Source organism: Lissotriton helveticus, chromosome 6 (genome assembly GCF_964261635.1).
Source record: "Lissotriton helveticus chromosome 6, aLisHel1.1, whole genome shotgun sequence".
Taxonomy (NCBI): Eukaryota; Metazoa; Chordata; class Amphibia; order Caudata; family Salamandridae; genus Lissotriton; species Lissotriton helveticus.
Window position 1 is genome coordinate 859,522,487 of NC_136067.1, and position 72,089 is coordinate 859,594,575.

Here is a 72,089-nt window from a genome sequence, read left to right on the forward strand (position 1 = left end):
CACCTCAAGACGAGCGTGTAGAAATACATTGGCACTAATACAAAGACAAACCTACGGGTCAAATTAAGACGATGCAGCATACACAGAATAACCAATTCCAGAATGAGGATGCAAAAATGACCGCTTGAATATCGAGTGTCCTCTTCATTGGAGGTTCATATGTGAAAAGCATTAGTCTTTCCCTACACTATCACTAACATGACATCACTATTTAGTGTTTCACCAAGGCAAGTTCTGCAAAGGTGTCAGCACGTGGAGGCTTCCTTATAAGTCCATTCGCGTTGAATGGGTCAAGTAGCATAAAGCTACAGAGCTCGTTCTAAGATGCTCTCTTTATCATGGCAAAAGCAGAAGTCATTGGACGATAGAATAACTTCGGATATCATCCCAGAATGCCCCGTGGCATCACCCCATCCAAGCAAGCCAACTCCTTGTAGGTAACTTTCCATACGGCAATGATGCTCCCAGGCCTTGGCTCAATGACCTTGTTTTCCTGACTCTTTCCAGTGAAAAAGAACACCGTCCCACATTATCATTATCGCCGCTCAAATGTATCTTCTCTTCCCTAAGCGTAACTCCTAAAACAAAGACATTATTTTAACTAACTAAGATGAATTTTTCCACCTGCAACAGAAACGTGTGAAAGACCAAGTTCTACATACGCATGAATTTTACTAGCAAATCTAACATGAGAGCGTCAGGGAGAAATACACATTAAACCTACAGAATTCGACCACCATAAGAAACAACACATTTATTTCATAAAGCACACATATAAGAGAACTTCATTACTGTGCACATTTAAATCAATACATTACATAAGCACACTAATCATGGACATTTTCGTTGGCCATATGTACCGTTCTACAAATTAATGTTTTCGTCTAGCCACATATAATTTCAAAATTGTTTTCTTCATGTTTACACTGAAATACTTCTAGCACTTCACTTTGCACATTGTTACAGTACACGATGTAACAACACAAACTTTAACAAAATAAAAGATTATATGCGGGTGCAAAGTACTCATTATTATAAAGCATCTCTACAAACAACAGAGCAATCTACACTCTATCAGTATTTTCTCGGTGAATGGCAAACCTCCCTCCTGTCCAGTTAGGAGCATGCCTTCTCCTTGATGGTGGCATGCCCAACCCTTTAGCTTGAGAGGCGAGAGGTCGTAGAAGTCACAGAGATCCTTTGGGAGGCAATGACTATAGATGTATTCAGGGGTTAGAGTGTGTGTTGCATGAAATATTGCAGTGGTTGATTTGTGCTGCATTATCTATTGTTGGTTAAACTCCCTGGATTGAGGTGGTCCAAGAGAGCACTGGGTGCTCCCAAAAATATACATTGTGTGATGGAATGATGTGCTCGTGGAAGGAGGACATATTAATTCAGTGTCTGGAGAGTTGGGGGGTGTTTTGTTTAGGGTCTTTGTTGGTGGAGCTGGTTTGAGTGTGATGGTGAAGTTGTGTATCTGATGGGAGTGGGGGCAGAGCCATCGCATGTAGCCGGATACTGTAGGTGGAGGATGGGTATGGTAGGGAAGATGTGGTAGTGAGGGTGGGCAGCTGTGGGTAATATTTAATTATGGAAGGTAACAGGGTAAGGTGGTAGGTTTATGAAAAATAGTAGATTTCCGGCACATTGGAGAGGAGAAGTTAATGGTAGGTTTGTGAAGACTTGTGGGTGTCATAGATTGTGTCATGGCTGATTACATATGGCAGGGATCTTGAGGTGCATCGCGTCTTGCTGGTTACACTCTCTACATTGAGGAGGCACAGGAGATTTTATTGGGATTAGGACTGCCAGAGATTTGTAAAGTGAGATGAATAGACATGTTGTGACAATAGACAATATTAACCAAGTTTTGTAGTGATGAAAAGGGTGCAGAAGTCACAGGGTTATCTGTTAATGGGGGATGGAAGTAGAAGGATATTTGCCATTCAGATGATTGAAAATTAGGTTATTGAAGTTTCGACATGCATGTCCTGTTAGTGACATTGATAGGGCAATTCAAGGGATTTTTGAGTGTTGTGAGGTAGCGTGAGATGAGGCTTTGAGAGCTTATAATAACATTATAAGGGGTATAGTTACAAGGGGATAGTGCCATCAGAACGTCACTTTTAGCGAGGTTCTGGTGGCACTATGCCCTTCTCCATATTTACAAAGTTGCGCTAAGCCACTTTGAGTAGTTTAACGCCACCTTGTAAATACAGTCTCTTTACACTCATCAGTGGGCATCCACCACAATACCCATTGCATTTTGATGATTTGTAAATCTGAGGCAGGACCAAAAACGAACGCCATGCAATAGCAGGCATTAGAATGGTGCAACAAGGAGAAATACGTTTATATTTCTTCGATTTTGCTTTTTCTGTGAAAGAGCAAGACACCATTAATGATTGTTTATGTGCAGGAAGGGACACCTTCCTGCACATAAACAATCATTCCCTGCAATGTAGGCTCCCCTTATGTACGCCAGCATCAGGGAAAAAATAGGGGTGCACCGTATTATAAATACGGCGCTTTCCTACATTTTGGAAATGTCAGAGGGCGGCGCTGTCAAATTTGGCGCAGCTACGTGCTCCAACATTTCCTTGTAAATATGCCCCTAAGTGTTCCAGCATTTGCTGGGTTCTAATGCTTTTTATGGGATGTGCTTGCCTCTTATAGTCAGTAGAAAAGTATCTTGAAACATATGCACTTTGTGTTGAGTTCAGTTGTGAGGGTGGGATGGAACTGGGTTATGTTGTGTTGGGTAGCTGTGTAAGATATGTGGTTTTGTGTACGAAAAAGGAAAAAAGCCAGGTACGGTGTGGCTGAATGGTGGAGGGCAATTGGGGGATTTGTAGCAGTTAATCAAGGTTAAGGCGAACAGAAATATTAAAAATGGATTTCATTCATGGAACGATTCTCAATAGCATGAACATAAACTTGTGGTGTAGCTTCTCTTCAGTCATGAGTTTCAAAAATGTGGGGATGGGGGAGACTGATGCTGAAACTCCTGATGTGACGTGTAGGCTAAGGCCTTAATTTAGAACCAGGAAGGGTGAATTTGCTTAATATAACCGAGCCTTAGCTTATTTTGACTTTAGTACACTAAACCGTATTTTCTCCTATATTGGCATTGTTAACTAGCCTATATGGTACCCTCTGGTTGTCTATTAGGCTTGATTTCATCATCTGTTTTCTATCCTCGAATGACATGGGTTATTTTTCATTCCTGTGCATGACGTGCTTGTAAATTCATCCTTCACTCCCCTAACCATCCTGTGCTCTTTTCTGCCGACTTCGGCTGCTTTGCTGTCCCTGCTAAAACACCCTTGGGGAATTTTTGAACTTGATAGCACCACAAAAATCACCTAATCAATCAATAAGTAATTCTCCTCATGGGCGACATGACCTACCACAGCATCCTCACATGCGCATTTAGGTGCATTGATATTCTCCGCTCAACTGTTTCACTATGCTGCCTTTATGGATTTTTTTTATAGAAGTGTTTCTCGCTTGCTCCCTACCTCACAGACGATTGAGACAGCAGGTGATACTGAACACACTCTTTTCAGCACCGGCTCGAGCTGCCTGTAGGGAAAGCATCTAGACCTTCCCACACACATCTCATTCACGCATTAAAGGGGCTGTGCTGTACATTCCTTGTTTTTGCCAGGTTTTGCTGACGTGGGGAGATGATTTCCTGTATGTATTAATTTCAAGGTTGGCAGCCAACATCAATTCTCTTAAATGCTGCTTCCCCGGATACCTCAATCCAATGCTTCTAATTAAATAGAAAGCTGCCTCCCGGAAGTGCTGAGTTTGCAAATGGTTCTCTGAAAGAAGGCGGTGCAACCATGTCAAAATAGACATGGCAAATCCCATGAAAATAAAACCCAAAATCCCACACTGGATGCAAATTAAAGACCAGTATCTTGATTACTTTACTAAGCAAAAGTGCTTAAGAGCTCGAGGACAAAGCAGCAGCAAGATTTTATTGATGTGTTGATTTATTTAGATTCCTCTCCTTCGCGGCTTTATGACAATATATCACGGTCAAAAATAGCCACCCCCAATTAATATGTCATCTAGTACATTTCCTACTACTACTAGTACTACATCATCAAGGTTAGTTTTTTACGGCTATTTTGCCCTCCATGTTAACTACATCTCCTTATTGGCGGTTATGCGAACCAATTATATTTGCCTTCCTATGTAGCTGTCAGGTCGATGTGTGGGATACGATAGTGTTGTGTGTGATATAATGCATGCTATAGAGTTGGAGAATAACTTCATACACCACAATCAAGAACATGTCAATTTACACCACAGAAACTGGCATCAATATTGGATTATGCCCAGTTGAGTAAAATAGCGACTTTGTTGGACATATTACATTTTTCTTGTACAGTAAATATCAATGACATATCGCTAGAGGGACCAGGTGCACTTTAAGAAAGGGCAAAGTTTCCTAAAGCATGCTTATGTCAAGTACATATCAGAGAGTTTCATGAAGAGAATAAAGGACCTTTGCTGGGATCATTAGTTTGAAGTGAGCAGGAAGCAATTGCTCCTTGTAGCAGAGAAAGGGTGAATCATAAGGGTTTGATTAACAACGTGCCTTAGGGCAGTGGACGAGCCAGTGTCAAGAAGGAAGTCAAATCGCCAAGCCTACTAATGCATCAAAAGCTAAAATATGTTTGCAAGCAGGTTCCATGCCAGATGGAAATTAAACTTTTGTTATCATTGCTGTACCAGCATTGCAAGAAGTGGGATTTATCTATTTACTTATATATTTTTGGGTTTTCTATAGGGCCAGCATCACTCTAATCTATCGGGGGCCGTATTATAGATGTGCCCCGTGGCGCAATGGGTGTTCGCCTGCTGCCAGGGGCTCAACTGTGCCTTTTCCTTGATTGTGCTGGGAGCAACTTTTAAAATGTGCGCCTGCCGCAATCAAGGTAAATGTGCCGTATTATGGTGAATGCGCTGCTCCCAGGGCAGCTGTGAACTCGCACTGCCCTGGGCAGCGCATTCACGTGAAAAATGCAACAGCTGCTCTGAAGCCACTTCCTGTTTTTACAGTGCAGGCGGTACCTGCCTGCACTTTTAACAGGGATTAGAGTTCCCCTTGCAGGCTGGTGCAGTCATTGACTGCTCCCGCCAGTAAGGGGATGTCTGGAGGGGTCCATGGGACCTCCTTTCCCCCCCAATAGGGTTGCAATCAGGGGATATATAAACAGTGCGCCACCTTTTAGTTGGCGCACTGTCAGTGTGCCTCCTGAGTGTTTCTTTGCCTCTGCGCCAGCATCTGTAATACGGACAAAGGGATTCCCTTCTTTGCATGGCGCCACACCCCCATGCAAATGAGGGAACACCCTCTTGAGGAAGAGCTGGTGCTGTATGTGCGCCAATACTTTCAGTATTACAGACCGGGACGCACAAGCGTCTGCAGCCCCTTATATAATTCCAAAGTGCCCTGGGGCACGCAAAGCGGGGGCAAACACCTGTTGCGTCCCCGGGGAACTTCTGTAATACGGCTGTAAAAATAATGTTTTTATGAAGTTACAATTGTGGGCTAAACACCATTGTCGGAGCAGGAGTACTTTTTATACAGTGTCGATGATGACTGAAGTTAGTTTGAGACAGATAGATCAAGTGGGTCGCTAGAAAGCAGAGGCAAAATCATGTTTTGAAGAGCACCCGTAATGAAACAAAACTTTAAGTTTAGTCCACGAATTGGCTAGAGAACTGCTCCAGAACCAGGGTATGTTTGTTACTGAAAGGATGCAATGATTGTTCTCTAAGGTGGCTAGATTTTTGCTTTGGGGGAAGGTTGTACGTAAGGCAAGTCGGCAGGCCCTCTCCATGAACTTCCATTAACAGCTCTTACAGAGGATGAACGAGATATAAGGGGTGCACGACCAGCACAGTGTTATTCGTAGATTAGTAGTGGCATTCTGTGGTATATTTACAATAAAATGTTGGAGCATGGAATTGCACCAAATATGGCAGAGCCGAGCTCCGACATTTAAAAAAACGCAGGGATGTGCCGTATTCACATGAATAAAGTGCACCCTTGTGTTCACCCTAGCGTGGTCTCAAAAAAGTCTGCCTAGTGTCGCAGCGCTCATGGCAATAAGACACACCAACACGGAAGTAAGCTCTTTGCTTCTTCCTTTATTCCCTGCCAGCCTCACACTGGCTTACCAGCGTAGGCACCCTGCCGCATTGTTGCAAGGGTGCTGCCGCTGCAGGAATAATTTTTTATATGCAAGAAGGGGCGCCGTCCTGCACATAAATAATCAATAATGGTGATTTGCACATTTTATGTGTGCTGCTGAATGCAGCACACATGAAAGAGCAAAAGACAAGGTGAAATTCATAATTTCTCCTCGTATTGCCATTCTAAAACCTGGTATTTCATGGCGTTCATTTTTAGCGCTGCCTCAGCCTTGAAAATCTGGGACGGCGTAAAAATAAAGTGGGTGTTGATGTGGAACACCCACAGCAACACCCATTGCCCTCCCCTTTGCCTCAGAGGGCATATTTTCAAGGTGGCGTTAAGCCACGCAAAGTGGCTTAGCGTCACTTTGCAAATATGGAAAATGGTGCTGCGCCACCAGAGCATCAAAAAAAGTGATGCTGCGGTGAGGGCTTGTAAATATGCCCCTCTGTGTCTTGGAGCAGTATCTCGTGTATTCAGGAGAGATTAGACAGTATGAAGGTGCAGTAATTTCGGCATGTGATAAACAATTGGCTGTACAGCCACTCTGCATTCTGAACATGGAAGGTGGTATTTATATGGCTTTATTGTTGCTGCCAGGGCTCTTTATGTAGTAGCATTTATAGTTTCATGGATAGGTGGCAGTTTATAGCCAGCCCTACTGATTTGCATTTGAATATCAAGTGGGTTTTTCCTCTTCAGAGAAATGTGAGTAATATTAGGGTGGAACAGTTAGAGGGCCATTTTGAGATATTTCCTTTAATATTATTCATTTAGTTATTTTATTCTAGATATTTGATATTGTGCAAACCTAATTCCAAAGGGCAGGAAAATGTTTAGGAAGAACATTTTCAATAAAGCAGAACCTGCCAAGCAGTATCCCGGCACATACCTCTGCCCAATTTATATTCGGGCTGAAGCATTTAATGTTCCTGACTGGTAAGACGTGGAAGTCCAGCTTCATGTGTTTTGTTTGTTGGGGCACAGAATCAAAGGCCTGAGTTTAGTGACTTCTAGCTCAGGCACTTATATGGAGCTACTGCAAATGGAAGTGCCAATCAACTTCTTGCACAACAGGCATTTTGCATCAAACGTGGATGTGGACAGAGAGCTAAATTGCATTGTCTTGCATGGCACAAAATAACGTATAATGTATGCAGAGGGAGCGTAATAGAAAGCCAGATCAACAAAAATCAAGCAAAGTAGCTTGATTGCTTTTTATGAACTCAGCACCAAAGGAAAACAATGAGCCAATATTTCCTTGCGCAATAACTGTAATTTCCTCTCACATAATGATTATTCTGCCAATGACAACTGGGCGGTGGTCTGTGTGAGGACTGTAATCAAGAGGGTGCCTAGAATACCGATCTCATGCAATAGCTAATCGCTTGCCATTCGCCATGGTGCCATGCTGAATGATGCCCAGGTGTGGCATGTGAGTTGCACACAATAGACTGTAAAAGCAGATCTTTGCAATTTTTTGCAGATGTTCGTGCCGCATTGTGCTGTGTGATTCTTGGTCAAGCAGAAAAGTACCTTGGGACGAGTGATCTTTGTTGTGGGCTCAATGGTAAGGGTGGGCCAGTGGGTGGGATGGAACTGAGTTGTGTTGTGTTCGGCAGCTGTGCAAGATATGTGGTTTTGTGTATGAAAAAGGAAAAAAACAGGTAGGTTGTGGCTGAGTGGTGTAGGGTAACTGGGGGATATGTAGCGGTTAACCAAGGTTAAGGTAAACAGAAATATTAATAATGGATTTAATTCATGGAACCGTTCTCAATAGTATGAAAATAAACCTTTGGTGTAGCTCCTCTTCAGTGATGATGTGGAAGACTGATGCTGAAATTCATGATGTGACGTGAAGGCTAGGGCCGTAATTTAAATCCAGGAAGGGTAAATGTGCTTATTATAACAGAGACTTAGCTTATTTTAACATTCTAATCCTTAGTACACTAAGCCATATTTTCTCCTATATTGGCATGGTTAACTAGCCCATATGGCTTGATTTTATCATCTGTTTCATGTCCCCTCCATCCCGAGGGGTGCCGCTCGCAGTGGTTTCCTGTGGACATTGGACTTTGTGAACCGACGGGACTGCGAGGACCAGCAGCCCCGTGTTTGCCCGCAGCTGTGTGCCTCTTCCCGCCCTCCCTCCTTGGACTTCATAAACTACTGCGGCCCCCGCTCAGCGGGCGCCGCTCGCAGTAGTTTCCTGCGGACATTGGACTTTGGGGCGTTTGTGAACCGACGGGACTGTGAGGACCAGTAGCCCCGTGTTTGCCCGCAGCTGTGTGCCTCTTCCCGCCCCTCCCACCTACTTGTATTTCTTTGTGCGCGCATCCCGCTTCGGGGAACGCGCGCGGGTGCGCGCCGGGCGAAGCCCTGGCCAAGGGCGGGCCCGTTTGTGCCCGTTAGTGGTCGGTGGTGGCTGGGCTGGGCCCCCCTCTGACATTTCGTGTCCAGTACAAATGGATACTGCTATTTTTGATTCAGGGGAGAAGGGTTGGGTACTATTACTATTATTCTATTGTATATTTATTGTGTGTGGCACGCATTAGTTGTCCTATGGCGGCTCCAAGGGATGCAAACGGGAGATGCGCCAATGTGGGTGGTAGTGTGGTTGGGACACTCCACAGCTTGGTTATCAGTGCTTCTTCTGTTCTTGAAAGGGAGATTGAATTAGTGGAACGGCGAGTATCATTCGACTTGGAGCACTTTAAACGTTCCTCTCTGGGGAAATTTGCTAACATCCCTTCTCCGGCACAGCTCCCATTAATAGGTCCAAGCCAAATACTCTCAGATTCAAATCCTGGCTTTCCCTCTGGTGACCTGCTTGTAACAATTCCACCCGAAGGATTGGCTAGCCTCCCAGTTCAAAATCCACAAACATCAGGGGTTTCTACTAGATCTGCAATGCACCTGGCTTCTAATAAGACAGAGCCCTCCTCAAAAGGAGGCCAGGCCGTCAAAAGGAAAAGGGGGGGTGGTCCCCAGAGATCAAAAAATGTGAAAACCACCAAAATAATGGTTCCAAAATAGGGAGGGGGGCGATAGACGACTCTCCAGCTCCTGCCATTATGATTATTCCTCCAGACCTAGAGATGGGCCCGTTATATTTGGATAGTGGGGAAACTGGGTCACCAGGCCAAATGGATAGTTTTTGGGCAAAAATGGAGAAACTGCTTTCCTCTCTTCTATCCCCACTGAATGATCGACTAATGTGTATTGAGAAGCACTTTCGTGTACTTGATACAAGGGTGGGTTTAAACACAGATGTTAGCCAGGTATTGCTCCATACATCCACTAACTGCCCAGCTCTGGTGCCACGCCAGACATGTTTGACATCTAACTCTGGTTCACTAGCTGAGTTAGTTGGAGGAGATGTACAATTGCCACTCAACACCACCTCAACAGAGAGGCCAGTTGCTGAACGTGCCAGAAGAGCGCCTGCTTCTAGTAGTCATGGGGTCCAAGACCCCCAAATATCATATTAACTAGCGGTTAGAACTTGAAACACGTTGCGCTCCAATCTAGTAGCAACGAGATCCAACGAAACAGTTTTGGATCTCCCCCCAGAATGTACGCCTTACGTAGTAGTCCTAGCCGGGGTCCCAGAGTTGGGTAGCGATAATACAGAATCCTATGAAGAACTCAATAATAAGTCTACACATTGGCTGAACATCCATAGGCCCCTACCCCCACAAGTGTCTAGTGAGATTATCCACGTACGAAGAGTATGTTGGGTTGGGAGGTGTGAGAAACATACAAAAGGAGATTGTATAGTGCTTAATTTTAGAGATATGACTACAGTAAAGTATATCTGTGAACGGGGTAGAGTGGGCATGGTTACCAGTATTGAACCCCATCCTCTCTCCTACTTTTATCCGAATTGCAATCCCATGGGGAGCAAGCGTGTGGTGGACGCACCCTATGACTCTTGGTGCCCTGACAGGGGATGGGGAAATGATCGAAACATTCTTATCTTTAATATCTCAGTAGCAAACAGATTTGGAATATTGGATGAGGTGGATTGACCCGCGGTTCTATCTCCCAAATCTCCCTTTCGGTCCCTGATGGTATAGGTGCACCCTCTGGGAATGTTATATTGGATGGTGCCTATTTGTTAAATCAGACCCATATTAATCCAAGGCATGGTAGCCCCCTTTGTACCTGTGGTAGATGCCGGATGGGCCACTCCATTTGTAGTATTAAGGCGTGGTCAGGATCCGGTGACACCTTAGTGCCTAGTAGCCTAGGACCTGGGGATCTTGGAAGTAAAAATAATCTGGAAAGAGTTGGGCAATTAGAAGGGGGAGTTGCCAAAGCGAGGGAAAACCCCGCCGTGGAAACAGCAGGGGGTACCAGTACAGATACTGGTGAGCCCATGAGGAAGGACTTAGGGTCCCATGAGTATGGGTGCAATAGTACGAGTGGGGTGTCTAATACTGGTCCTATGACCTTGGCAGTAGACCTACAACACGCCAAGGTTCCCCCCCACAGTCTGGACAAGCAAGCAAAAAACACACGCTTACATTGGCCTCCTGGAACATTGCGGGTCTATAGAGTAAAACATCTATAGTTGAGTGGTCAGACTTGGTGGAGGAAATTATATCTGGATCTTCCAGGAGAAGTGGGCTGTTGACTCTATCCACCGCCCAGGGTACCTAAATGTTCACAAAGCTGCAGTAGGAGGGCAAAAAGACCATCAGGGGGCTTAGCTATTTGGGTTAGGCAATCAATGAATTATAGACCAGTGGAGATTGCTGTAAACAGTCCGGATATCCTTGTAATAAACCTGCATCGGCCAGATCAACAAGATATCCTTATTGTAAATGTGTATACCAGGTGGCCGTGGCTCTAGAACTTTTTTAGACCTGGATACCTTCTTTGATTCTGTTAGGTATGATTGCTACACGATAATAGCTGGGGACTTTAACTGTTCGTTCTAGCCTCTAAACCACGAAGGGGAAAATCTTTTGGCAGAGGAGGATGTTCAGTGGAATATTTCTCCCCTTGACCTAAAGCCAATCAAGAAGTGGACAGAATCGGCCCTGCAGTGGATGGATTTTTGCCTGGACCGGGGTTTTAGAGCAGCAAATGGGCGCTCCATCTCTGACAAAAATGGCAGGGCAACCTTTGATAATGGTATATATAAAAGTCGAATAGATTATATCCTTATCAAGATTGAGTATTGGTCAATACTAGGGGACATGATGATTCTGGACCGTCCAGAGAGTGATCATAATCCATTCCTACTGAGTCTTCAACTCACTGGTGGCCCCATTTGTAAGAACCAAACTGAGATAGTTACTGCTGATGCCCAGCTTACTAATGACCTACGCAGGGTCTGCTGGGCTAGGATCATTGATGACCTAGGGGTTCTGGAAAAGATAAGGTTGGAGGTAATACGGTCTTTGGGCGTTTGGCGCGCACTCCCAACTCAGGAAGACATCAATGGGAAAATAACTTCAATACATGAAGAACTATTCAAGGGATTAAAATCCCACTTTTCCAAAATGAGTAAACCCTTAAAACCCATATGTCAACCTTCTAGCAAATCATGGTACAATAAATTATGCCGTCAATCCTATAGCCTATTGGCGCTAGCTATAAGGTCGAAAAACATGCCAGACATTAGGAAGGCCAGGCTTAATTATCGTAAAGTCTTAAATCGTGCTAAAAAAGATTGGGATGAGCAACAAGAGCTGTTCGATACTAGCAAGATGAAAAACCTGACGAAGTTCTGGCATATAGTCAAATGGGGAAATACACCTTATTTCCAAGTTCCTGCCAATCATGTCTCTACCGAGGACTGGGTTGAGTATTTCGAGACCCAGTTTTCAGGGTTGGATTTGGAAACCGATTGCTCCCCATATGACTTACGACTCCTGCCCACCTCTCAAGTTTTAACCTTCAATAGCAAAGAAGTCGAGGATGCCTTAAAAAAGGTTCCTTGTGGAAAAGCCCCGGGATTGGACTGCATCCCAGAAGATCTCTTCAAATATGACCCATCCAACTGGGTGCCTTATATTGTATTTCTTGGAAATGCTATTGCAAAGGGGGCTTGCATCCCGGATTCATGGCGAGGAGCTGAGATCCTGCCAATATATAAGAAGGGGGATCGCTCCATCCTGAGGACTTATCGACCAATCAGCTTGATTGACTCCATCCAGAAAATAGTTGCTTGGATGGTTTTAGCAAGAATTCAGAGCTGGATCGAGTTTGAAGACGTACTGTCTCCCTTACAGGCAGGGTTTAAATCATGCACAAGTACCATCGAGCAGGTCTTTAGGTTTTTATTGATTTATTGGAGAGTAGTAAGCTTGGGAGGTGGCACTATTTATGCCGCCTTCGTTGACCGTAAGTCAGCATTTGACTTAGTACCCAGGGCTAAGTTGTGGAGGGCTCTAAGTAATATGGGGATGCCCCAGGAGCTTTTGCATATAGTGATCAAGCTACATGAAGCGAATTTTGCACAAGTTCGCTGGGGAAAGCAAGGGCAGGTTACCAATAGATTTGCAGTGTGCCGGGGTGTTAGACAAGGGTGTGTATTAGCGCCAACCCTGTTTTTGTTGTTCATCAACAGTGTTTGTGCAGTACTTTTCTGCCTTTCCAACAGATGCCCCCTCTTTGTATGGCATTAAGATTCTGCTACTTATGTTCGCGGATGACACCCTCTTACTATCAAAGACCCAGATGGGGCTGCAAGCGGCCTTGGATAAATTTGAGGAATTTTGCCATGATAATGATTTACAAGTTAATGTAGCAAAAACCAAATTTATGATTCTTTCCAAGAGCAGGCCAGTGGTTGGTCATGTCACAATGAATAATATACAGCTAGAGCAGACCAAGGTCATGACCTACCTGGAGCTTGTTTTGGAGAGTAAACTAAGCTGGAAGCCCCAGATTGACACTCTATCCCTTAAGTTTGCCCAGCTATCAAGGTGCTTAGTCAAAGAACAGAGATCGTCGCTCACAGAAAGGATTGGTCCCGCTTTAAAGATCTATAATTCCAGGATAAGTTCAGCGAATTTGTATGGAGAGGACCTCTGGGGCTTTGCGGACCTTTCCCCGTTAGTTAAGGTTCAGAACAAATTTTTGCGAAATTTAACAGGCCTGACTCGTTCTAGTCCACTGAAGCCACTTTTAATGGATTTAGGATGTCACTCAATAGAGGATGTGGCACGTTATAAGCCTGTGGCTTTATGTTGGAGGATCTGGACAACTCCAGAGTTGGCGCTTTTTGCAAAGGCAATTCTGGATGTTAGATGTGTTGTGGGTTCGGGTAACATCTTATGGTTTAAAAAAGTAAGAATGCCCCTAGAGAATATGGGGTTGTGTCATTTGTGGATAGATCCTGCTAACAACCTTTTTCCCCCCAAAAAAGATTTATATTGGCTATCAGTTCGACAAACATATATATTGCACAGTCCAATGCCTCTTCCTTGTCTGGGATGTTCTTTGAGCACAAACTTGATCCGTCAATAGAAGGTTATTGAGACATTATCACTAGGTCTAGTGATAGGAAGCTTTACCATCAGTTTAGGGTCGGCTCCCTTCCAATAAAAACGTTTACCAAAAACTGGAATGGTCAGGAGGATGCATTTTGCCATTGGTGTACCGACCAAAAGGAATCAATTGCCCATATATTTTTTGTATGTCCCGCCTATACAGCCTCTCGGGACAAATGGCTTAAACCTATTTGTCGAAATATTGACACTCGGGTAGGGTTAGAGGCATTGAGGATCCTAAGGACCCACACAAAGGGGGCAAAATTCTTAGGATGGATGTGGATCATTAGGCCCAAACACTAAGATATGGGTTGGTCCAGTACAGTCCTGAAATGTTTATATCTTTTTATGGTATTATATTTCACATATTACTATATGATGCAATATCTTATGCTGTAGCATCTCTTTTGGTATATATTGTCTTAAGTGCAAACATAGTTTTAACATATTTCTTTTTAAACTTGGTGTGTATTGTATGATCTTTTTATTTCCATGTCTGCGTCTTTTATGATGAAATATTCGAAATAAAGACTTATGAACTGTGAACTGTATTTATCTTACATTAACTTAATCTATGATAAATACTCGGGTTGGAGAATAACGGGGGTCTCCATTATGACATTGGAAGGCAGGAATTGTGATAGAATGGATGGAAAAAACCTTGAAAGACTTAAGAATTAAAAACTGCTCTGCGTGACTACTGCTTTCCACTCATGTGCTATGTGCAGAGGTGTAATGCAGGCCACTGAATCCCCATTTTTCTATAAGCCTCTGGCCATGTGAGAAAGCAGACAGCAACCTCAATACTGTTAAAGGCCAATGGATGCTTAAGAGGGCTAGTACTGTGGCCTCTTCTCCTTCCGAAATTGTAAGTAGGTAATCCAGGATTGTACTGATGTGGTCTCAATGCTCCAGGGCCTTTCACAGTTGGTGAGCACAGAACACATTCATTTCCTACATCTACCCATTTCCGCGAGTGGCTAGGAACATATACTGGGGCAGGAAGATATTTTGAATTGACAAATATTTCTGAAGGAGCAGATCACTTTTTGTTGCATTGAGGAACTATGGGCCACAAGCTCCCCTTTTGTGATTCTGAATTTGCGATTTTTCGCGAATCGCAAAATGGTATGTATGTAAAAAATTACAATAAAATAGCGATTCTGTAAAAATCGCTATTATCATTGCGACACCCCCAATAGCGATTCCTTAAGGTAAAAAATCGCAAATTTGCGATTCCTTAACATAATTAATCGCAATTTTGCAACTTTCGCAAATCTGCTAATCGGAAACTCAGGTGCAGCTTGATGACATCACAACCAGGAAGTGTGACTACCCATGCTGCACCTGAGTTTCTGAAGCACGGTCAGAGAGAAGGAGTGGTGGGAGGGAACTCTGCAGTGGTGAAAAGAATGGCAGACACTGGAGACATGGCCAGCCAGGACACACAGCAGCAGGGGGAAGGCCTGATGGAAAGGAAGCAAACGTTTTCTGAAGCAGAGTTGGAGGTGCTCATTCAAGAAATGGTGACCAGCCATGAGCACCTATTTGGTAAAAAATCACTCCGGGTGCCTGAGACACGCAAGCGGCGTATATGGGCAGAAATCCAGCAGAAAGTGAATGCTGTTGGTGTTACACAAGGAGTGTGGAAGACTTAAGAAAGCGCTGGTACGATATTCGCCAGCGCTCCAAGGAGAAGGTGGCTGCCAGGTTGGAGCAGGCCAGGAAGACCGGTGGACGGACCTCCATAGCCACTGACTCCACACCTCTTGAGGAACTGGTGGAGGGGACCCTGCTTCCTGAAAGCATAATGGGCATGGACGACCTTGACAGCTCTGATCCCCTGGTACCAGGACAAGGTAAGAAGCATGCCATCACAATCCTGACACCCCCCACCATCCCACACACCCAGCAGAGACCCAGGGGCAGGACAAAACTAGTAGTCCAGTGCAGGTAAACAAGCACACACTGCAATGCATTATGGGAGATGTAGTCACATTCACATTACAGTGGTGCATTTACACCCATCCAGTCCCCAATAGCATGTGCACATCAGGAAAGGCAAATACAAGACACATGTAATCCCAAATAGTGATATTTAATAATTGACAAGTGTAAGTCAGAACAGTAAATAAATGTGTGCTTTTATGTCCACTGCACCATCTGGAACACAGCCAACAGGCAGTGGAAGACAGGATGATTCCCCTAACAGACAAGCATCAGGGCAAGAGGAGGACACAGAGGAGGAGGACAGCCCAGTAAACCCTCCAAAGCACCGCAGGAGACATGTAGTGCCACCACTACCCCATTGGAGGACGAGTGCCAGGACACCGATGGCGATGTGCAACCTGAGCCAACACAGCCAGAGCGACAACACCATGCACGTGCTGATCCAATCCCAACAGTCCCAACCAGGCGCAGGTCTCGTACATCCAACAGTGCTGCAGATCCGGGGGATGACACAGTGTCTGGCGGACTTGAGATGCACATGTTGCAAGTACAGCGCCTGCAGGCCAAAAATATAAAATCGTTACAGAGGGAAGTCAGGGCAGGCTTCAGGGGCATGACGGGTGCCCTGGAGGCACTCTGTGCGGAACTTAAGGCTGACCATGCTGCTAGGTGCAGAGCGATGCAGCACCTAGACCTGTACACATGGGCGGTGAACCGCCTGTCCTCTGCTACCAATCTTCTATCAAGGCATGCAGCAAGAGGTGGCACACAACAGCCAGGACGTTGCAAGGGCACTGGTCCAAATAACATCTGCAGTAGACGAGCCGCGGGCAGTTTGCACTACTGGGCCAAGAGTCCTAACTCCCACATATGAGGATGCACAGTCAGGAAGGAGAAGCATCACCTCCCCGCCCACCATGGATAGGCGCCGTAGTGGCCGTACCAGTAGGCCTAGTGGGCCAAGTGAGGAGGGCACTGTGCAACTCCAAACAGGGGCTTCCTCACGACAGCGCCGCATTTAAGGTGCACTAAATGGGACCACTGGATGGGTGCAGTTACCCTCTTTACATGGACACTTGCTCCTGATGTAAGACTTGCACTGTGACGATAACATGTGCTGGACATTGGGAGAGACATTGGGTGTCATTCAGGCTGTGTGACATCATTCATCCTGAAGTTAAGGAATAAAACACAGTCTCACAAATGATATCTAGCATTGTGTCATATTTTCTTACCTAGAAATAGTTGCGTATAATCTCATCTCGCTTCTTGTGCCCAGCAGCTGCACCAACTACACCAGCTGGCATACGTCCTGGAGCAGGCCCCTCCACATCTGATGAATCCAATTCACTGAGCTCCACCGGTGTGCCTTTCCTCGTGGCGATGTTGTGCAGCATGGCACATGCTACCACTATCTTGAAACAGGTCTGGGGGCTGTATTGTAGGCCCCCTCCACTCCTATGTAGGCATCTGAATCTGCTCTTGAGGATCCCGAATGTACGCTCAATGGTGCCTCTAGTTGCTATGTGGGCTCTGTTTTACCGCCGCTCCCCAGCGTTGGCTGGAGTCAGGTAGGGCGTCAGTATGAAGTCCCGGACCGCATACGCACTGTCACCTGTGGGGTGGGAGGAATATGGTTAAACACTGTCCTGTACATGCTATCCTTAACAAGTGTGGCCTCTGTTCAAATGCATTTACCTAGTAGATATCCCTCGCCAAACTCCCCACTTGTGAGTCTACGGTGTATCCCACTGTGACGGAAGATGAAAGCGGTGTGCGTGCTGCCTGGGTATTTAGCGACAATGTCCGTGATGATGTGTTTGGCATCACACACCACCTGTATGTTCAGGGAATGGTAGTATTTGCGATTCCTGAACACGTACTCATTCTGGGAGGGGGAGATATTGCAACATGTGTTCCATCTATGCATCCAATGATGTGGGAAATTGGGCTATTTGATAGAACTCTTGCTTGGTCTGGTCTAGTGCTTGTGGGGTGCTTGGGAAGTGAATGTGGTGATGCAGCCTCTGTACCATGGCTTCAAGGAACGCGTGGAAAAAGCAGGAGAGCGCACTCTGTGACAGCCCTCCTGCTGAGGCAATCACCCCCTGGAAACTACCTGATGCCAAGAGGTGCAGTGAGCACAGGACCTGGATGTGGGTGGGGATGGAGTGTGTCCTGCGTGTGGGGTGTTCAAGAAAGGGTTTGAGTTCCTAAATTAAATCAAGTATGCTCTCTTCATCCAGCTTGTAGTGTGTATGGCTGTCCTCCTCAGTCCGCTGGAACAGGGTAATGCGCGCACGGAATATCCTTTCCTGGCGTCTCCTCCTCTGTGCAGCAGCTCTGAGTCGCAGCCTCCTGGCTATCACGTACAGCCCAGCCATTGTGGAAAAAAGTCTGTTGCATTGTGGGACTCCTTAAATAGTTTGCAACTGGTTACCACCTGCTACTACTTGGTGTTAATTGCGATTCTCTAAATTACGAATTTCGTGAATTCGCTATTTGCGATTTTTTCATACATCCCATAACGATTTCTTATTTTGCGAATTCCCTTTTGCGAATTTCGCAAACTGAGAAATCGCAAAATAAGGAATCGCTAGGGAAATCGCAGAATTCTGGGTCTCGCAACGTAATAAATCGCTATTTTTGCGATTTCTCATTTTGCGATGCTATTGTGCATCGTACATTGGAAACGCTGTTTTTTGCGATTCGCACCGTTTGCGACTAAAAATTAGCTTGATTCATTTGGCCCTATGATCTGTAAATGACTGGGGTTAGAGATAGGGGAAGTTAGATTAGTGAAGATTTGTCAGGGAATGGAAATGGGTTTGTTTTATTATGGATGTAGAACATATTTCAGTGGTGAAATGGATGGGATAGTTACGCGCTCGGCAAGATGGCTTGTTTTAGCTGACCTCCGTCTCTTCACGGGACTCATGAGGGTGATTCCGGCTTCTAATGACCTCTTCCTGCACCTTCAACGTAGTATAAACCTGCCGGTATATGGCGGCTCATATTTGCGGTAGCGGGTGAGTCTAATTCTCATAATACGGCTGGCTTTACCGCGACTGCATCTTCCGGACACGAGTGGTCACCATTTGAGAAAAAAGGGACAAGACTTACCTGAGGGCAGAACGGCTTCCCAACTGTCATTTTTTAAAGACAAGTTTACACTAAGGGAGTTATAACTCACAGCCACAAGAGACAGGAGTGTTACCATAGGACAGGCTCCGGCTGTGCATATCCTCTGCATGCACCACACTCCAGCTGTGCACATCACTTTTCATGTGGATCTTCACTGACCTCTCCCTCCCTGCAGAGCCAATTATCTATGTCTCCAACTGCACTTCCTTCTGGCGCCTACTTCTTGGGGTTCTTTTTCTCTGTGCCCTGCCTATTTATTTAATGAGCCTAAATGTCTTTTTGAGCAGTCTGTCTGTTAAAACCCCCTGCACGCTTGATTGCTTAAGTACTTGAGGCTCACTGTAACCGGCAATATAATCAGAAGATATTTTATGGGAGAGTGTCTTTAGCGCTTGTCAGGATTGTGGCTGATGGTTGTACTTCATTATCCCACTGAGCATATGAAGGAGTTTTTTTGGCTACTTAATAACCTTGTCCAGCATCTCTCATGATGAATGCACCTCCTTCTGTATGACGACACACGTCTGTGTTGGCGGGCACCAGTAAGCTTCCTCTTAGATGTTAGAAACGATTGGTGCAAAGGAATAGGGATTGTCATCATTCTTACCCTTCCTTTGATTATTATGCTGCTTGAGTTGTACTAATCCCTCCTGGATGGAGTCATCAAATTCAGTACTTTGTCTTCATTGCTGCTCTTTTGCTTTATACTGTGCCAGTCTAAACCTAGGCTTCTCACAAATGATTCGAGCTTAAGAAGATGTGAATAGGTATTCATACTTTGTTGTGGTATTTCCTTTGTAATCATTTTACATCTTATCTCCTGCTTTTGTACAAGCTTGTGAGCTCCTTCATTAGTTTCTACTTTACAATTTACTACATGCCATAGTCCCATCATCTGGGATTTGGCAGTATCATTCGTCAACATTGTTACTCTTTCATCTCCATATCCATGCTGAGATACATGTCATTGAGCACCTGTTTTTATGGGAAGGATCTCTACTTCTAAAAAACTTCCTCACCAGTAAGTACATGTTGTCACAATGGCTAGTGACTCAGTCTCCCTCACGAAGATATCTTTATCTGTCTCTAAACCGAAAAGAGTCAAAAATGATCCTCCATCTCCAGTCCAGTCTTGTTCTAATCCGGTCTTGGATTCAATTTTAGAACTACATACACTAAAACCATTCATGAATACCACTAATGAAAAACTACTACTGATTGAGGACCAATGGATCAGAATGGAAGGTAAAATGTCCGAAATGGAACAACGCATAAGTAATCTTCAAGACGTGGCTACTAAAATACCCTCTTTGGAACAAGAAATCTATAAGCTTAAACTTCATACCGAGGTTTTGGAACTACCTTCAACTATAAGGACTACCTGAAAATATTGAGGGTCCGGATCTTCTTTCTTTTTTAAAGAAATTTTTGTCTGATCTTCTCAACCTTCAATCTTCGACTCCCTCAATATTCATCGGGCACATCGTCTTGGTCATCGTCAACTTTACTCCAACAAAACATGTGGTATTATTATGCTTTTTCTAGAATTCACTGACCTGATGCATGTATTAAAAATCACCAGAGAAAAACGCTGTCTTGTCTGGTCTGGTCATAACATCTTCATATCGTAGGATCTTTCCACCGCTACCAATGCCAGACATAAAGAATTCCTAGCTCTTCGTCCACACTTAAGATCTATAAATATTCGTTATGGCATCCTACATCCCTGTTGCTCATGAAGGTGTCTCTCGTTCATTTGAGGATCCATCTAAATTAAGACAGTTTCCGCATTCCGTTACCAGAATGCCTATGGATGCCAATGCTCAATGCTCCTAATTCATTTAACTAGTTAATGCTTCAAATTTCTTTCTCTTTTTTCTGTGGTCTTTGTTCTTTATACCTTCACTATGTCCTATGCGGCCTAATCATATTTATAATTCTCTGAATCTCCTACTTCCTTATCTCCCTCGGCTCCATCTTCTCCTGTTGTTGTTCTTGTTCTCGAGTGCTGACGTGCCCAATTCTTATTTCATTCTCTTTATATTTCAGATCTGGCTTTTTGTCCTTGATCTGTCCCTGTATTTCTTTATTTCTTTCACTTCTTTTCCATCTTTCCTTTTTCTGTTTTTTCTATCTCTTTTCCACCTACTTCACCTACTTCACCTGTCACCCTTCCCCTCTTTTATTATCTCTATAACTGATCGTTTTATTGGTTCTGTTATGTTCTTATTATTTCTAGTATGTTTCCTGATTTAAATGTTCAGTGTCTTTCATCTTTTCTCTTGTATCTTGCAGTTGTCATCAATGTGCTTATTCGCCTGTTGCTCAAACATTACTATGTTTAATGTTGTATCGTGGAACGTTCATGGTCTGGGTCATACCGTCAAGCATCAAAAGGTATTTTCTCATTTATCAAAACTTGATTGTCAGATTGCTTTTTGCAGGAAACCCACTGTAATGATGTTGAATCTCTTATATTCAAGCGTCAATGGGAGGGTCAAGTTGTTTTCTCACCAGCTATAAATCATAAATGTGGAGTTGCCATCCTTTGTCATAAATCTTTAAAACTCCAAATTGTATCAACTGAAAATGATGCGAGTGGATGATAGGTAATACTACATGCCACGGTCCATAATAAACTTGTCACCTTCTTTAATATTTATGGAATGGTTAAGCCTGACTCGGATTTTTGGCACAATATTAAACTAAAATTATCCTCAATTACTAACCCCCATATTATATTATTGTTGCTGGAGATTTTATTTATTGGTTTGACCCTTTTTCTGACCGAAAATTATATTGCAAATTTAAACCTGATAAATCCCATAAAGCATTTCAATCTGCTGTTGCTTCTCGTCTACTCTATGATGCCTGGAGAACTAGTAACCTTGACTATAATGAATTCACGTTCTTTTCTAATGTTCAGCATACTTTGTCTCTCATTGATTATGTTCTAATTTCAAAATCTTTATTACCCTCACTCTAATCATCTGAGATTGGTTCTATTTTTATCTCAGATCATGCCCTGGTCTCAGTTTGCCTTGATCTGTCCCTTGCCATTGTCAAACAGGCTAGATAGAGATTTAAGGATTCTTTAATATCTGATCAAACATTTATTCTAAATGCTACTTCCTTTATACAAGAATTTTTTCAATGTAACAAGTCAAGTGATACTTCTATTCATAACAACTGGGATGCCTTTAAAGCCTCGTTTAGAGCTTTCACCATCACCTACACTGCTATCAGAAAAAGTAATTAAACTCCCCAAACATTACCTCCCTCGATCATATTAAGACCCTTGAACACCTTTATTATTCTCCCAAGTCCCCTACTCATCTCCGGGATCTAATTAAGGCTAAATCTGACCTAAATAAATTGGCCAGAACCGATGCTTGTAATATCCTACTTAAGATAAAATCCAAATATCATGGGGGTCAAAACAAAGCGGGTAAAATGTTGGCTAATTATTTAAAAGTCAAATCATAAAGAAAGCCATTGGCCCTATTCGTAATACCCGTACTAACACTCTATTGCCCTCTGATTCAGACATTGTAAAAGTATTCCAGACCTATTATCACGTATTATATATGTGAACGACACCCATCCTACCAAAAATGACATGCAGGTATTTTCTGATGGCGTCCTCTCTCCTAACTCTGTCCCGGATGATATGGCTCTCTTGGCAAAAGATAAAAGTCTTCATGAGATATTAAATGCAATTAAATCCTTAAAAAGAGCTATGACCCCATGTCTTGTTGGCTTTTCTATTGAACTCCTTTCCTCTTTTTCATTTATTTTTGCTCCACACTTACTTGAGCTTTTTACCTCCTTTATGCTGTATTCTAAACGTGAAAGCTACTGTCTTGACGCCCCTATTGAAATTCTCCCTAAACCTGATAAAGAACACTCCCTTTGCCAAAATTATTGCTCAAACTCCTTAATTAATTATGACTGCAAAATTTTTACAAAAATCCTTGCCTCTAGATTGGAAGGGGTTATTCCCCTACTTATTAATCCTGACCAATCTGGTTTTATTAAGGGTAGGCTCTCATCAGACAATGCTAGAATGCTATCTAATATTCTCATCCTGGGAAGTAATTATCCTGATCCTCTAGCAACATTATCTTTTGACACTGAAAAAGCTTTTGATCGCATAAATTGGCAATTCATGTTCAAAACTCTTCAATTATTTTGTTTCAGGCCCAAATTACTTCATTTATTAAGTTACTATATTCCGATCCCCGTGCATGTGTAACTGTGAATGGTCTTTTATCTCCTTATTTTAATTTGAACAGAGGCACACAGCAAGGCTGTCCCCTCTCTCCTCTTTTATTTCTTTTATGTCTTGAACCCTTCCTTGAGCCAATTTCCCATAATTTTTTGATAACTGGTTTTTCTCATATTTCCCATGAAATTAAATTGTCTGCTTATGCAGAAGATATCTTAATTTACCTTTCAAAATCCCTAACCTCCTTACCCCCTTTTTTTTACAGGAGATTGACTTATATTCTAAAGTATCTGGATACAAACTACATTTCTCTAAAACTGAAATTTCACCTTTAAATTCTCTATGTTATCAATTTATGTTTTCTGACACCAACTTGAAATGATGTCCAACAAAAATTAAATATCTCGACGTATGGTTTCCCCCACCATTCCCCATACTCTTACCCTTAATTATACTGAATTAAGATTCAAAATGTACTCTCCTCATTGTCCCCCTACATCTGTCCTGGTGGGGCAGGTTGGATACCATTAAAATGATGATTGCACCGCCTATTCTATTTCTGCTATCTATGTTAGCATACTGCTTTTCTAATCAGACAAGTATGTGCACTAAATAGACACTACCATGATGCTCCAATATCAGTTGGATTAATTTTGAACGTTCTCTATTACATGATTTTTCTTTCTATGACATCTGTTTTATGTCCAACTGTACCATCATATTTAAATATCCTATTTTACAACACTCCCAACACTTGTTACACTTGCTGTTTCTGGATAGATCTAACTTTTACCAGGTCTTCCTTGCCTCCTCTATTTGGTACAATAAATTTATCAGGTTTCGCCATAAATCATTCTACTTCAAACACTGAAAAGAGAAGAATGTTTTATATGTTTACCAACTTGTATCTCATAATTCTGTTTTGCCTTTTAATAAATTACAAGACCTTTATGACTTACCCTCTTCCTGTTTATCTCAATATTCTCAATTATCACAGACACTTCAATCATTTCTTTAACCGCATGCGCGTTAGCGGTTTTCCCGCTGCGCGCTGCGATTTTAAAAATCCCGCGTTACATGACGAGCTCAGCTCGTCATCCGCGTAGCGCAGGTTACGCTCATGACGAGCTGAGCTCGTCATGAGCGTAGAAAGGGTTAATCTACAAACTTTTCTATTAATAACACTCTATTTATTCCCTTAACCCCTCTATACAACATCTCCTCTGACTCTAATCCAAAAGCCTCATCTATATATAAACTTTTATCTACTCCTATTTCTGAAAGACCAAAATCCCCCATTGAACCAGCTTGGGAACGTGATCTGTCCATCACCATTTCTCCTCAAACATGGGACAAATTATGGCAAAACGTTTTTTCACCTCTAGAGCTGCTAATATCACTCAATCTTTATTTTTTCTTTACAATAGAGCTGTTAGAACACCAGTATGTTTGCATAAAATTAACCCATCTTCTTTCCCCCTTTGCTGGTCATGCCTTTCCACCAATGGTACACCATCTCATTTGATTTTCTATTGTCCCAATATCCCAAAATTTTGGAAATCCATCCGTGCCAAATGTTCCAAGATTTTCCATCTCAATATTCCCTTATCATTTCAAAATGTTTTTCTTGGATCCATGTTGTTTGATTCTCATGATACAGTGCTAAAACTGAAATTGTTTGATCTGTTCATTGCTCTTGCATTTAAAGTTATTCTTTCTTGTTGGAAAGACAATTCCAAAATATGCATGTTAACATGGTGGACCCTTATTTGTGATGAACATAGAATTCCCACTGTTTCATCTTCATCTGTAGCCCATAGAATTAAGACTGACTTATTATGGTTACCTTTCTATCTACACACTCTCTCTTACAATAATTCTTACCTGTTACCTTTTGCTCCCTCTCTTTTCTTTCTATTCCTTTGTCTTCCTTCTTCCCTTTTCTTACAACTCTCTTTTTTCTTATTATTACTCTAAAAATTATTCTGATTCTTATTGATTTGTAAGGTACCATAATCTTATTTTCCTTTATACCGTTGCATAAGGTTGTAGTTTCTAATCTTATTTCTTCTATATTCTGTATTATTGCTTCCATTTAATGTATATTTCACCATGTTACTTAATCCCTTATGTTGACTGTGTTCCTGGTACCTGCTTTACTATTCAGTAAAAATTATTTAACAACATAAAAATGGATGGGATCCCTACACCAGGCTATTTTGTTCAAGATGGAGTCTAATTTGCCCTCACAAACATTAGGTTGTGGTCTGTGTTTAGTGGAAATGTATTGGTGTGGGGAAGAGCCTCACAGAGTTATGACTGTCATGAACTAAAGGTTCTATACACTTGGCAGCTTTGTTTTGCTGAAGTTGGAATACCATGTGTGTACTTTAAGATGTTGATATATCTCCTGGAACATCAGCAGCAGAGAAAAAAACTCTAAACTGTGAAGCCGATAGCTTTCTAAGAATATTATATCCCATTAAACGTATCAATGGAAACATACGGGTCCAAATGACCCAAATGGAGAAGTTACAATGCAGGAGAAATGTGATCTTTCGTTTTAACATGAGTCAAAAATTGACATCTATGCTTGTATTGAATGAATTCTGACCAGTAAAAAATGTGGCACCTCGAGGTGAAAATGATGGCAAAGGTGAATGATGCATTAATTCCTTAATTGTTATAAGGGATATTTGCCTGAGCCCTTTGGACTTCTCAGATGTTCTTTGTTTCAGAAAACAGTGGCAAACACTTTTGTACATCAAATTTGTACCTTAACAGGAACCACCGTGACTGTAATTACTGTCAAAGTACTGAGATCTCCTCTGGGCCAGTGGTGATCTCTAAATTTGGCATATTGTAATCTGTCAGGGTGGCAGACATAATGTTCTTTACGATGGGACAGCCCTATGCAACAGTAGCAGAAAGATCAGTGTTAGACTAGGTGCACATATTTTGCACTATGCAGAGCAAGATTCATTATAGCATAGTCCACTTTGCTCAGCACTCCTTCGCTGTTAAAACAGTTTCTTGCAATTGGCAACGGATATTTACATTTCCATCAATTCAGTGTGTTTTGTATTATATACCTTAGGATAGCTGCTGTTATTGCAACCTGCCACCTCATGGATGTAGTAGTCCAATCCAAAGCCGAGCAACAGTCCAATGAAAACATGTACAAGAGAGCCCAGCTCCTTGTAATGCTCCTTGTAGGCAGATGAAAGATGATTATGGGCAACTGTTTTTATATGGCTCGTGAAGGCTTGCATTAGGCTCCTGGTTTTGTTCTCCTTTATGGCAGCTCCTGTGAGGTGTTACTCGAAGCAATGTACCTCATTTCTGGACGTTAAGCAGGTATTGGCCTATGCAGGAGGATAGGAGGATCACTGGGAGACTGGGTGCACAGTCTTAGCCTCTAGGAACACAGATTCAGCAGGCAAAGATATTAAAATGCCAGCACAACGACTCTCAGAGCAGCAGGAGCAGGAACTTATGCCACTGAATTACTTCCGTTGCAAGGTTTCAATCTGTCCAGTTTCTAGCGTTGCTGTATGGGCCCATCGCCATGTTATTTACTTATGTGTTCTTTTAGCAGAGATAAAATGCATTCTAAAGTGATTCTTTACACCTTTAAAGCAGGCAAGTGTTCCTACGTGATATTTTTCTATGTGAAAACATTTCTGCCAAAGGTTTAACACATTCTAAGGTGTAATGCATACACAGTGTGCAAGATGAAATTTGGTATACAAATTAAATTCTTACATGACCCTACCGACTCCCTCCATCACATGAATTGTAGCTTCATTATTTGGGCAGATCCCTGAAAACAACAGGGCTTCCAGACACAGCAGGTCATGGCAATCACTAGGAGAATTGAGCACATGGGTCTCACCTCTCAAGGAGAAATGCTTCTGGTCCAAATATTCATAGTTGTCCTACTGCAACTGACAATTTATGGCATGGAATGGTATCCAGGAAAGGCTTTGAGTGCTTATGTGGATGAGTTCTTGCAATGGCTTTATACTCAACTATATCTCAACAGAATCCATGATATAGCTAATGTGATGAGGATGATTGATTCCTAATTCTGGGATTACAGACATATCTAATCAGCAAAGGAAGTTCATGTATTTTGGTTTCAGAAGAGTAAGAATGTAGCAATAGTTAGATATAATATTTAGTTAAGTTTCATATTTAAACGAGATTGAATGTGAGATTCTATTCATTCAGTGCAGGGCAGGTGTTGAGGGTGGAGGATGACATATTCTGTATACTCGCCCATGGGGTTGTCCCATATTATGAGTTTGGTCCATCTTTTTCCGGAGTCTGAGAAGCTAATATGTGGGTTGTAGTATGTGAACATATTGTTAGAGAATGCTGTGATGTAACTTTATGTATTTATTTATTTGCAGGGTGTGTGTAGCAACTACTAGATTCACCCGGGCAGAAGAGAGTTTTACATAGGAAAACGTGGTACAATACAGTCACAGTGAAACACTAGAAAAACGTATGTGGTCACCTATATACTAGCATCTATGATAATCATATTAATCTAAGGTTACTAGTTTTTTCATGTAAATCTGTATCCGGAGTTCTTTTTTTAGGGTGGTTTGTCTCAGCCAAAATGGGAGAAATTGCATGAAATGTAGAATGTTAATCTTTTTCTTGACGTTCTCATTAGAGTGGCCAAAAAGAGGCATTTTCCTACAGATCTAGAACCATTTCTCAACAAGTCAATGATATCCATCCATTCTTTTATCATTTTTAGAACGGAGGTGTCAATGAGTGTGTCAAACACTCTGGGGCGGCCAAGTAATACTGGAAGGTGAGATTTACCAATGTCCAGGGTACGTTGTGCATTATACACTACCTGTAACATTACTGTTTCCTTGTTGTAGCCGGTGCAGAAGTCAGACTTGTGATCATCAAGAGGGTAATTTTCTTTTATGTGTTTAAGCAGCTCCACTACAAATCATTCAAGCACTTTTGCTAGGAAGTTAAGATTGTAGACAAGGTGGAGGTTTTTCAGGTTATTTGGGTCAACTTCTTCTGTTTTGAGAAGAAAATGACCTGATATTTTTTGAGGCAATAGGGAAATGCACAATGACTAAGAAAGGAGTTGATTAAATGATTTATGCTGGGGATGAGGGCTGAGGGATGAAGATATGTCTTTTACAGTCGCATTAGAAAAGGGGTCACCAAAATGAGATGATGACTTAATAGTAAAGAGTGTGTGCCCCAGGAAAGTTTCTGTTGTTTCTTCAAAGGAGTTCTAATAATGAGGATAGGGTCTCCTGTGATAAAATTGTTTTAGTTGATGAGAAAGAGAGAGCATAGTCCTTTCAATCTGATCCTCGAAAATTGGAAAACTTGTCACAGTATTTGGTGAGTGGAAGATAAAGAGAGTTTGAGGGGCTGGTGGACTTTTTGACAAGGTCAAAACAGCTCTATATGTTGGTCTTTAGCCCTGTTGATTTGAAGTCCGAAAAATTAGCTTTGGCCCCAAAGATTTGTTTTTTGTACTATTTGGTTTCTAGATTGAAACAGTTTGCTTTGAGGGTGTTTTTCACCATGTGTGTTCTGTCATTATGTGTTTTCTGCTATTCAAGAAGTTGTTTTGAAAACAATTGGGCATACATATTAGTGTTGTTGCTCGAATATGAATTTATCTTAAAAAAATGAAAAGACAAGAGGCGTTTAGTAAAACATGAACAAGTTGGTTTAATTAAATGCAGCAGCCAGGAGAGCACTGAGATGTCGTGTCAGAAGACAGTCATTTGGATCCAGGCCTAGTCATAAATCATGAATGCAACCATCTGATAAGGGGGACACAGGTGGCTCTCAACCTGGGGGGAGCTAGTGTGGGCCAGTGTGTATGTGTCCAGATGTCAGACATTGGGAACACGTGGTCACTACATGTGGTGTGAATGCTGTGTCCTGATTGGCTGAGTGTTCCCAAGTTATGTGGTATTTAACTTTGTGGTATTTTGGCTTCATAAATCGCATTTTGAGGTTGTTTTGCTCTTGCATCATGTTCAATGGTGCAAGAGCGACGCAAAGGTGCTTCTAAATATGCCCCTGTATCTTTCAAAAAAAAGAGGGGAGAATGAAAGAAATTTCTGAGAACAGAATCTAGTTTTTTGGGGTGGGAGTTCAGATTGTTTTCAGTGTATACAGGTATTGAAATAGTGGGGTAATTGGAAGAGTTTCTTGCTTCAGATACCAAAGTAGGGAGGGACTCAGAAGATGAAAGTGATTTAGCTTCTGATAAAAGAACTTGTGAGCTGCATGTGCATGCTTCAAAAAGGTGGAGTTGTCAGGAGAATTTCTCCACGGCTAAGATGCTTCTAATCAATGCATATGCACAGAGTGGGAGGCCAGAGTACCAAGGGGCTGAGTAGAAATGTTGGGCTCTTTAAAGGGAGCAACTCACAGTATTTTACTACCAAACAAGTGATACATTCTAATTGCAAATACATGCACTCTGACATTCACATGGGATGTCAGCGCAAGGGTCTGAGTTTCACATAAACATACATGAGAGGAACTGGTAGGCATCTCTGTGACAAAGAGAAAAAGGTCTTATAACACTACTGATTCACAAAACACAGAATGCTGCTGTTAGATATAGTATTTCTGGTTGGCTAGGTTTATACCCAGGCCAGGCAGAACACATCACTGTAGTAAGGGTAAACTAGGTACACAACGAAGATGACCTATGCTCACTCTCTGGTAGCTTGGCATAGAGCAGGCAGGCTTATCACCAGAGGCAATGTGTAAAGTATTTGTGTGACACACCTACCCTGCAAACCAATGAATACACCACAAAAAGACTCCACACCCGTTTATGAAAATAGTTCTTTGCATTGTCAAGGAAACTAGAGTAAAACAATATAAATGCGGTAAATACTTTTAAGTGTATGTGCATTCAAAATATACAGGTTTGTGATAGTAGGCTTCACTCCTACGAGCACGGTCTGCAGTGCTCGGTTGTGGTCCCCGATGCAAGCGCAACCTCACATGGCAAGCTCCTTCAAGGAGTAGAAGTTTTAAAGAGGGGAAAACACAAAGCGCTTAATCTCTTCTGATCAGCGGCTGGGTTCAGTGCTTGCTCAGTGTAGACCACAAGCGGGGAAACACAAAGCGCTCTCAGGTTGTCTTCAAGAGCCCATTGCCAGATGCACAGAATGCAAAGTCCCCCAGCAGGGGCTAACAGGCAGTCTTTGATGGCCCTGAGACTTTGGGACAGGGTGAAAGCCAACAAGCCCTTGGAGAACACGCTTAGTGACAAATGCAGAGGTAGCAGGGAACAGGTAGCAGGCAAACACAGTAAGGCAGGTAGCAAAGTGTCAGTCCCTCCTGCAGCTCCACGAGCAGTAGGCCAACACAGCAGAGCAGTTAGCAAAGTGGCATTCTCTCCTGGTAGAGCAGCAGTTCTTCTGGCGATATGCAGATGTAGAGCCAGCAATGTCCAGTTAAAGGTCCAAAAGTGTCTGATTTGGTGTGGCTAGAGCTCAAGAACTTATACCCAAATTTGCCATTGATGTAGGGGGTGACTTCAAAGGAGTTCTCTGAAATGCACAAGGATCCCTTTTAACCCAGTCCTGTCTGGCCGGCTACTGGTGGGGGGTAGTCAGCTCTTTGTATGTGGACCGGACACTACCTATTCAACCTGCTATTGACCACCTCGCATTACCCTGGTGGGACTACCAGTCTGATGGTGCAACGGCTCCTGGAACTTGCCACAGCTAACACAGGGGAGGTGTGGCCATCGCGCTTATAGCGGTGCCTCTCCCCCATGGCATGGGACACCCTGCTGCTGGTGAGGGCTGTCAAACCTGCTATTTGCCACTCCCCTTCACGCTGGTGGGACTACCAGTCCCAGGGTGCACCAGCTCCTGGAACTTGCTGCAGCTGACATGGTGAGGCGTGGCAATCACGCTTATAATGCTGCCTCTCTCCCCCCATGGCGTGGGACTCTCTGCTTCTGGTGGGGGCTTTCAAACCTGCTATCCGCCACTCCACATCCACCAGTCCCAGGGTGCAAAGGCTCCTGGAACTTGCCGCAGTTGACACTGGGAGGCGTGGCCATTGCGCTTATAGCGCTGTGTCTCCCCCCATGGTGCAGGACGCGTGTGGACTGTGCCCGGGCTAAGCCCGGGCCAAGGGCAGGCCCAACCTGCACCTGTTGGTGACAGGAGAAGGTGGGGCCATCTCCCTTCATTGTGGAGCCAAAACCTCTGGTGTTGTTCGGTCTCAGCACGGCTCCCCCATATAAAAGAAGGTACCCTTACTTGTCTGGCCTGATAACATCTCCTTGAGTCTCGGCCTCTTGCTTCATGTCTTAAAACAAGGGGATGAATGCTAAATAGTGGTGAGGCAGACATAACTACCCCCCTGGTGTGAATAGCTCCTAGGAACATCTTGGAGTGTATTGGTACTTATTTGACTGCAAAACTGTTAAAATGTGGCGTTGGTCTTGTATATCTTAAGTGTTCATTATTATTGCTGTTGCTCAGCAATGGGCAAAAGAAAAGCTGAGGTCAAAGCACAAGGCGACCCTCCCCCCCAGGCAAATGCCTTCCGGCACCACCAGTACCAGTGTTATGGATCGGATTGATGTTCTACTTATGGAATGCAGAGAAATTGCTCATAGCCCTTCTCCCTCCCCTTCTGTCCATGAAAATCCTGCTACCCTCCATCCTGCATCTTTAGGGTTCTCCTCTACTCCTCCTCCTGCAAAGAAAACCACCAAACGAATCCCACAAATGTAAAGTGAACCCCGTAGGAGCAGTAGGAAAGGCATAGGACTTAGGACTATAGAGCCACCAGCCTGTTCTCTTGAGCAACAATCGGACAATACTGTAGTTCAGGTAGATCAAGTTGAATGTCACAACAGATATGCTTCACTTTCAATGGAGGACAATAGAGCGGAGGGGCATTCAAATTTGGGTCTGGCTGCTATAAGCAATGAAGAGCTGTCCTTAATCCATAGCTTAAAGGATACTATTGAGTGCCTTAGGGAAGAGGTAGTAGCACTAAGAAAGGTGGTTGGTGATCTAGAAGTGAGGGTGAGCAATGAATGGGCGAAGAAACCAATACATGAGGCAAAAACACAAGCCAGAATTTTTTGGACGCATTGGGGAGGCCCGATTGATTACAGTGTTAGATTAGTTGCATATCGAGGACAACTCACGGATAAGGGACCGGAGGGAGACCTCAATAGAGGCGACATGGTGCTTGATGAAAGATGTTTTCCTGCCCATAGTCCAGCTTGTTTATTTGTAAGAGGGGTAGTTAAAGACAGTTTCTATACCAGAACTCGTGTTCAGAGGGAAGAAGCTGCAATCTACATTGTACAAGTTCCTAAACCCCCTAGTGGTAAACAATGAGATCCTGATTTGCTTCAAAACAAGAAAATCCACTGGTTCAGGGATGTACGACATTGTTATTCTATTATAAGGGAAGACATACAGCAGGATTACTCCCAGAGGGACGTTGAATAATGTAGTGAAAGTTAACTTATTCCACAGAGCCATAATAGGTGGCCTGATGGCCTAACCCCTTGCTAATATGTCCATTATTGTTAAATACAGATTGGTGTCAGATGAGTGCCCCAGGCTAAGGGACCCTGCCCACAAAGATGGGGAAATTGAGAAAAGGGGCACTGTTGGAGATCAGGGATAACTTCAGGAAGGTGGTTTGTTGTGTTCAAAGGGTGACAAAAGTATTCCTAGCCCTGTACAGGAGGAACCACTTTCTAGGCGGCCTCCCCTATTTATGTCTCCTGCCAAACAGCAGGCTGTTTGGGCACCTAAAACTACTGGTTTAGTAGATTCAGTAGGTGGTGTCGATTGTAGTGTCATCCAAAAGGAGGAAGGGGGTGTAACTTTGGAGTATAGGCCAGAATAAGACCCCACTGTTTTAAACCATACGCAGCTAATTGTTTTGGTATACAGCATGGCCGGGATCGCTAAGATGCTTATAGATCCCTCACAGGGCAATTTTGAGGATTCCCACAATGTAATCTTATTTCAAGAAACCTGGAGTTTGACTAGTTCATACAGGTGTGAGTATTCGTCCTATGGTATTAACGCAATCAAGAAAGGGAAAGGGAGACCTTCGGGCAGTTTAGTGACTTGGGTGAAATTCGCACTTTGGTGCAAAGTCAAAATAGTCACTGTCGATTCTTTGGATATTTTGGCAAAAGATGTTGATTTGCACACAGGGCAAAAAATCAGAATGTTTTATGTATATAATAGGGTGGGCTTGAGTGCAGAGTATACTAATACTATAGGCACTTTAGATTGTACATTGGAGCCCCATGCCTCCGAACCATTAGATTTGACTGAGGAGTTGGACAACATTTGGAAAATCCCCGTTAGAGCTTCCAACTGTTAGATAGACTAAGAGAGGAGGACAAGTTTTGGCCCTTATGCTACAGCATAATCTGAGTGCAACAAACAGCAGGACCAAATCAGATCCTAAAGGTGAACTGAGCATTAATAGACAAGGCTATGCTAGTAGACCGAAGTCTGTGGCCCACTGTGTCTGATATGGAAGTAATAAAAAGATCTGATAGTGATCACAATGCCCTGAGTCTATCATTAGTTAATTATGGAGAGTGTGAATCTAATATCAGGTCTTGAAGTGATTTGGGTAAATTGTCCCATAGTAATAATCTGAGAACGATTAGATGGCACTGGGTGGAGCAAAACCCTGGGGCTCTGGAAGCTGTTAAGTCTGAATGCGGGAGAAGGTAGCATCACTGTCCAAACTCACCAGAGTGTATATGATGGAGACATTGAGCAATGAACACAGGACACTCTATAAGCAGATCAGTGAAATATTGGGCCAAGCCATGAAAAGGAGGAAATGTCATGTGAACCAAGAAGGGAAAAGTCGAGCCCCAGGTGGCCCAGTGGTATAACCAGGAATGCAGGAAGGCAAAGGGTGAGCTCCTACAGGCAGTGAAATCTAAGCTTCGCCCGGAGATGGTGGAATATAGAGCTAATCTATACTCAGGCACTAGATTACGCTAAGAAACAGTGGCAGTGTACACTATGGTACTATGTACACTATGGTCCTCTCTACACAGAGCCCTGGTCACCAGTGACAATAAGTCTTTTTGAAAGAAAGCTGCCATTTGCTTGAAAGGCCCCAAGCCAGCCCTAGAGTTTTCTGTACAGGCGGAATATGGGTATCCCATTTTGGGAGCCTGTATTCCCATGGCAGTAAGGCTGAGGAGGAGAAGAATGTAGCTTTGCTGGAACAATTCCTTTGTGGCACTGTAGAAGTCGTTCAATTTTCACTGTCAGAAACTCATGCAGCTATTAGTTCCTGCATCCCAGCCAGTACCCATGGCCCAGATCGAATCCTGAATGACCTTCATAGGGAAGACCTAGAAATCTGGGGCTCTTACATTAATAAGCTATCTAATGCCAACCTCTTAGGCATGGAAATTCCCCCTTCGTGGAATTTAGCCAGGGTAATCCCAATTTTTAACAAGCATTTGCAATGCAATAGGTCTCGCCTTTGTGAGAGTTCGAGCTATTGTCATTGTAAATGACAATGCTTTTCATTTATGTGTTTTGAAAACCTGCAAGCGGTGCCTAAACACGCACTTTATACTAATAGTCCTTGCTTACGAGAAGCAAGGCTGGCAGTAAAAGAGGCGCAGTTACTGCAAGCCTTGCTTCTCGTAACCAACGACTATAAGTACAAAGTGTGCATTTACGCACCGCTTGCAGGTTTTCAAAACACATAAATAAAAAGGCAGTAATTTACAATGCCAATAGCTCAAACCCTCGCAAAGGCGAGACCTATTGCATTGCAAATGCTTCTTATCTTTTAGGCACCAGATTGCTTTGGCTAGAGTGCCTGATGCTTACAATGTTATGAAGCATAATGTAGTTGATGAACAATTGATTAACTGCCTACACAGCCGAGGCTTATGAAAGTCTGTGTCTTAGCGAGCAAAACTTTATTTGCATGTACATTTTGTAATTTTCCACAAATGTAGATTAGCCAGAAAGAATGGTCCCAGGTAACAGAAATATTCAGCACTTTTATGGAGTGATCACTCATCACACGCAGTGTGTGAAAGCTTATAAGGAACAGCACAGGTTAAAATGTCCCAGTTAATTTGAACCAGGTCACCCATCTTGATATATGTGCAATATTTAAATAAACAAGATTCAATATGAATTCATATCATCGCTGCTTGATTACAGTAGCAGAGTAATTTATCTGTGGTGTTGCATTACAACTCACAGTCAGTATATAGTATTATGCATGCGCCCGGGAGATCAATGATGCGTTTGAGTGAGTTAGTTAATTTACCATTGTAGATATAGTTTCACTTTAACTGAGAAAACAATACTTGAATGTAACAGCAGTTGTAATGGAATATAACAGCAGTTGGCCCCCTCACATCACGATAGATAGAAAAAGAAAAAACACCCAAATGAAATGTCGGAGGCAGGAGAGACAAGTGTTTGGTGCTGTTTTCTTCTGTGTAATCCAAAGCCAATAGGATATATATTACAGAAGCGATTTATTAAAATATTCATGCTTCCAGCCACCGTGCACAAAATAACCTAACAAGACAAGTCATGCTCTTAGTGCCTTAATTGGGCAAAGGATAACATGATCTATCTAACCAGAGCACTAGTGAGAATGTTCCTTTTTTGCCCGCCTCTCAGATCTAGCTATCTGGTTATCAAAAACTCACTACTATATGTGTCGCACAGCTAACAAATAATTCTTCACCATCCTTGGTCAAAAGGTGCAACTTTCCTCTAGGCTAGCAAACGAATGGGTGTGACCACTGTTGAAAAGGTCTCTTTGTGGAGCGAGGGAAGGGGCCTTTGCTAAAGCTGTACTCTATGTGCTCTACAATTTCTGACGTCTCCTTTTGTGCGCCTCTGGATCTTAGGACAGCATATGATATGGAGGCTTCTGCCGTGCAGAGAACGCCGAAGATGTCGGTGAGAGCAATTACCCTTTAACAAGCCTCTAACAATTGATGGAGTGAGACTTGAGAGAGAATGGGGTTGTTCGACACCGAATGGAGCAGATGAAGTCTGTTGTGTTGTACAGCTCCATCCAGTATCCTTGACCGCATGGTGACAATCACAGTGCCTGTCATAATACCAGGCGTGAGCGGGTCGTGGAACTGCCATGCCTTTCTCTGTGTGAGGTTGAGAAGGCAATACTTTAACACATAAGTAAGTCTGCCTACGGCACATCAGAAATTACTTTTACTGGAACGTGCTTAACTCGTAGGCATAAAGGGCTATGTATACCTAAGAGTTAGGTACCTCCCATGGACACCCTGAAATTGGCACTGGGTGTGTCCGAAAAATTTGTTCCACTGCCTGAAACAGTAGTTTTATTGCCGCCATTGTTAAATTTATATGGTGCAGACACTAGTCCAGTGACGCCACGGCCAGAGCTGGGCAATCCGGTTTGAATCTCGAAGCAGCTTAACATCCTGTGAATGACATGGTTTTAAAAAAGTCAATTACTGAATACCATCATCCACTCCCGAAGTTAAAATACCTACATCTGATAAAATCAGCATTACGGACAACCCTTCATCTGCTAAAATCTGCTTCACAGAGAAAGGAACACCATATGGTGTAATAGCTAATGCGGCATGGCTTTGGAGCTGAAGAGCAGGATTCAAGTCTCCATGTCGACTCAACATTCGATTCTAGGCTATTCGCTCGATTTGCAGTGGAAAATGTAAACAAATAATTTAAGCAGCCTCTGCCAAATGTAAACAATTTAGTTTAAGTGGCCTCATGAAAAGTATTAGAAGTCCTCATACGTCACTGTACAAAGATGGCTTTGGCCTGTCAAAATGGCCCGTAGTAAAAGAGGACAAGGCGGTAACAAGTAAGCCAACAAACGTGCTTCAATGACCTTTGTGCTTTTCGAACATAAACATTACACAAAAGACTAACCATGGTAAATAAAACGATCAATTGTGGTTTTAAGAGAGCCAAAAGGCATAGAGGACTGAGTTGTGAGGCACTACAAAACAAAGTAAGCGGGGGATCCACGGATAAGACAGACAAGAATCGTAAATATGTATACTGGTAAACAATCACAGCCTTGTGCTTGCCTGGTAGCAGTGCGAGAAGCAAGAACCACTAACCGTTTCATGAATATGCTCCACTGGGTTAGAACCAGGCCATAGACAGCATAATTCACATACATTCGGGAATTTCGCACTCTGCTGGTAACACAAAATCCCCGAAATTAGGCCACTGGGCTACTTCGCGTAATTACATGGCAAAAACTAGGCCAACATTTAAAAAAACAAATCCCCGCCGGGCCACCGTGCTGCCTGCGACGACCCGGAAGCGGTTGGGAAGCCGGCCAATCACAGCGCGGCCCCAACCGGAAGTCCCGCCCCATCGCGCCGAGAGGGAGAGAGAGCTGGCCGAGGAGCCACGAAGGCTCCGCATTGAGTCCCGGTCCCGAGATGGGGGACCGGGTGAAGAGCGGGCGGATGGGGAAGGCGGGCCTCTCATGTGGCGAGAGAGCCCCGCAAAGCGCTACCGCCGCCCGAAATGCAGATCCGCCGCCAGAACAGGTGAGTGTGTTGAGTGAGAGGAGGGGTGAGTGGGGGTGGGGTGTACGTGTGTGTGTGTGTCTGTTTGAGTGTGTTTGTGCGTGCGTCTGTCTGTCTGTGTGCGCGTGTGTATGTTTAAGGGGGGGTGCGTGTGTGTATATGCAGTGTGTGTATGGCTTTCTTTGTGCGCCTGCGTGAGTGACGACGTGCGCGCTCACGAGGTACAATCTCGGAAAGAGAAAGCACGTGCAACATTGCTGTCCTCATTCCCCCAGAAGTAACAACATAAGTCGTCTTGCCCTAGACAGCAAAGCTTCGCTTTGCTTTCGTCTAGGCGAGACCTAAAAAACGGGACAGGACAAATACGGGTACTTATACACCTGTTAGCCTAATTGATTCTGTACAGAAAATGTTCTGCAAGCAGATATTGGCCCATATCCAGGATTGGATCTCGGAAGAAAACATCTTGTCCAATTTCCAGGAGGGTGGGGGTGCTGTATGCAGCCTTTGTGGATTTGCATTGGGGTTTTCATTTGGTTCCCCAAGGCAAACTTTGGAAGGTGGTGGCAGAAATGGGGATTCCATGAAACCTACTGGATATTCTTATCTGGCTACACTCTGCGAATACAGCCCAAGTTAGGTGGGGAGAGGAGGGAGAAAAAACTGAGCTCTTTTTAAAACATTGCAGAGTCAGACAGGGGTGCTTCTTAACACCCACACTGTTTTTACTATTTATTAATGGGGTAGTATGCTTTCATGATAGACATGGGTGTGATGCCCCGAAAGTCAGGGAGAGTAGGGCTCCTGCCCTTCTCTTTGCAGATGATATACTATTAATATCACAATACCCCCAAGGGCTGCAACAGTTATTAAATGATTTTAAAAATGTCAGTGATGTGCGCGGCCTGGAGATCAACGATTCAAAAAAGTCTATGGTATTTTCCAAGAGCACACTGAGGACACCAAAAAGAAGTATGTATGTAGAGGACCGTATTATTGAATTAGTCCCCGCCTTCGACTATTTAGGGATTCGGTTAACCCCCAATTTGTGTTGGACATTCCATATAGGGAAACCACATCTGTCCCTAATTCAGCAGACTGCCCCTATAACTAAGATTCACAGAAGCACAGTGTTTAGAGCGAGCAGTGGTTTCAGCACTAAAAATATACAATACAAAAGCCCTGGGATCAGCTTTGTATGGTGCAGAATTGACCGTCTTTCACTCCTTAACCTACCCGTTAGCACTCCATTGACCCCTATCCTCCTTGCTTTAGACTTAAGGTACATTTCCCACAAGATGGATTGTAAGCACTTATTGTTGTGGCATCGTTTGTGGACGGTTAAGGAACTTGCCCTCTAACGAGTGGCAGTGAGGGACTTTATGACACAATCCAGGATAAGCAAAATTCCCTGGTTCTGTTCCCGTAGGGAATCATTAAGAAAATTGGAGGTGGAGAAATACTGGAAAAATCCTGAGTAGTTGAACTCCATTTCTAAAAGTAGGATAAAGGCAATTTACTGGGAATTCATTCTGGTGACGGATGTGTCAAATCTTGTGGGCCCACTTTCTCAAGAGTTTGAAGATTTTAAACCTCCGCTCTTTGAGGTTACTATAGATGAAATTGTCCCCCCCTCTTGCAAGGAACCTGTTCCTCCAAGTTAGATATAAGACTCTTCCCACCAAATTGTTTTGCAGAAAGAGATGCTGTAATGCATCCTCTGATGCTTTATACCCGGCTTGTAAATGTAGCCCAGAATCTTTAATCCATTTGCAATGTTTTTGTCCACCTTACAAAAATTTGAGAGCCAAGTGCATCATCCCCTTTTGCGGGCTCATTGGACCTGGAGATTATCTAGATGTGCTCAGAATTCTTAGCACAGACACTAGTAGCATAGTGGTCTTTGGTCTAGCAAGATTCTTGTTGGCACTATGGATTAGGCGTTCAAAATGCCCGGTGCAATGTATCTAGATTCTAGTTTTAACTATCCAAATTTTCTATTAATTATATGTATTTTTACATGGCTGTAATGCCATATGGTGTTATAATGTACCCTTTTATGGATTGGTATAACTTTTTGGGCATTTTTCAAACATCCTGGTGGATGAAATGAATGTATTTGGCTTTGATGTACTTGTTAAGATCTTTGTGATCGAAAATAAAGTTATGATTATGATGGTAGTCTAGAGGGAATGCACAAATGTAGCTGTCACCCAGCCTAGTCCAGATGTGTATTGGAGACAGGCTGTCAGGCACACAAAGCAGTACGTTCAGAGAAATGTTCTCTTTCCTAAAGTGGCATTTACAAAATAGTAAAGTTTAATCCAACCTCACCAGTAATTAGGATTTATAAATACTATTTCAAACATATGAAACATCAAAAAGCTACTCCTTACTGATCAGAAATTACCACTTAAAAAAGGTATACGGGAATTCCCAATGCTAACCTATGAGAGGGGTAGGCCTCACAGTAGTGGAAAACTAAATAAGCTGTTTGTCACTACCAGGACATGCAAAACATAATAGTACATGTCCTACCTTTTACTTACATAGCACCCTGCTCTTAGGGCTTCCTAGGGCCTACCTTAGAGATGATATTTGTGATAAAAGGAGAGTTTAAGGGTTGGCAAGAAGTTTTAAATGCCAAGTCGAAGTGGCAGTAAACTGCACACCCACGCATTGAAGTGGCAGGCCTGAGACAGGTCAGAACGGCTGCTTCTGTAGTTGGCACAATCAGTGCTGCAGCCCACTAGTAGCATGTAACTTACAGGCCCTGGATATATGGTATGACACTTTAAAAGAGACTTACAAGTAGATTAAATTTGTCTTAGGCAATCCTAGGCCTCTACAAACACAATGGGCTAGGGTGATTACCGGGCCCAAAAATAAAACTCAGTATGCCAGTTTTACATGCAGTTGGGCACTCAGTGTTGGATGTTACTAGCCAGTTTACCATGCAAGGGACATTTTGGTCACAACAGCATCTATATTAAGAAGTATGCCCATCGAAGATGTTTCCAGTAAAATGTGAAGGTTTAACTTACGATCAAGGGACCACTGACACTTGTCTCTCAGCCCAAAATCTTTTGTTTCAAATTGATAACCTGTCTCTGGAATTCAACGTCAACTTGGGGTTCCACCCAAAAATATCCAGTTCCACTTAATGGTGAGCAGGATTCAATTTGAAGTTTGTCCAGCTGGGTTACTTACCTTGAGTGTTATTTACCTTCATGTGCCAGATAATCCCACTCCATAGAGTTATTATTATAAGTAATTTCCCCTGCTTTGTTTCTTTCTGGGTGTTATGAATTTATACATCTGGCCAACTGTCATTTTATATGTAAGCTCTATATAAAGCAGTATTAAATATTGCAATGCATGGGCTGAAGCCTTGCGTATGGCCTGTTAGTGAAAGTGAGCTTTTCTTATATCTGTCTGTGTGTAGGTACTGAAATTACATTTTGGTGGGAGTTGTGACATTGTTGTTAATTAGGGCTGGCCATGAGCAGCAGATATAACATTTTGCTTGCCTTCTGATACCACTGGCACTGCCATTACTACTCTTGGTCTCATGAAGGCAGCAGTAAGAACAGTAAGTAGAATGGAATCAAGATTTGTACATTTTGCATTCTTTACCCATTGCTAGTCTCTCAACAGAAAATGGGAGGTGTTGAACTTGGCCCTTTCTGTAGGGTCATCTGCAGATCTTTTGACTTTACCCCCTGGTTTCTGTACCAGTTTTTGCTGGCTTTTAGGACTTTGCACACTTTACCACGGCTAGTCAGTGCTAAAGGGCTTGTGCTCTCTCCTTAAAACATGGTAAGATTGACTTATACTTAATTAGAATATTTAAAGTACTTATAAATCCCTAGTAAAGTGATACTACTTGTACTCAGCATCTGTAAATTAAATGCTACTAGTGGGCCTGAAGCACTGATTGTGCCACCCACTTAAGTAGCATTTTAAACATGTCTCCGGCCTGCCATTGCATCCTGTGTGTGCAGTTTTAAACTGCCATTTTGACCTGGCAAAATAAACCTTTTGCCAGGCCCAAGCCTTCCTTTTTGATATATATTAGGGCAGGGTGAAATGTATTTAAAAGGAAGGACATGTACTTTTAATCTTCACATGTCCTAGTAGTTAGAAAATCCCGCATTCATTTTTTACCACTGCAAGGCCTACCTCTCCCATAGGATAACATTGGAATTACCTTATTATATTCAATACAATGTCATTTTCAAATGGGAATAGGTAACTAGTTCATGTTTGGTGTTTTTGGAATTGTAATAAAAAATCCCAATTTATGGTGAAGTTGGATTTTAAATTACAATTATGAAAATGCCACTCTTGGAAAGTGGGATTTACTTGCCATTTGGTGGCTGTAGCTTGTCTCTGGGTCACATGAGTGAATGTAGCTGACAGCTGGGCTTTGTGTAATTCTCATAGACAGCCATACACAATAGATAGCAGAAGTGTGCATGGATAGGCCATCACTGGCAGGATGGGAGGACAGAGCTGAGCGCAGCCCTACTTAAACTTGAATAGGCTGTGTCCTGCCTCCACACAACGGGTTGCATACACCCTGTAGTTAGTCTGGAGCCAGGACAAAAAGTCAGGATGCATGGGAGCATCAAAGGGAAACCTCTAAAAGCTTCTCCCCCACTTCAAAGACATAGTGGGTATAAGCACTGGAGCCCAGACACCATCTTTTCAGTACACTTCTAGGCCGGTGGATACTCTGCCAGGAAGATGGACTGCTGTGCTGCTGAAAAGGTCTGCCACTCTGCTGGACTGCTGCTCTGAAAGAACTTCTGCCTTACCGTTCTGGCCTTCTGCCTGCTGTCATCTTGCCTGGGTGATAAGGACTGGACCTCCATTTCTTGAACCTAGAACCCCAGTGTGACTCCAAGGGCTAGCTCGCTGGCCTCCTAAACTGAAGGCTCAGGGAAACAAGAGACTTCCCACAACCCTGCACCTGGACTCTGCTAAGTGGTGACGCCCCAGTTCTGGACCCTTAGAAGTGGCTTAAGGTACTTGCCAGCCTCTGTGGATTCAGCGGGACCAACTCATCTCCTCTGCTGCGTGGTACAACCCCGAACAGAACCGACGCATCACCGCTGCTGCTTGGATCAGAACAGTGGCAAAGACTTGCATTGCATCACAGCCCAGTGCTTCAGTGGAACTGCCACTGTACAACGCACCCTCGGCACATGACCCCGCGTCCCTCGTCGACGGCAGCCTCAATAACAACACCAGACTGCGCATCACGGACTTGCAGTCCCTCGCATCAGCCATATTGTGTGAAGCTTCATCGACGCTGAACTTCACATTGCACACCCTCATTGACAGGATCTTCAATGATGACACAGAACCTCACACTGCAGCATCTCTGCATCTCCAAATTGATGCACCTTTTCAGCTGCGTGACCCATCTTTGTCACGGATCCTCGCAATGCTCCACGAACCAGGATTTAGGCTACTCTGTACAACAGGCCTAACGGGATCCATGTATCCGGCCCGTGCTCAATCGCAGCCTCAATAACAACACCAGACTGCGCATCACGGACTTGCAGTCCCTCGCATCAGCCATATTGTGTGAAGCTTCATCGACGCTGAACTTCACATTGCACACCCTCATTGACAGGATCTTCAATGATGACACAGAACCTCCCACTGCAGCATCTCTGCATCTCCAAATTGATGCACCTTTTTAGCTGCCTGACCCATCTTTGTCACGGATCCTCGCAATGCTCCACGAACCAGGATTTAGGCTACTCTGTACAGCAGGCCTAACGGGATCCATGTATCCGGCCCGTGCTCAATCGCATTTGGCCTGAACTTGTGACTTTGTCCCGGCATGACCAGATGTCCACAATTGGTGCTTTGTGCTTTTTGGCTCAATCTTTACTAAAAAACTGTATTATTGAATATCTCCTGCTCTACTGACTGGATTGTTGCCATTTTGGTCTTGATTTTTTTTTAAATTACTCTATTCTTCCAACTCTGTTGTGGGCTCCTTTTATGGTATGCTTTTACTGTTTTTTTAAAAATGTTTGGTCCTCATCCTGCCAATTAACCTGTTGGCGATACTCACTTTCCCCTGCGAAAGCAAAATGGGAATAGAGTGTCTCCAGACAAGAAATCTAGCTGTTTCCATTCTAATCCCTCTTACGCTTAACACGCAAGAATACCAAAGAGGTGGACTAGGACCGGCAGCTATTTGTTGGCTTAAGCATTGGACCCCGTTCCTCTGGCATTTCTCAACCAACATAGCCCAAGTCTTTCCTCGACTTTCACTGTGTTACTGTTTGAAGTGTTGCACAAATACTTTACACATTGCCTCTGTGTTAAGCCTGACTGCGCTTTACCAAGCTACCCGAGGGTTGAGCACAGGTTAATTTATGGTTTGCTTGGGAAATCTCCTTGAGGCGAATTGTGGGTGCTGTGTGAGAAGTATTTCACCCCCCTCAACTAGTAACCCAATTTCTTACACAAGGCTGTTAGGAGAGCTCGTGAAGAACTAAGGACTCACTGGATGACCGTGATGGTCAAATGGTGTATTTTGCCACTCCTACCACACTGGGAGTATGACTAAATTGACATCCTTGTGTTCTGAGTCAAGTCCCATCTACACCCTTCCTGTCCTCCATCTGGATAAAGGCACAAACACATCATCACACTCAAAGTGACAATTGTTGCTTGTTTATTTGTTGGCCTTAATATAACCCTCTATGCCACAATAGTGGTGTGCCCATGTTTTGCAGTTGATTCTGCAAGTACAAATTGTGTGTACTGTATGTAGGAAAGTGCCCTTTTTTATGGCCACCCCTCAACCTTTTGCGCCAGTGCTGATGGTTATGACTCTGATAGTCCAGTGAAGTCTGCAGCCCAGACCCCAGTGCCATTTGTTATGTTATTGGGTTTTATATAGCGCACAGCTGCCCCAGCAAAGGGGCGTACCGGCGCTGACTGCCCTAAAACTGTTTGGAGTAAATTGGCAATCACAATTGACAAAGACTTTACCCTCTTTATAAGTCCATAGTAAATAGTATCTGTGGCACCCAGGCTAGGGAAGGGGTCGTCGGGGGCTTGCAGCACTGGTTGTGCCACCATGAGTGACCCAGACTTCAGACTTCAGTAGCAGTGCCAACTGCTCAAACTTGACTTTGCCCTCACCATGTGTGGCAAAGTCAATTCACGAACTCTGATATATGTCAGTCACCCCTAAGGAAGACCTCTAAAACCCAGGAGGCAGGGTGCCATATATCAAAGGTGTGGACTTGAAAGTGCAGACTTATATGACCGTATAGTGCCCTTTACTATTGACATACACTATAACTGATAGGTGGTCCATAGGATAACAAGTGCTGGTCGCTCCATTACAGTGTGGGCAAAATATGTTGCGTTTGGTATCAAACAACATGCCTTTTCACCCCTCACATGAATTTTGTGTCGAGGGCGATGAGGCATGCACCCAGGTGGCTACCTTAGATGCTGCCCACCTGGTTGCCCTAGCTTATCTGTGCTCTGGTTGCCAAGCTTGTGATTCCCATGCCTTCTGGCAATAAGACTGGATTCTGACCTCTGCCAGGCTGTGTGATTACTCCCAGGAGTTAGGAAGAAAGACTAGGCCAGGAAGGTCACACCTCCATCCTCCCAAGCAGGCTAGTGAAGTGGCACATCAAAGTGGGGAGCTTCAAAGGCTACACCGCCTCTGATATGCATCAGGGTTGACTCGCAGTGGTAGAAACAGCCCTCCCACTGCCCCAGGCACATTTGCACCCGGGCTGGCAGGAAATTAGCTACGCAAGGAGGTGTACACCCTCAGAAGACTAACCACACCTCCAGGGTGAGCAGCCTGGGCTATACATTAAAATTTAATTTCTGTCATCTTTGGAAGTGGCAGAATAAAGGGCTCTGGGTAGAAAAGGTGACCATAACCCCCAGATGTGGTAACCAAAGGGGCAGTCTATCTGGAGGGACTAGCTGCCCATTGGATACTTGCTTCCCCACTCCTTACTCCCCTAAATCTAGGCTTTAAGCAACCCCTCTGACACCAGAACCTCACTTCTGAACAACTTGCATTAAGGAAGTAACAAGAGGAGATGAGTAAGGGTGACAACAGGACTTGCACAAAGCAAAAGAGGAATACCCTGCAACTGTGTAATGTTCTTGGAACTGACCGAGACTCATCCTAGGCTATCTCTTGGTTCCCCCAGACAAAGGGACCTCTGTGGAAGCCTGAAACACCCTCAGACTCCCGTGGACTAGTGGCACTAGTCCCTCTGCAAACTGCAGGTAAAACGGCGATCCGGATTTGAAGAATAGCTGGCCATCAGGCCCTCTGAGGGATCACACTGAGTGTGGTGAACGGTCGGCTAACTGGAGCTAAAATATCAGAGGTGCAGCATCTGACTACTTATTAGATTTTTACATTGCGTTGGAGCCCTATGGAGCCCTGCGTATAAAGAATTAATGACATCATTATAAAAACCTACCTCTGGAGCTGATGAGGTGTTTTTAACATGCTTAAATACAAGAAAGACTATTATTCTTTGTGTCTTGAAGAACGTGGTTCTTATCAAGAGAGTACCACCTAAACACGTTGATGCTTTTTTGATTTGTGTGGTTGTATCCGTGGAACATATTCATGCCCAATAGATAATTTTATTGATGGACATTTGAACAGACAAATTAAATGAATTCCATGTGGAGCAATCTACATGTGATGTGACTAAGAGATTGCCCTTTTTTTGTGTCTCACATATATCAATTACACATGTGTGGTACTTTGGTTTTTAATATATGATTGTAAATCTGATCAATCAATGATCTTTTACAATAGTAAAATTAATAGATAAATTGTTTTTAATAAATATATGTTTTTAATAAACTCTTGGTAGTTAACAGTGTGTGTATTATAATTGCCAAATAGGGTCCGTTTTTAACCTTGTGTGAAAGGATTGTATGTTTCTGGCCCATTGAATGTTGGGAGGTGTATACATTTACTAGCTTGTTGAGAACCTTTTGGTTATCCCAAGAGAATTCTGAATTTTTACTTACCTGTGGTACTCCCTCTCTTGGGTAGTGGGGTCACTCCCTGTTTTTAGAAGTCCTCTGAGGGATCACCCAAATCCAGATGGTTTAGTGCATTGTGGGAACTGTAGTCCTGCCTTCCACAAAGTAACAGGCAGCTACTGCATTCCTCAGGACCACAGGATGTTGAAGTTACTTTCTGCTCTACTTACTGCTGCTAAGGCTTATTGGTCGCCAGTCCAGCAACCGACCCCTTTACTCGATGCTGCACCTAGATTGAACTCCATCTGAACTGCAACCAATGTCAGCAACACTCCGTTGTTCTGTTTTTGCATCTTTTTCCCTTGCAGCACAGTTTCAGCAGTAAAAGTAGCTCTCCCTTAGCTCCCATTCAGCGCCAGGGACAGCCAGGACGACTCTACACCCTGGCTCCACGGCAAGGTAAAATTGAATTGACTTTTGTGGCTTGATCCTGGGACCCGCATCACCTTTACCCTGGAAGGATACCAGGCAACTCAACCTGCAAGTAACCAATTATCACTAGTGGTTTTTCCCATTCACCCCAATGATAAAGTTTTACTGTATTGTTTTGCACTGATTTTATATTGCTTCAAGATTCTATAACTCCTGTTATATATATGCCATTCCATTTGTTTTGGTGTCTAAATTAAGATAAAAATACACTCTAATTTTTTTAATTGTTGTTGGATTTCTCTTGAGCCGTGCCAATTACTTATCATCCATGCTAGTACGCTGAAATGCTTAACACATGTTCCTCTAGTAAAGCCTGGCTGCTCTTTGACACACTACCAGGACTGACCTAAGAATTAATTAGTGTGAATCCAAGGACCATCTTTAGGGTATTGTGATAGTATTACATGGTGAGGTCTAACTCCCATACCACATAATACTCCACTTCCCTACACTATAGGGTACATTAGGATGACGGGCAGACTTAGTCCGCCCGCCATCCCATCGTGTGAAGGGACCGGCCGCCATAAGGGCGGGGGTCCCGTGGGGGGTATTGTGGCAGGCGGTGCTGAAACCGCCTGCCACAATACCCCCCACAAAGCTGAGAATACATTTTGTACATTTCAAAGCACAACGTGACAGGCACCGCGCGGTGCCTGCCACTTTGTTCCTTGAAATGCAGGGGGGTACCATAGGTACTCCCATGTGCAACCCCCAACTCCCGGAGTCCCTGGGGGCCCGCCACGGAAAGGCATTGTTGAATGCCCATTGTAATATGGCTGGCGGTGTCTGATAGACACCGCCACCATATACAACCCTTTTCCACCCTGGTCGCATGGCGACCGGGGCGGAAAAGCGGCGGACGGTCTTTTCCGTCCGCTGCGAACCACCCAGCCATGTTAATATGGCGGGGGTCTTTGCAGCAAGGATGGCGGGCGGATCGCCCCCGCCAGGCCGGCGGTGGCTACAGCCAGCCTGGCGGGGCGATCCGCCTGCCATCTTAATGGGCCCCTATGTCTTTGTTTTTTCATGGTTTACATTACTGTAAGAAGACAAGCTCACAAATTCACATCTATTTTCAACTTCCATTTGCTCAGTGTGACAGTAAACGATAACGTTCTGCTTCCTCAAGCAAGTTTTATCCCGACAACAGCTGATTATGCATAACTGGAAGTGTATTGGGAATATTCAAATGTCACAAAGAGTCAACTATGCTAACTTTTCCTTGTTTACTCAGCCTCCCTTGACACAGAAGTGGATATTAAACACCACACAGGGAACACCAAGTATGAACCAACCCCTACTTCTGAACTTCAAATGAGATTTTAGATTGAGTATTCACAGCACCAATTAATACTGTTTTCCAATAAAAGAGCTGTCTCTTAGATTTGTCACTTATGCAAGCACCTGGAACTCATAGCATGCATGGATCAAGAATGATTTAACTAAATACTCATAGTCTTAAAGGCAAAGTCTGCATTTTCTTAATCTAAATGGATTTCATGTGGCACACACAACAGCATTTCTTATGGACTTTTGTTTTTGCTGCCAGTGAGGCATGCACATGTCACTTTAGATTTATCACTATGTCATCGGAATAGAACATCATTGTACACCTACTGGGCAAGTTAGGTCTTCTGACTTGAGAGATAATCTGTCTCACTTGTCAAAAGATAAATGATTTGAAAAAAACAAGTACAAGGGCACAAGCAGAATTCCTAGCAAACTTTGAAAGTATTCACATGGTTTCCTTGGCGTAAACTTGTTCATTCATTTGTGCCAGTGATGGCCTTGAGGCAACTAAACTGTTTTTTGGCAGCTTGTTTCGTGCCATGACCCAATTCCAAAGTATGCAAAAAAGTGATGGAAGGAATGCTTGAATTAATCTCAGCCACTTGTAGTAACTCTCGACCGCATCCAAGTCCATTGTTATTTTGCACACCATGGTACCTCAATTTTGATACAGGCATATTTAAATCAGCCTTGTCCCTGCTTCAATAGGTACAGTCTAACCAGGTCTGGGTATACCTGTCCTACTTAGTCTGAACTTCTTGGGTGAGTAGTCCTAAGTAGGGCAAAACCGGTCCTGGGTTGCTTGTGTTCCCGTTTGTCTATGGATGGGTCCAAACTGAGGTGCCATGGTGTACCAAATAACGCTGGACTTGGAGTTATTACCAGTGGCTGAGAATAATTCAAGCATTTTATCCATCACTTTTTTGTATATATTAGATCTGGCATCCTTGGTGTGATTTCCCCTAACTTTTTGCCTTCACACCTCTTGTTTTTGCTGGCCTTAGGATTCTGCACAAGTTACCACTGCTAAACCAGTGCTTAAGTGCATGTGCTCTTTCCCTAAAACGTGGTTACTTTGGCTTATCCACAAGTGGCATATTTAATTTATTTATAAATCCCTAGAACTGTGCGCTACCTGTGCCCAGTACCTGTAAATTAAATTCTACTAGTGGGCCTGCAGCCCTGATTGTGCCACCCACTTAAGTAGTACTTTAAACATGCCTCAGGCCTGCCATTGCAGAGTCTGTGTGTACAGTTTAAACTGCAATGTCAACTTGCCAAGATAAAACCTCTTGCCATGCCCATCCCTTTCTTCTTAATGTTTATAGGTAACCTCTAGGGTAGGCCCTGGACAGCCCAGAGGGCAGGGTGCAATGTATTTAAAAAGCAGGACATGTACTTTTAAGTTTCACATGTATGTATGTATGTATGTATAGGTATTCTTATATAGCGCGTATCTGTCACCCGACGGGCATCCTGGCGCTTAGACTATCCTGATGCAATACACATACAATACATGGTTACATTACCCTGGGAAACAGGTGAGTTTTCAAAGTTTTTTTAAAAGAAATGAAGTTTTCCAAACCTCTCAATCCCAGGGGAAGAGAGTTCCACAGTTTTGCAGCCACGAATCTAAAGGATCTGCCACCCGTCCGGGACCTCAAAATCCTAGGCACAACCACCAGGTGGGAGGAAGCTGACCGAAGCAGTCTAGATGGGGTGTACCAGGAGATGTCCTGGTAGTGAAAAACTTTTAAATGTGTCTTTCACTACTGCAAGGCACTAATGAGGGTACCTCCCTGAAAATTAATTTGAGGGCCAGGAGAAAGGGGGAACCATCATGAATAAATGCAAAGAACTCCCACTAGACCTATATTTCTTTGTTATACATAGGCTATTACTCTATGGGGCTATTCGCTGACCACATAACAACAAGACAACCTTGCATTTTCGGAAGCTCATTTAAAAAAAAAAATAATTATAGACAAAACATTTTTTATATACATTAAAGTTATTCACACTCATTATTTCATTATTTATATAAAAAAGAATAATTAAACATTGCATTTTTGTATAAAAAATGATCCATATATAAATGTATTTGGGTTCATAGGTTGGATTGCGTTGGTGACAGGATATTCTCTAAACTATTCCAGACGTCTCTTGCTTCTTAACTTTTTATATTGAATAAAGGTTCAGAGTGTTCACCAATGACAACAAACCCTAATGAAGCCAGAGAACCCCAAGTTCGCAACCTGAAGAATACTCTCCAACCCCACAGAAAAGAATGTATTGAATGAGTGCTGCAGTCACTGCTGAATCATTATTTAAGAAAAGAGAGGAAAGAGGCATTGTTTGAAAGATTCAGACTATCCTTATGACTTTCCTCTTCATGCAGATGCATCAAATAGACCAGTTATGATCCCCTTCTGACCTTTCAGACCCATGTTTTACAGAGACTGTTTTTTACTTTGAATGGTAATGACAGGGGTAGAAAATAATCTCGGAACACCATGGTAAAACTAAAAATTAGATGAAATGAGTTTAGCAAAAGACAAACTTTTTTCTTTTTTATGTTCACAAACATAATTGCATAAATTCAACAACTTTGCCTTAGATTACAATCTCCATTTACTTTCAAAGATGTTAATATGGATAGATTATCCTTTTATATTACTCAGTGTATGCTCTTATGATTTGTATTTATGCAGTCTTAGTCATAAGAGGTGATTTAATGAATATATTTTATTGAAAAAAACATTAATGCAAGCTACATTTGGAAAAGCACTGCTTCCATTAGCATTTCTCCAAATGCATACAGAATTTAAAATTAGAAATCTTTCATAAAATAAAATCAATGCGGAACAAGTTGAACATTGTGTTAATATGATGTTCTACATGAAACTCTAGCACGTTAGCGGATACCAAGAGAGGTAAAATAGTTTATCTTATCTCTTGAATGCTTGCCACTTGCTTAATGGAAATTTACATTGGCAGTCTGCCTTTTAATTTTGTGAGGTCGACCAAACTGTAAAATCATTCTATTTGAGTTTTCATATTAAAAACTTTTTTTTAACTATTTGAGGTTGTGCTAGTAGAATTCGAGCCAATTTAATGTTTAAAAACTAACAAAAGGTGATGATTGCAACACTTGCAAACTCACAGCCACTGCTTGTTCAGAGCTGCATTTCAGTCCATCGTATTTTTTGCCCACTTTTTCACTCCAGACAGGGATCAACCAGATGCAAATCAGTCTTTGTCCCAACCAATACAGACAGGCTAGACCGAACTGCCAAGCCACATCCCCTCTGAACAATAACACGAGTGACCCCAAAAGCGAATTAAACTCCTTGGACTTCATCGGTGAGGTTCAGCTTCCATCCTATGTCACAGTGAGCCCTGGACCCAGGTCTAGGTGTCTTCACCACACTTAGAGGATCTATTAAAATGTCAAAAGGTGAAGTGTGGTATGCTTATGAAATTCCCAGTCACCAGCAATCGCTCTGAACCTGTTTTCAGTCCATTGTATGCCCATTTGTAAATCAGCCTTTACCCCACTACAATAGGAGCCCAATTTCCCAGGCTGTGTCCCCTCCGAATAGTACCACAAGCTACCACTGACCAGTTTCTGCCTTGTTGGTCCGCACCATCAAACTGCAACTTGGAACGTTTGCACCACACAGCAAGGTCTTAAACCTTGTAATCAGAATTTTTCTCAATCTACCTAGGAATATTCTTACCTCATCATACAGTCAGCAAGCTGACTGGCTCTACAACCTACTGACTCTTGTATTTAAGGCATTGACTAGCATGCAGCCTCCTGAATTAGGTATGGCCCCATGCCCAAAAGAAACTGTAAAAAATCTAGGTGTTAAGCTTGATCAACCCTTGGTACTTAAAGATCATGCCATACAGGTTACAGGAACCTGCATGAGGGTGATTGGCTTCCTGAGGAGAGTCTTCCCCTATTTAGCAGACCATCATAGAAAAACACTAGTGCAGACCCTAGTAATCAGCAGGCTGGATTACTGCAATGGACTGCTCATATCTGCTAATGAGGAACAGCTAGGCAGGCTTCAGGTAGCCCAGAACACGGCTGCTAGGCTGATCTTAAATGATCCAGTCAGATCCCCCTCCCGTCCTCTAATAAGCTACACTGGCTACCCATTCGCCAGAGAGTGAAATTTAAGATCTGCTGCATGATTCATAAATGTCTGTTCGGATCTGGCCTCAGGTACCTAACGGAAATCTTTAAACCCTATCAACCAGGCCGATCCCTACGCTCTAAAAATCAAGCCTTGCTCCAGATCCCCAGGATCAAAAGAGAGAGGCAAGGAGGCCGAGCCCTATCATACAAAGGCCCCATTCTCTGGAACTGTCTGCCTCTCACTCTTAGGCTAAACTCTAACTTGCCTGCATTTATGAAATGCCTGAAGACGCACCTATTCTCCATCTAGTAGCCTCTCACTAATGTTATACAGATGTCTCTGTCTAGCTCATCACTCGGAATGAACATAAGCGCGGAGATACCTCTTCGGAGGTCGAATTCCTGCGCTATACAAGAGCTTAAAATAAAATAAATACCTCTCTTGGCATTTAATCTCACTATACACCTACCAGAATATACAATCCACTAACCATATTCTTTGAGCCACCACTAAATTCAGCTGCTTACACCTACTAATGCCACTCTACTGGAACAACCTGCCGCCACACATTTATACAGCTCTGTCTCAGGAGTTTAAAATATAATCAACAGGTCACCTATTACAATAGGAAGGACACAAATGGGTACTGAACTCTGATATTGACTTAAACATGTATATGCCCAACTAGATACAGAAATACTTGTAATGCCGATTAATATGTGGCTTTGCCAATGATGAGCATAGAATGGTGAAATTATTTCACTTATTTAATTATTTTGGATTTAATGCTAACCCATAATTTTTCACCCACCATGCTACCTCAGGGTTAACCCGTCCATAGGCAAACAAGACTTGACCGTGCTCCAAAGGGAGCGGTCCACCCCAAACTGTCAGGCCAGGTCCTTCCTGAAACGTAACACCAGTAACCCAGGACTGGTTTTGCCCTGATTAGGTGATTAGGGCTCATCAGCCAGGTGTACCTTGTTTTCAGTAGCACATTGAGCACCAAATCCATGTAGGGGCATATCTTTCGCACTTAGGGTGTCAACTGCAAAAACAACAAGGTGATGGATGAAATGCGTGAATTAATCTCAGCCACTGACAATCGCTTGGGCCACATCACAATCCATTGTTTTTCACCCACAATGCCACTTCAATTTGGACCCAGCCATTTGCAAATCAGGCTTGACCCTGCTCCAATGGGAGCAGTCTGCCCAAAATGCTGGGCTAATTCCTCCCTGACCGGAACACAAACAACCCAAGACTGACTTTGCTCGAATTGGGGCTCATCAGCCAGGTATAGCTTCGTACCAGTGGCGCAGTTAGCATAAGACCCACTTCTGGCCATACCTGTCCCACTTAGGGAAACACACTAGTAAACAATTAGAAATTGGGTTGTTGGTTGACTGGAGTGTGAGCCCTCATCAAGCAGCAATTACAATACTAGTCAAGGTAAGTCACAAGCAAACCCCAAATTAACCTGTGCTCACTCTCTGGTAGCTTGGCACAGAGCATTCAGACTTAACTTTAAGGCAATGTGTAAAGTATTTGTGCAAAACTTCATACAGAACAAACAGGGAAATCACCACACAAAAAGATCCCTCACAGGCTAAAATAAATAGAGTATATTTTAATAAATGAAACAAGACCACAACGATAAAAATCCAATCAGGGAAACCGTAGATACTTAATTGCAACAGTTTAGGTTAAAATAGCCCCAAAAAGCACCAAGTGCCAAAAAGGGATATCTGGTGGGCCGGGACAAAGTCATAAGTTCAGCCCAACTGCGCTGAAGCGTGGGCGCTACAGGGACCAGGTTAGGCCCATTGAACAAAGTACCTAAAGTCCTGGTTGCGGAGTGCCGGTGGATCCGAGGCAAAGAAGCGCCGTGCAGTTAAAGAAAAATGCCTACAACAAGATGCAGCAAAACTATGATGCGAGGACCTGTTGCATCGTCGTCAAGGATCTCCTTGACGGGGCTTGTAAAGCAAAGACCAGGTGTCAAGGATTCGGCATGCAGCCGAGGCGATGCATATGTTAAGATGAGAAGTTCAGCTGCGATGCAGAGTTTCGGCGTTGAGCTGCTGCTGGCGAAAAATGAGAAGACCTGAGTTGGGAGTTGGGGAGGCCTAACGTCGTCAGTGCTGCATCGGTTCTGAAGGTGCGAGGGTGATACGGACCTTCGGAACCGGGCCAGGCTCCTCCAGCAGCAGCGATGCATCTGTTTGGCGCGAGGATGCGCCACTCAGCTGAGGAGATATACTCGATTCGGCTAGAAGATGTGTTGGTTATGCTGGTAAGCATCTTAGGCCCACTCCCATAATGTCATCTGTATTCATTTCCTGACGTATGTGCAACCCCTATTAATTTACCATACTCTCACACTAATCTCTCATACCAACATACCAACAATCATACTCTCTCATTCAATACTCCATATAACGACCCCCTCCAATAAAGATGACATGCTCTACATAGGTCACCAGAAAGACAGATGAACAGAAAGTCTCCGGGACAGGTGTTGACCTGAGTGTCTGACACCCAACCCACAACACTGTCACAGAGACCTTCTGTACATCTGTCCTTCTGGTGACCTATGTAGTGGATGTCATCTTTTTTATTGGGGGGGTGATATGGAGTATTAAATGAGAGAGTATGATTGTTGGTATGAGAGATTAGTGTGAGTATGGTCAATAGGGGTTACACATACATCAGGAAATGAATACAGATGACATTGTCCATGTCAAAGCAACTTGTACATGTTGATTTCCTGCATTAGATGAAATTATTGTATAGGAATAGGAAGGAAATGTAAAAAGGAAAACTTTCAGGAGCGGCCAGCACAGGTAAGAGTGGTGAGGCGGATGCGGGGCGGCATGGGGTGGGAAAAGTCAACAGACTACGGAATAGGTCAAACTTAAATACAAAATTTTATAAAACCACTTACCTTGCGCTCGCCGCATCGCCAACTAGGCGACTCGGCGAGAGCAAGGTAAGTGGTTTTATTTATTTTTTTTAATTAATTTTACCTAACCTGTCATCTGTTGACTCCTCCCCCACCTCACCCCTGCCCCATTGCACTTCTCTGTGCCAGACACACCTGTTTTATAACCTCGGCAAATATAGAAAATGTTCCTTTGTCACACTCAACCTTTTTTTCTGAAAAGTTTTATGTATACTGGTTGCGGTCAAGTGTACATTGTTCAGCGGATTTCCCTAGTCCAGTAAATCCTTTCCTCATTACAGATTTCTTCATCAATTTGCATCAGTAAGATCAGGACGGGTCTCGGCACTCATTTTATGGGACTGGTGCTTATTTTTCACCCAGAGCAAGAAAACGAAAGGCAGAACATAAACTAGGATAAAGCTAGGAAAACCGTCACAAGGGGAGAAAACAGGGATCAAGATGAACACAAGTTCAGTAACTAGATGGGCAGGATATGGTGGTCTAGGAAAGGAGCATTAGCTGTAATCAGGACTAGGACCCCTCTAATTTGCATGTAATATCACAAGAAGTGACATCACAGAAAGTGACATTGCAGGACTAATGATCTTATTTGGCATCACTGAAGAGACCTAATGTGGATATCAGTACATGGACAAAAACTTAAAAATACAAGTGAAATAAGTCCATATATTTGAAAACTGTATTAAATGGATTACATGAGTCACACTGGATGGAAAAGCTAGATGCAGGTCTCAAAAAGATGGATATCTTTTACTCCATGTTTCCAGATTCCATGATTGTTTCCAGATGAGTGCATGATAAAAATTCCAGTTCTGTCTCATAAAGGGGAGAGATCCAGTTGAGGTAATGAGGGGAGGGATCATTCGAAATATAAAATTAAACAAGAGAAAAACCCTCACACCATGGATATAATTGCAAATTTCAAAAGGCTCCGTTATCTTTCCGTGCCATTATTGTGCCACCTTAGGATGACATTAATACTTATTAAGTTGTTTTAACATAAATCCTCTCACCAGTATCCCACACGCACATGCTAAGACTCGTAGGACAATCTTTTTTGTGTGTGGGCTCTTTACTCGCCAGAATTATGTTAAGTCAAAAACACAACACTTATATTAAAAAAATACAAGACACCATTGCAAACAAATAAAGATTGTACATAAATAAATAAAAAAAGACTTAAAGCTACAGAGACCACTACAAAATCATGGATTGACTTTATGGTAAGCTGCAGATTCAAGGGGTTTTCAAATCAATGTTTATACCTTGCAGTCTGCATGCAGCTCTAAGATGACAGTTAATAGCTCACTGTTCTATGTTAGGATTTTGACTTATAAACTGCAAGTAACAAAAGGATCTCGCTGACAAAAGCAGTAATCCACTGACCTATTTACATTATGTGCACTTTGTGATCTGCATGGTACATATTCTTTGCAGAAAGCATATTAAACCTCTGCACTTACTTTTCAGGAGTCAAAACTTCCACTTGACACAACTCCATCTTTCTCTAAGTAGAACATTAATCACTGGAGTTATCATGACCTTTTTATTGTTGCCGAAAATTGCTGCAGGCCAGGAAGGAAGTAGCAAGTGCTTTTGAAAACATATACTTGAAAACATGACACCCCCACCCGAAGTCAGCGGCTGGTGCCATCGCACCGGTCGCACTGCCCTAGAGCCAACCCTTCTCAAGGGTCCTGTGACCTCAGTGACAGGGTCACTGCTGCTCTAGGGTGTACTGTTTCATAGGCATGCCTGAGAGACTGGAGGTGAACTGCAGTATGGATTGTGGTGGACAGGCTTTCAAGGTTAACCCACACTTACCACCACTAGGGCCGACCTACTGGTGCTAGGACACCAGGGCTTCTAAATCTTGCGGGGCCTTCTAAGTTCTAGCACAAGAATGTTCTCCCTAAAGAGAGTGGTCTGGGGGACTGGACATGACGGCTGAGCCTCGTTCCCCAGTCCCATATTCGTCAGCTCTGACAAAAGTGCCACATCCTACTGAGAGAAACTCGCACTGCCTTCTACTACAACCCAATTGTGCCCTGCTATAATCACCTGGATGCAACTCAGTTCAAATTACGCACTAGACAAGAGAAATATGCTGCCTAAAAAAAAAAAAATTAACAACATCCTGGAAAAAGCAAACACTCATAGGGAATGCAAAAACACATGTGAAATGTAGGAAGGAACAACATAGTTATCTTAGCGCTTCATCAGTGAGTGCTTTTGCCTGAAAAGTTAAGGACATGACTACAGGGCCTGGAAGGGACACATTTCCATGTCCGTTACTTATATCCTCACAAAACATAAGCAGTATGGTTTAAAAAGACCACATCCCTGAACACAGAGCCGCGGTATGCGTTTTATTTTCCAACCCGCCAATCAGCCAGGTATTGCAGTACATCCAGGAACGGTGCACTTCCCCACCCGGGGAAAACAATGTTGTACAAAAAAAGAAGAGAAAGTAAAAGTAGCGCTTCACTGGCAAACTATGTAAAGTAATGCTAATGTGTTTTGGTTGTGGATAAAATCAATCTGGCCACTTTGCGACACACTCTGTCATGCTTTATTTAGTTATTTTTCACATTTTTAAACTTTTATTTGTCTCCCTCCCAAGGCTGCACTTTGCAATACAGAAAATGTCCCCAAAAATTATTTCCAGGAAAGTGTTTTTCTTTATTGGTCAATTTCAAGGAGGAACAAATAAATGAAAGGAGAGGAAAGAGGGAGTAATGGCTACAAGGCCTGGGGAAGGGGGCCCCCACACCTAGACCTCACAGCTTGCTCCAGCCCTTCGAGGCCCAGGGAAGGGGGGACCCATCCCCTGGGCCTCGAAGCAGTAACAAGGCTTTTTGCACAACACTGCCCTAGCACCAGCAGTTCTACATACATTTTAAATGTGCATTCACATTAAAGCAATCTATGCTATGGGTGATGCAAAGGTTACAAAAGCCAGTTTATCTGGCTACTCCCTCCTCCCCTCACCCACCCCTCCTTACCTGTGTCCAGCTGGTCCTGGAAACAAAGGGGCCTTCTGTCACCTAGCAACAGAATGCTGAAAGGGCGCCTGGAATGGCTGGTACTTAACAGAGGCGCTGCCCAGCACCTGACACTGTGAGCCCACACAATTGTTGGCCAAGCTGCTGTACCGGCCCCATTCTGTTTGCTCCTTCCCCCATCCCTGCACCCCCAGGAATGCCACCACACCCTGACCAGCAAGTCAAGATATCTCACATTTGTAATGTGATTGTGTGGGGCAGGAGGCCCTGGAAGAGCAGTTGAGCTAACTGTGAAAGTGTGGCCTTTCACAGTGAAGCTGGGCCCCCTGCTTTTCGTCTGAGCATAAAGCCCTGAGCAGCTGCCCACACTACCCATGCTTAGCGCCGGTCCTGGCGCCAAGTACAATCTCCTTACAAGTGCTCTAGAAATAAATTATACCTTTAACTGATAAAAATGATTTGCAACATATTAGGATAACACCGTCAATAGAAATTGGGCTGGTGAGAAATTAGCCTGCAGTTATACTGCCAATTGATAATTTATGGAATCTGCCAGGAATCATCAGACTATATATTACTACCCACTTCCAAATCAGGCCCAGCACATCTGTGACACAGGTTTTATTCAAGAAGATATCTGCCAGAAATGAAGCATACATCTCCAACGAATCATAAACTAAACATTGGAAATATTGGGTAGAAGTATCTTGCAAAAGAAGCACCTAAAATGGGACTTGGCCTTTACTTATCTATCATGGGTCATGGATACTACAATTTCAGGGAAATTTTGTAAACCTAGTCCAAGTCTCATTCAAGTTACAACATTTCAAGGGCCACAGCACATTCCAACATGATGGACAATGATCTGAGATTTGTGAGCACCACAGCATTTAGAATAAAATCCAAGGATTGTATTAGGTCCACATGAGGGGCATTGCTTAGGCGATGAAGAATAAGAAGGTCGGACACCTGAATGCGGTGTTCCACTCCATGACAGCGGGCTTCTTTCCCAGCTGGTAGTTGGCAACGGCTTTTTCCTCCCCCTATATGAGGAATTGCTGCCTCCCTTAACTGAAGGTGAGTGTTTGCTCTTATTTGCTGCTTCTAGCTGCTTTCATCTATGTTGTCTCCGCTTCTCCTCTATTTTGACTAATGTAAGGCTTTCAAGTGCCTCCTCTGTGACCAAAAGACTTAAACAAGATCCTCCTTCCCCATAGAAGCCGTCCTCCCCTATATCTCTGGACCTTCTACTTGATGATATTCATGCATTAAGACATTTTTGTTGAAGAAACTAACCAATGTATTCAACACCTAGACCACAAATGGCCAGATATAGAGGCCAGAGTTGTCTCAGTCGAGCAGAGAATAAGTGATATTCAAGATGAAACACAGAAAATAACTTAATTGTAGAGGGATATTGCACCTTTAAAACATCATTCAGAGAAAATGGAAAACAGGAGACAACAAAATAACCTCCATATTTATGGTCTTCCAGAGGGCCTTGAGGGGCAGGATCTTATCTCATTTTTCACCTTCCGGTTACTGCAATCCTTAGTTATGCCACCCTCTATATAATTAAACATCCATAGAGCACATAGGTTGGGCAGCATCCATCCACCACATTATCTCTCATCAAACCTAGGGGAGCCATTTTTTTGGGGAATTTGCTGATTTCCTGAAAGTACGTAGAGCCACTAAATCCAAAAAGCAAGTCGTTTGATCAGAGAAAAATATTTTTATCACTCAAGATGTTTCTAGAGCTACTGCAATTCAATGCACGGAATTCTTGGACTTGACCTGTGCTTCATTCTTTAGGAGGCAGATATGGACTCTTTCATCCTGTTCCATTAAAGTGACTTAGTAGAATAACATAATAACCTATGAGGATCCTATGAAGATTTGGAATTTCCTCCAATCTCATACACCTAATAAAATGGATACTTCTGGACCTTCAGCTGATTGATATCTTTGGTTTTATTAAAATTTCTGACATTATTACATTCTCTGAGTTACAAGATAACATTATCTGCTTTTTGTTACTACTTTCTTAGTTCTTATAACTAAGCATAGCATATTTCTATGTTTAACCTCTTATTTTCAGTTTTTTGTTGCAGTAATCCTGGGATTTATCTTTATAATCCTCACTGGTCATTTCCTTGTTTGTCATTCTCCTCTGTTGCAGCCCGTCAGCCTTTACGATGAGCCATCTTCATTGGGTGTTGTCACCATCGCTGTGTTCTTTTAGATGACGGTTCAAGGTGCATTTTTTCGCTTGTGCGATATGTGCTGTCTATTTTGTCTTGTATTCTTTTCCTACGGTGCTCTTTCCTTTTCTCATTTTCTTTTCCTTCCCCTCATGTGACCCCTTGCTCCTAATATCTCCACTCTCTATATCCTACCTACCTGATGGATTCCTTTTTTCTTCCTACTTTTGTTTCTTTCATTCGATGTATGCTCACAATATAATTCAGAGTATTGTCATCAAATGCTAAAGGTTTTATAAATAAAACACAAGGAGATGAAGGACGGAGTGCTGAAACTTTTCAGACACTTACCCCCAGGCAGAGATCTGGGTTGAATCCAACATCATTCTTTAGCTCTCTTCGCCACCCCAGATCAGACCCAGCCATATGCAAATCAGTCTTGACCTGTTCCTCATGTTTGCAAAGGTTTTTCCCATCAAATGGCAGAGAATTTTATCTCACCTTGCTAAAGATCATCCACGTGTAGTTCTATTGCGGTAAATTCATCTTATAGAAAGTGAAGTTGTAAAATTTCAAAAAAGTTGGGTGGATTCAGTCTTCATGTGTCCTTCAATAAATAAGAAGAATGGAGTTGTTATTCTAAGTAACAATCATCTAGATTTTACTGTATCATCTCAAGAATTGGATTATGAAGGCAGATGGATTGTCTTTAATGTTTATGATCCTACATAAGTTGATTATAACTTTTAGCCTGCAGTCCAAAAAAAAGTCTTTAGTATGATTACTCTTATTTTGGGGGAGATTGTAATCAGATTATGGACCCATTCCTCGACGAACAATCTTCAGTGAGATTTGTAGCAAATAAAATGCATAAACAATTCTGTTCCACTATTTCACAAGGAGCTTTACTAGACTCTTGCAGGTTATGTCACTCTACTTCCAGATATTACACACTGTATTCTCCTGCTCATTCAGCTAGATCATATCTTTTTGAGCAAACAACTAGCATAGTGCCTTCCCACTGCCATTACTGGCCCCGACAATTGTGCAAATCGCTGGTGTGGCAGGCAGCACTACCTCCATCACTTGGAGGCATATTAATCATTATGCCATGCAGGGCAGCAAGCCACCTTGCTGCACTGTGCTGCGCAACAGGGAAAGGGCAGGAATACACTGTATTTAACATAATATGCACATTCCTGTCTTTTCCCTTTGCTGGCGCACAATGTGCTGGTTAGTGGCAATGCAGGCAGTTTTGCACCGTGGTCTAAGGGTACCTGCATTGTTAGCAAGATTGTTTTGTGCCGGAAGTAGTGGTCTAATTGAATTTTAAAAAGTACGGGAACTGTGATGCTAAGCACAAGTGGGCAGGGCGAGTGAATGTGGAGGTATGGTCAAAGGTGTGGCCAAAAAACAAAATATCTGTAACTTTTTTCAGTCTTTCACCTTCCGGTCACTACATATAAAATAACCCACAGCTTAAATTAAAATTAAATACAAGTTATGGTATTCAGTGGGAAATGCACTATCGCACATTATTAAACCTCTATTAGTCAATGCACTGCACCGCACTACAGAGCAACATAATTGAATCCTGGTTGATGCAGTGGAGAATTGTGATTTGTGTTTGTTTAATGCTATAAGATCCCAGTCTGTGAAAAAACCATTGTGAACTTGTAAGTCATTATTTTAAACTTGCATATAACACACAGTATAAGATAGGTTCCTACAAAATGCACAAAAAGGTTTAAGATAAATAGTGTTTCCAAAATAAAGATTTTTTGCAGACAGTATTGAGTGTAGTTTTTTTAATGACAATCTTTTTAAAAAACACACTTTACAGCTTAGCTGGTAGCTCCCTTACACTACCCCTCAAAAAGAATACATTTGTCTCATCAGGAAGCAACTTTTTCTTATAACTGTCTTCAAAAGCACACACTTCACAGCTTAGCTAGTACCTCCATTACAATGCCGCTCAAAAAGAAAAAATGTGTGTCATCAGCAAGCTTGAAGGTATTTAATCAATTAAAGCAAATGCCGGCATCCAAGTTCCCTTTACATTTGCAGATTGACCGGTTGAGAACATTTACATTTCTTTTAGGCAGACGGCACCCTGGCAAGAATGCTTGTTTAGCTGTCTGCTTCTACCTCGGTTTTTCACAGCACAGGAGACTCTGCATTACACTTCAGTTGAAGCATTTCACCTGTTGGAATTAACCATCCAGAGACAGTTGTCTTTTCATAAAAAGTAGGGGAACTGTTTTTCAAAATTAAAAAAGTATGGGCATGTCGTGCCCCTTTGATTCTCCCACTTCGACCACTGACAAGAAGGGACACCTTACTCCACAAAAACAATCTCCTGAGGCATTTTTCTCTTTCTATGTGTGCTTCAGAATGCAGCACACATAGAAGGAGGGAAACACAAGGAGAAATCAACATATTTTTCCTAATTACGCCTCCCCTGGGACTGCACAGCATTTTTACGCATTATTAGTGCTACCACTTGTAGTAAATCTGAGAATGCACCAAAATCCATGGGTGGTGTATGTGAACACCCACGGACCACCCATGGAATGCCTCCCTGGGGCAGAGTAACCCAACGCAGGGATTTGCACTGTGTTTCGTTACTCTGGATTTATCAAGCCTTTGAGGTCAGTGCCGCCCTACACAGGTAAGTGCCCAGTGCGGCTGCACCAGACAAACTGCCTTAATGCCGACCCTGGCTGTAATGTATCTGTGTCAGGAGTGTGTTTTTGTCGTAACTGGGTAGTGGCAAGGGAGGAGTTTGTCCAATTTTGAAACATTTGAAAAATACGGCAATGGTCAAAGAAAAGTGAAATATAAGTATTTTATTGTATAAAAATCAGGCAAATGGCCGTACAAATGTGTATAATTTGCATTTTGAAAGAATGACTTCAGGACAGCAAGTGATTTTGACTCGAAACCGATTTCACAAAACGAGGTTGGGCTATTAGAAACATCGTATTAACAATAAATACCCATTTCCATTTAGATTGGGCGTATAATAGATTTCTTGTGGATTCTCCGATGCGGAATGTTTCTAGGAGAAAACGATGGAGAATAAAGCGTTTTTCACATTTTTTTAAGTGCAATTCAAAGTTCACTTGTATCTGACTTAGAATGAATTTCTTCTCATAATAGTTCATTTTGTTTTTAATGTAATTTCAGTTTTTTTGCGAGTCACCGACAAATTAAAAAATACTTTATCCGTTAGAATCTCTTGAGCAGAAATCTTTCTCTGGTTGCATTAAAAGCGATGCTAGATTATTTATGGGGAGCTGCTGGGGAAACGAAATTGCTAAACTCAGGTCTCTGCAAAGGTGATCCCAGTAATGTCCTTGAAAGGCATCAAAAGCTCTTGAGGAAAGCTGGGCTAATTGTGCTCGTCTCTGAGTATGTGCTTCCGCATATTAATATAAAATAAGATTTATAATGGCCAGAGACAGAACCCTGATTAGATTTAGGCAAAAGGAAAGACATTCACAAGGGGCAAAGAGATCTAATGTTCTTTCAGCTCCAGTGTGGGCGTGTCTGCTGGGACACGTGTTACATTAAATCAAAAAATTAAAGCAGTTTATTGTCAAGGAGTTTTCCAATTTGCTTCAGTCTGAAGTGAAACCTAGTAAAGTGTTGCTTAAAGGAAAACACTAACCAAGTGGTAAAGCAATTACACTCGTATAATTTAAAAAACATCGGGTAATGGAAGACTTGTAAACCACATTAACATATTCGTACAACTTTGTTCTTTAGTTGCACGCGACTGAAAGTAATTTAAATGATGTGCTTGTCTGACAGTAACTTAAAGAGGTGTGTGATGTTCTTCAGAGTTATGACAAGCCCACAAACTATCTGAGTAGTTTATAATTAGCAATGTACTGATCATGCCAGTCACATCATACCAGAAAATTGCTTTTTTTGCAAATGAAATTTAAAACAAAAATCAAAAAGATAAAAATGGTAACAATGACATTATGGGCTTTTTAAAGTAATTGACCTAGCTGGGTAAATCACGCTGTGATTACACATTTGTAACGTGCTTCATGTTATTTACTAATTCTAAGATTTATTGATATTGCTGTTTTCTGATACACACCATGGAATTGTCAAGCTATTGCTGTGTCAGTAGGAATTATTCCAAGGTGGGGAGAGGGAGGGGCGACACTTAGCTCCGCGCTGGGGTTACTTAAGTTTTAGTTTACTGATGACTTCCGGAGATGCCACGCTTGAAATAAAAGGTATAAGAGCATATGCTTGCTTCTGCATATATCTGGTTCAAGAGAGGCATGTGGCTTCTGCACAGCAAAGAATGAACACTGGTAATAAGGATGGACAGGGCTTTAAGTGGGCCGGGTCCTGCCAGTGCTCAGCAAAGGCTATTCTAAAAAGTAGGTGCTCAGACGGGTCCCTATTGGGCTCTCCGATTTTGCCCTCACCATCAGAGTGAAAAACAAATCTTACCTCTGCAGCAGTACCACCCTTCACAGCCTTTGAAGTAACGGCAAAGAGACTATAGTATAGTATAGTATAGTACTTCCACAGTCTCATCATTTCCGACCTGAAGCATTTTTAGGATTATATAAAAGGAAGACATAGTTGTTGCATATATATCTTATGCAATTAATATCCATTGACAAAGCCAATAGTTCTGGCTTGTTGTAGCTGTAATGCTACTTATTGTACTATATGGCTGAATGCTATTACAGAAGCATCAAAATACCAGTGGGGTGGCACATTATGCTCAGCAAAGATTTTTAGCGTAGGTGTTTTTAAGCCACTCCCTTAATTATATCGACCACGTTCCTTTGAGAGACCCCCCCAGTTTTTTCATCTCCCTTAAAGCCCTGCAGGTGAGACCCCTCCCTGAGGACTGTAGATCTCAACCTCGAGTACTAAACACAGAGACACACACATGCACCATGTCTGCGAAAGTCCTGTAGTAAACAGTCTACCCTCTCACATTCTGCCCCAGTGAGCACCCAGCAAATACAGGCTTACACCAACTTCTTTGACTTTACTTATGAAATATGGCTGATTCCACCATGTGCCCAGGAAACATACAACCCACACACCACTACTACTTCTGAAACAAGTTTACATGTTGTCAGCACCTTTCCCATTCCTCCTTGAAGGCAACATTGTGTGGTGTATTCTGAAAATGTCTTTGCTGCTGCTAGGATCAGTAATTGCTTTATGAACCCCAATGTACCCCAATATAGGCCTAGGTAGTTACACAACCTTTTACCAATATTCACCCTATCATTGTCCTACATAACGGGTTTGGTGCTGACCTTTTACCTAGTTAGGTCCTGCATAAATGTTGTGTGGTTTTCTCCTTAAACTAGCCTCAATTATTATGCATGAGGATTCTCGGTATCATAGGATTACCATCTTCTGCATTTTAACTCTGTTTAATGGTCATCACTATTGTCATGCTTAGCCGACACGCCCACAGTAACATCTAAGTAGAGCCCCTGAGGGTACCTTTGGGGTATATAAGCACCACATCGCGTCGCAGAGACGGACTGGAGAGCAGAACACAGATTTAAGATCTTCTCTGCTTTTTCTTCTCTGAACATGTGGATGTTATAAGTGTGGTGCCTTACGCAATTTATTTGATATGTGATTTATGTTTAATTCAATAAAAATATATATTTATAAAATAAGCACCACATCTTCGCTGGGCAAACCAGAGGAGAAAGACTTCTATGCTGACACGCTGATGCAGGACGTTGAGGTCCCTGCATGTAGACACTCCAGCAAGCAGTGGTCTGACATCCCTTGTGGGGTATCCAACTCGAGACCAAGACTGGGTCCTACGCTCTCTTACATCAGGTAATGGGGTTGGCTCTTTCCTAGGGGGATTCTTGGCTATACATCTACATACATGCTAGGTACACTTAGGTACATCTAGTTAGGGTTCGCATCATAGGAGTACACATTATAACTGTCATGTATCTAAATGCCTGCATATATCCATTGTTTTAACACTATGGTAGAATTCTACCTTTTACTTACTCTGTTGGTGCTTATGAACGTATATATCTGTTTCTATGTAATGGTTGTTGCAGCACATGTATTTTACACCAGAATGATGCTGGTTCAATAAATGCCTATATTGTTGAAGGCAACATGCTTGTTTCCGGTCCAGGGAGTACCTGGCCTGGCAGTTTGGTCTGGACTGTTCCCATGGGGCACAGGGTCAAGACTGATTTGCATATGGCTGGGTCAAAACTGGGGTGGCATGGTGAGCAAAAGAATGATAGACTTAACCTAGATCTCTTGACCGGGGGTGAATGTATGATTTATTCAGCATTCCGTCCATCATTTGTTTGCATACCACTTTTCACCCTTTGTAGGATGGTATGCCCAGATGTCGGTCCCTTGCTCACAGTGCCACTGGATTCAAGCTAGCCTAGCTGAAGAAGGGTGACATACCTTGAAACCGGTCCAAGGATGCTTGTTTCCAGTCCAGGGAGGACCTGGCTTGGCAGTTCGGTCTGGACTGTTCCCTTGAGGCACAGGGTCAAGACTCATTTGCATTTGGCTAGATCAAAACTGGGGTGGAATGGTGAGCAAAAGAACGTTGGATTTAACCCAGATCTCTTGACTAGGGGTGAATGTATTATTCATTCAGCATTCCATCCATCATTTGTTTGCGTAGCACAGTGCAGAATGCAGCACACTTAGAAAGAGGAAACATTGAGAAGAAATAAAGATATTTCTTCTCATTGCACATCCCCTGGGGAGGAATAGCATTTTGACGCATTCCCAGCTTTACCTGTCTTTGTACATCTGGGAATGCACCAAAATCCATAGGCGGATGAGTGGGGACACCCATGGTCCACCCATGGAAAGTTTTCCTAGGGAAGAGTAATGCAAAGTAGCGACTTGCGCTGCCTTAGGCTACTCCAGATTTACCAAGCCACTCAGGGCCACGCAAGTTGGCCTTGCATGGTTTGGTAAATCTCATTCTAGGTTTTGTGTAACCCTATGTCGCCTTGCATTGCACAAGCGCAACACAAAACTTTTATAAGTTTGGCCCTGGATTTTCAGGCATATGTTTATGCTATAGGGGACATGACAGTGATGACTGGCATATGTAAAGTGCACTAAAAGTTACAAAATATCATGAGCAAAATATACATAAGAACGCAAAATGACTAATATTATGGAACAAAAATACAGGAATATAATCTGCTATTTGGAATAAAATAAGGACATTTCTCAGTTTTTTTTCAATCAAATCATGTATTCATAAATGCCTTTGTGAAATGGTCTCCATATATTTGTGACAGTGGAGAGTGATCGGAATAACTAACATAAAGCTTTCTCATTGTTTTTTGCTGATGTATATAAACAGTTGTATGACAGAATATTGAGGACAAAAAATACTTGGGGTCAAAATATCGGTGCCGAAATATCTAGGACAAAAATATTGAGAAGTAAAGTGTATATATGGAAGTATAGATTTTCAATTATTTTTCTATACTTCACATCTATGTACCTTTATGTACATTTGGTTAAGTAGACAAGCTATGAGCTAAATAAAGAAGTCAGTAAAGGATTACTCAGTGCTGCGTAATCATTGTTTCGGCCTTGTACTATTTCCTAAACGAAGGTGAATATTAATTGGTTGAATCTGTGCGCTCGCCCTATTCTGTGGTCAAGGAGACGCCGCTCTCTGAAACATCTTGGGAAAAGTTTGTTCGTGTTGAATATTCCTGAATAAAAAGCGTATTTCTACTACATGGCAGAGGAGACTTGTTGATTATTTGGGAACACGACAGAGCATCGAATTGTGTTTGGATATATATATATATATATATATATATATATATATATATATATATATATATATTCATCGAAAAAACCATAGGTTTTACACCAGTTATAGTTACCAGGAAATTTTACTCGCATAAAACCATTGAAATTCCCACGTTATAGTTAGTTGGACTCACTATAACTTGCGCGTGCAATGCACTGCTGATGACGTCACATATTACATCACTCATGACGTGGTCAGTGACATCACTCATGACATCACTGATGACACCATCCAGTGAATGTGTGTCTTTCTGAAAAATAAATATTAGTGAGTAATGTTTAAATTTTTAAACATATGTATTAATGTTTCACTTTGTGTATAAGTGGCTGCATGGGTTGGTGAGTAGCTACATGTGTAGGTATATGGGTTATTAGATGTTTTTTTTAATATCAATATGAGTGTCTATATGTTTGGTGGGGGTGTTACTTAGCACATAGATGCATGAATGACTGACTCTCTGTTTGTATGTGTTTTGAATACAGCATATGTGCAGGACTGTATGGGTGGATGAGTGTGTATATATGTATGTTAGTGAGTGAATCACTGTCTCACTAGTGTCTTTTTCTGTAACTACATATGTTTTAATCTAGTATATGTGAATATTGATGTATATAAGTGAGTATATGTGAGAGTGAAGGATTGTAAGAGTTCCTGTTTAAATAAGTATGTGTTTCTATAAGTGATTGTTTAAGAGAATAAGTATGTGTAATTTTCCTTAGAAGTAAAGTGGTAGTGTGTGTATAGCTGTATATGCAAATAAATGGATGTTTAATAGTTTATTTGCATGTGTGAGTATGTGTGAGAGTATCTTTTGGATGACTGTCGGTGTGTAACAGGATATATAGGTGTATCACTATATATGATGAGTGAGTATATGTATGAGTGACTACACAGAACTGTTGGTGAAAGAGTGGATGTGTATATAGATGGTGGATTTAGTGAATTGGTTGTTGTAACTGGTATGGGTATCTCCATTTTTTTGAAAATGTTAGTTTCTATTTTTGAATATGTGTTTCAAGGGTTGCATTACAGTGAAAAGAGGTCTGTCACTCTGTCGCAAGGATGGTGTCATCAGTGATGTCATGAGTGATGTCACTGACCACGTCATGAGTGATGTAATATGTGACGTCATCAGCAGTGCATTGCACGCGCAAGTTATAGTGAGTCCAACTAACTATAACGTGGGAATTTCAATGGTTTTATGCAAATAAAATTTCCTGGTAACTATAACTGGTGTAAAACCTATGGTTTTTTCGATGAATTTCATAGGTTTTTTAAATGCTACTTCCTAACTATAACGTATGTAAAACCTATGGTTTTTTCAGTGAATTTCATAGGTTTTTTAAATGCTACTTCCTAACTATAACGTGTGTAAAACCTATGGTTTTTTCAGTGAATTTCATTGGTTTTTAAAATGCTAATTCAGAAATATCTCGTGTATGCAACCTATACTTTTGTCAATAAAGTTCTGGCAATATTTTTTTCGGAAACAAGCCGTTTTCTTAACTGTTCAAGTTGCATAGAGACTCCTTGTAAAGCGATACAGAATTAGAAAGTCTGTACCTTGCCTTTTTTTGAACGCATTAAAATTTGTCTGTAAATAAAAATAGCCTTTCTAAACTTTCGTGCGCGACCCGGTGTGCGCACTCTCAGCAACAGTTCTCAATAAAATGGATATCGCATTTCCAGGCTTTCGTGCACGACCGAGTGCGCGCACCCGCCTATATATTTCGTGAAAACTTTGCAATTTGAACTTATTGAATTTCTTCATAGACCCATCAAAGAACTTATAGTACGTCAAAGAGACTAAACCTAGGCTTCTTTTTTATTATTATGAAAATTTTCATTAAATGGAGCCGAATGTCTTTTTAAACTTTCGTGCGTGACCGAATGTACACACCTTCGTATTTTTAAAAAAAATATAAAAGGTTTTATAGTTTAACAATTGTATGCTTGAATCGAGCTCAGAAGATATATAAAATCCGGATGTGTTTGGGTTTACTCCTTTTCACGTTTTGAAACTTCACTGAATTAGACCGCTACTTCCAAATGACGTACGTGACCAGATACTGTCACCGCGTACACGTCCTGAGACGCGCATATGAAGTCATGTAACTTGAAAACAACACTTCCAATTGGTTCTTAGTAGTTTCTATTCTGCAATTTACACGGAGCACTCCACCCACTTCCCTCACTATCTTTTGTACTCTCAAAAGAGAACAACGTTCAACATCTTTCGGAGGAATTTGCTGAAATGGCTGCCGTTCCGCATTCATCTTCCGAATCTGAAGGAAATGAGCGACTACCTTTAAAAAGAAAAAAGGAATCTTTTATTGGGCAATTTTTCACTTATCCCGAAGAACAAAAGAAAGTGAATGCGCCAAAAGTTACCTGCACAATATGCAAATCGGTTCTCTCAAGAGGAAATCCAACAAAAAAATATTCCTTTTCCATACATACCATGGTGCGGCATGTCAAACAAGTGCACCCTGTGGAATTTGCACAGGCATCGACAAGAGCCCTGGCCACGCAATTACCATCAGAGGTGGCCAGCACATCTTCTGGTGGACGACCTGTATCTCCATCGAGTGCTGTGATGGACTTGAGACCATATCTTGCAAAGGTGCACATGAAATGCAACGAGTGTGGAGAAATTCTTCTGTACGGAGAGCAGAGCCTCATTCTTATTAAACTAAAAATTGAGAGTCATAAATGCCCCGAGAAAAGATACATTTCTTCATTTCATTTTGATCCTGTGTCACACTTGAAAATGTTGTTGCAAGTTTAAAAAATCAAAAACAACATAACACTTGTTTTAAAAAAAAAAAAGTTCTTTTCAGAACTAACTCATTGTACCAAAAAGAGCTCCAGGAGCATATTATAAAGGGGGTTTATCTCCGCTTTTTTGGCTTTCGTTCGTGTGCGACCGTGTGCGCGCACCCGCCTATATATTTCGTGAAAACTTTGCAATTGCAACTTATTAAATTTCTTCATAGACCCATCAAAGAACTTATACTACGTCAAAGAGACTAAACCTAGGCTTCTTTTTTATTATTATGAAAATTTTCATTAAATGGAGCCGAATGTCTTTTTAAACTTTCGTGCGTGACCGAATGTACACACCTTGGTATTTTTAAAAAAAATATAAAAGGTTTTATATTTTAACAATTGTATGCTTGAATCGCGCTCAGAAGATATATTAAATCCGGATGTGTTTGGATTTACTCCTTTTCACGTTTTGAAACTTCGCTGAATTAGACCGCTACTTCCAAATGACGTACGTGACCAGATACTGTCACCGCGTACACGTCCTGAGACGCGCATGTGAAGTCATGTGACTTGTAAACAACACTTCCAATTGGTTCTTAGTAGTTTCTATTCTGCAATTTACACGGAGCACTCCACCCACTTCCCTCACTATCTTTTCTACTCTCAAAAGAGAACAACGTTCAACATCTTTCGGAAGACTTTCTTTTCA